Raw genomic sequence first — 72,089 nt, 5'->3', positions numbered from 1 at the left:
TCCTAAAATGCAATCTAAGATGATAAACAAACTTTTTATCTCCTTTATGCAATGAAAATCCTAGCTACTAGGGAAAAGAAAGACAGAATCTTTTCACAAGGAGAAAAGAGCACACTCTAAATGCACTTTCCTAAATCAAGCCAATCAGACTATCTATATGCAAATGCACATGCATGTATTTTTTTTTAGACTTTCTTAGTTTATGAATGCTAAAAAGAAAGTTCATGAACAAATCTGAATTTCTTTTCAAGCGACAAATATAAACAAGTTTCTTTTCGAAATCAAAAATGGAGATGATTACGACACCTTATGATTTTGAAATGGATACTCGTTTTTGACACTAGAAAATTACAAGTTCAGACCAAAAGCAATAATAACAGGATAATCGACCATCAACAACAATAAAACTCTTTCCTAGGACTGAAATCGACACTTGCGACAGTTTCAAATCAAAGGGCGACAGTACGATTATGCTACTTTTGCAAAGGAGAATTGTAAACGACTCAACAAACACACAAAAAACATCTACATTTATTTTGTACAAAGGAGACAGAATAACAGTAAGGAAAAGGGGTTTCAAACAGACATATACTGATCACAGGCAGCGAAATTCAGGAATAGAACTGGAAAGAATGAATCACAGAAGCCACAACTGCACAGAGCTAGTCTAATCAGCGCACTTGTAACACAAAGAATCTGAAATGCAGTGCAGGTTGTCCACTCAGGAAGTGCGCTGAAATTCAGAATCTCTGAACAGTACCTGCGCTGGGCCAGAAATGAGACTCTGTTCGGGTTCTGAGTCACAGTTTGCAGTTCAGTTCTTGGGTTTTGGCCGAGTAAAAAGCAATCAGTAATGCAACAATCAGGGGTAGATCTAAGGAGGATCTAAGAGCTATCACAAGGGCAATCAGATAGTTTGTGAATCAGTTGTTTAAATCATAAACAGATCCAGTAGACGTATTGAAGTAGCAATTGTCTACTTTGCATTTGTTATGGCAAATGCAGTTTGAATGCTACTTGTAAGTTTATGAAACAAACAACAAAGAATGATAAACAAACAAACTAATTATCTCCCCAGTGGAGTCGCCATTTTGTTACAGGGAAAAGTGTCTATTTAGAACTGCTCTATCCCACTAAGGTGTGACAGCTTCCTTAGAAACAAACAAAGAAAAACTACTTTTGTTTTTCCTTTATGGATTATAGATAGAGAGGAGCAAAAAGACCAACCTCTGTCTTGCGCTAATCCTTCAATTCGATCCCTCTCTTCTTTGATAGTCCTCAGCTACCTGCTCCCTTACATGCCCAGCTTCACAAAGTACCTGTAAGATCACAGAAGCATATCACTATACAAAGACATGGATCTATAATCATAAACAATCTAGGATCAGATATAAATTGACCATACAAATGTAACCAGCATCAATGATACAAAAGCATGGAGGAAACCTCAAATAGTTTTTATTGATAAACAAGAAAAGAGCCACGAGGAGTTACAACCAGTTGTTCTGACCCAGCATCAACCTCCCAGCAAAGAAGCCCCTCTTCACCTCAAACAAAGCTTAGATCACCCAACAATCTGATGTTTGTCTCAGAAAACCAACAACAATTCCTTACAATATGCAAAATTCCAGCCTCTGGATCTCTGGGATGAGGGATCCATATATAGATATCTGTAAGGGGGATGAGTCAGCTTGTGATTTGATTAGTGTCTTCTCTCTGATAGTTCTTACTTCCACTTGGAGACTGAGGGCCTCTTACTCATCCTTGGTTGAATTCAGTGAGGCAAGTGTCACAGGAGAAGATTCTGGAAGCTTCCATTGCCTCTCCACCTCGCGGAATGACACTACCATTTGTCATTTCTTGCCCATCGCACCCCACAGAAGGGACTTTTGAAATGCAACGCACCCTCACAGTGTATTTGGGTGAGATGCAACGCACCTAGCCAGTGGAGCAGCTGCAATGATCCTGTTTTGACCAATTCTGAGCAGTTTCTCATGGAGAACTTCTGGGAGAAGTTGTAATCTGTTGACCTTGTTCCTTTAGGGGTTAGAACAACACCTTTAGAGACTTAGGAGCCCTTGGTTTATGGACATTTCATGCTTGGGGTTGTAGGGCCAAGAAATGTCTATAACACACTACCTTTGTCTTCTTCTTCTTTTTTAAGTATTTTGTTTTTAATTTTAATTATTTTTGTTTTTCTAAATATTTAATTATATTTTTATGGGAAAAATCTATTTATGTGAAAAGGATAAAATAAAGTGTATTACTTTTAATATTTAGAATACAAATTATAAAAAGTTTCTTATTTAACTCAATTTTCTTTCCTAATTCTCTAAAAATGTTGCAGCGCCAAACTTCTCATTCATATAAAAAGACATGAATGACAAGATTCTCAAAAAAGAGTTTCATTTTTACCCATAACCATAAATTCACCAATTTACAATGGTTCTCAAGAATAAAATAAGCTTTCAACCTTACATTAACCCTTTTCTTAATGCTAGAGTGGTATATAAGCTTGTAGCTAAGGTAGAATCTAGGATATTTTTATGAATTGAATTTTTTTGTAGGTGGTTATTGTCATACACAAAAATAGTATAAGTGAGACTTTAACATTAAGCATCAAATTATTGGGCCTATTGTGTTGAGAAGCGCTCTCTAGCCTAGTATGGTAGAGATGTTGTAATGTCCTATCCTTTCATGTTTAACATTTTGACTTGGTCAAATTACATAATAATAATAATCATATGTTAAAAACCATTGACAATCTTTGGATTTTAGATTTTGAATATAATATTTTAAAATATAAATTTTTTATTTATAGTATGATATAATATTTTATTTTTTAATAAAATTACTAGTTTTTTATTGTGCTGAGAGGCTCCAACCTAATATGGAATAGATGTTGTCCTGTTCGATAAACAAAACAAATAAAATAATAAAAATAAAAATAACGACATTTTAAAATAAAATAAAAATAACTTTGTTAGCCATTATATTCATCCATGGTTTTTACCATAGTATTCTTAAACCATGGTTTTCCATGGTATTCTTCTCTAATGTAGGCTATTTAAAAGCAAGAATTTTTCGTTTCTCCAAATACAAGGATGTGATTGGGGCATTGAGTGGTATCTATGTGTTGTATCCCCACACACTAGAATAGCATTTCTGCTGATGTTCCATGGTTAAACATTGAATCCCAACAATAATGAAAATCAAAGTCATAGTTATAATGGTCCTTCTCCACTCATGTTCCATGCTTAAACATTGAAGATGAAGAATAATCAAAATAGTAAAATGTGAAAGGCTAGTCTTTATTTCACTTGATTTACACTTAATTTTTTGAAGTTCATTAGTTTATGTATTTTTATGAAAATTTAGTTGAATTTAGTTTCAAGAATGTTCAACATGAGATGAGAAAAGACAAGCACATATGGTACATGATGGCAAACTGACATGATGATCGACAAACATATATTGACAAGTGTAATTCTTCATAGTTGAGAGAGAGTGTTAAATTATGCAACTAGGGTCAAATTCCACTTTGGACAACTCATTTGATGGAGATAATTATTGCATTAAATTCCTCTTTTCGATACAATCAAAATCGACCTTAAGATCACTCAAATCAGACAAGGAGAAACGTGTTTTTGAATTAAAACCCACTCATGTGTAAATTATCAAGGTCGACTTCAACATCACATAGGCTCATGAAGCCCAAACAACAAGTATTTTCACCCTCATCGATTCATATAAATACAATAGACCTTCATCCTCATTTTGCACTTCATCATCACACAACATATATTCTCTCTCTTCTCCCTATTGGTTTGTACAACTCAGATTTGGAAGGACTCCTCTTGCATGTGCGAAGAACAAAACACACTTTTTATTGGGCTAAATTGCAGGGCTGTGTTTGGGCATTGACCAACGTTGACTTGGGCATAGTTGGCATAATTTAACTTCGTTCTTGGGTGGATTAATTATGTTCTAGCAGGCTACAACTATTGGTGTAAAGTCAAGGCAACCTGTGCACTTTGACCATTACCCCAATCACAAAATTTGATCGTAGGATCCTCCTCTAAGTTGACCAGGTTTGATTGCTACTAATTAGACTAGTTTGGGTTCATTTTGTTCAGCTAAGGGGTTAAAAGTCGGAATCTCTAGGATACCGAGAAAATTTACTCCACATGTGATAAAGAGATGCTCGTTATCATGCATGCTTTAGCAAAATTCTAACAGTATTTGGTGGGAAACAGGGTCATAATCACGATAGACCACAACAATTTATGTCTTTTTTGGAGAAAAAAGACCTAAATAAATGAAAACAGAAGTGGGTAAGTAAATTTCAAGCCTATAATTTTGACATTGAGTATGTAAAAGGGAAAATGAATGTTGTGGTCGATGCAGTTTCAATGAAAATGACAACATGTTCCCTCATAGAACTCTCAGAGGATTGGAAGGGTCATCTCTCAACAAAAAAAGCCAAGAACCAGTTTCTATGTACATTGATCAACAAACTCATCCAAGATGATAGGTACAAAATAGTCGATGATATTATTTACTACAAAGACAAGATATACCTGGTTCATGAATTTTCCCTCAAGGAGAGGATTTTGAAGGTTATGCATGATGTTCCATTAGTTGGAAATAAGGGGTTCTTCAAAACCTATCGACAGATAAGGGAACAATTTTCATGGAAAGGTATCAAGGAAGATGTGATGAAATACATTGAGGAATGTGTGACATGCCAATAGAATAAGGTTGAGCACACACATCCTGTAGAGCTTCTCCAACCTCTCCCTATTCTAGAACAAAAATGGGTGAGCATCTCGATGGACTTCATCACCAGGATATCCAAGGCACAAGGCAAATATTGTATCTATACCATGGTTGATAGGCTTACAAAATTCATGCACTTCTTTGCAATTTCAACTAACTACTTGGTCAAACAAGTAGTAAGATTTTTCTTCAAAGAAGTCTTCATGATCCGTGTACTACCTAAAAATATTGTCAGTGATTGGGACAATAGGTTTATGGGTGCACTATGGCAGCAATTCTTCAGGCTAATGGGAACAAAATTAACCCCTAATACTAGTTATCACCCACAAACAGATAGGCAAACAAAAATCACAAATAAGTGGATTTAAGGGTACTTGTGTAATTTTGTGAAGGGTCAACAAAAATAATGGATCAAATGGTTGTACCTTGGAAAAAATTGCTACAATACCACCTACATTTATCCATTGGGATGATTCCCTTCAAAGCACTAAATGGATATGATGCACCCTCCTTTAACGATAGTGTTTTCTGAGACAACAAAGCACACATTGCTAATGACTAGATACAAGAGAGTAAGGACAGCCTCAGAGTACTCAAGGAAAACATCTAGGATGCTCAAAATTGACAGAAGATGTACATAGACCAGCATCGAATAGAACACAACTTTGAGGTAGGGGACCTCGTTTTCTTGAGATTGCAGACCTATAGACAATCCACACTCAAGAAAAGTGGTGTGGAAAATATGAAACCCAGGTTCCATGGACCTTATAAAGTTCTTCAAAGGATTGGTGAAGTGGCATATGAATTGGAACTACCAAGGGACAACGAAATCCATAATGTATTCCATGTATCATGCCTCAAGAAGGTTTTGGGACAACATGTCACCACCTTTATCGAATTGCCACCATTAGACGAAGAAGGAAAATTAGAACTGATTATGGATACAATCATGGTCATGCAAGAAAATAAGTTAAGAGGGTGATTGATTCTAGAATACCTTATCAGATGGAAGAATCTACCAGAGGAAGATGCGGCATGGGAAGGAGAATGAATTTTGCAACACCCGAATCTGCATTTGCTTGAGGGTAAGCAATTTTTGATAGGGGGGCTCTAGTGTCCTCTACAAATTAAGGATGAATGAAGGACGTAATATCCTGTTGATCCTCATAGGTTTCAGTCCTCAATAAAGGGGAAAAAAACCCCAAAATATCCAATTCTAGGCGAGTTTTGGGGCAACTGAGCAAAGAAACCCAAAATTGGGGCTTGGAGTAAAATTTACTCAATCAATTAAGTAGAAGATACAACTCTTAGAAATCTATAAATATATGAGGATTGAATTCATTTTGGATAATCAAGTGTGCATCAATTCATTTGTTCTTAAGCATTAACTTTGAGAGTTTTAAGACCCCTTCTCCCTTATCAATTTCGGTGGTGAAAGATTGTTGGAAGTAATGCTTCCATGTAATGTGTAGTTGTCATTGTGAGTCCCTAGGCGTCATTCTAGAAGTTCTTGATTATTATGTAATGAGTTGTAGTGAGGTGTCAGATTTAGTGTGTAATTTCCTAGATATGTAATTGTTGAAATGAATAATATACAGGGTGAGATTTGTTTTGTGAAAAATAACTCTCTGCTCTCTCTTCTATTTTTCTAATATGGTATGAGAGCTAGATTTGGCTTGATTCCCTTATGGAAAAGCCAAGAAGATGTGAGAGAGTCTGGAGTGTTATTGTTTTGTACATACATAGATTAATATAAGTGTGTGATATTTGATTTCTATTGTGAGATTTATTTCTCCCTATTTAGATTTGTCTGAGTGTGGTTTTGTAGATCTATATGCAATAAATAGCCAACATTTCTCTCTCTACCTGTAAGCCTTGAATCAGATCCTGAGCCATTGTGCAAATTTTGTTGATGAGAGGTGGAGAGGGAGGTCAATTTTGTGGAGCTTGCATAGAACTACAAGTACACATATGTTTCCAAAAGCGAGAGCAACAATGATGTAGTTGTCACTTACGAAGGAGTAACGGATTGTTTGTGCACATCATCCAATAATTTGAGGCTTAAAGTTTATGAGATGATCCAATGAGCCAATAAAATAACATTGGCAACGGTCTGTGTCCTGACAAGCATGGATGTCGTCGATATCTACAACAACACAATTTCACCAAGCATGGGAAAGGTGTTTTACTTGTAATCTTTTTAATATTGTATGGACGAGATCTGGACAAGAATTTGGAATTAGGAGCTGCGATGACAAAATTAAATAGAGGCACATCATTAGTGGCCTTGGTGGAATTCAGAGCGTTGACCTAACATTTATCTGCAGTTGGAGGGGATCAATGTCCATTATGTGACTCGTGCTACTATAAAGAGAAGGATTGTGGATCAATGTTGGATCTGGCATTCGTGTTAAAAATAAATAAAAAATGTGCCCTGTTGCTCTTGCTTGGGTCATGCACATCCAATCTTAATATAGTAAGTGGTTGACAGGACAGTGTGTTCTCCATGCAATGAATTTGTTTGGCGCTGCGATCTGTGTCATCTACTTGGGAAACAACACTGGAACTCAACATTTGGCTATTATGGTGTACATCGTGAGTGAAGAAAAGAAACAAAAGGGAAACATTGAACAAACTCCTTTAATTAACTTGCTATGGATTTCCTTTTCCAATCAGGTTGTGTCAATGTTGAGAACAAAGCTGGCATTAAATTCGTTGTTGGCTACAATGGTTTGAAACGGTTTCTCTTAGCAGTAAGCCTCAAAGTACATCTACATCAATTGTGTTCCAATGCCTTGGGATAGTAAACCAAAAATTCAATTTTGTCTAAGCTGACAAAAACAATGTCAATGTTCAGATTTATGCAGGCCTATTGAATTAAAATGTCTATTGTGGCAATTATTATTTTCGTGGGTCAATTTTTTTTTTTGGGTTTGTTTGTGTGTCGAAATGTGTCTTTTATTTTGTGGTGTGGGTTTGATATATAATTGTGTGCAAATTAAGATTAAAAATGATTGGTTTTTCTTAAATTGGAAGCCCCAGTGTTTGAAATGTCAATTCTTGTGTGTTAGTAATTTTGGTTATAAAAAGGGTTGGTGGTTCTTAAATTGGAAGCCCCGGTGTCCGAAACATCAACTCTTGTGTAAGGTCAAGTTGTTTGATCAAATCTTGAGCACATTCAGTATCTAGACCTCCATCCTATCAACTAACGGATAGTCGAAAGCAAAATATCCAACAAATGGTGGTTGGTCCATAGGATGGTTCATTACTTGACGGATCTTATTGCGAAAGCCCTGATGAGCCGATTTGTCAATATTGTTGATCCTGCAAAGTTCATAAATGATGGTCAGAGGCAGTTATGTTTTAAATGGATGTCAAGTAACAGCTCGAATATGTGGTGGTGAAAGAGCAGAGTTTGCAAGATTCCAAAGTGGATATGGGTGCTGATGAATACCAATTAGACAAAGATTTATTTTTTGTTGTAATATGTTTTCCATGTAAGCATTAAGGGAGGGTGTTGGAAGTTATGCTTCCATGTAATGTGTAGTTGTCATTATGAGTCCCTAAGTGCCATTCTAGAAGCTGTTGATTCTTATGTAATGAGTTGAAGTGAAGTGTCAAAATCAGTGTGTAATTTCCTATATATGTAATTGTTGAAATGAATAATAAACAAGGTAAAATTTGTGTTGTGAAAAATCACTCTTTACTCTCTCTTCTATTTTTTTAATAAAGATTCCACCATAATTGACACCAATTTATCCCCCCCTCATTCTATCTTGTCAAAGGAGTACCTCATTCTATCTCGACAAAGAGGAGCATGATCTAGAGACAAATACTTTTCTATGGGAATTAATTTTGTTTTGGGCACAATTACATCATTTAGAGGCAACGAAGGTTTATAATAAGGCGCAACATTCTCTGAATTATTCGAAGGAAGATCCAAACCCCTTTCTGGCAGCTTCATGAAGGTTCCAGGCTAAAATAGGGTTTCCGTTGAAGACAAAATTGGTGCTTGAAACTCATGATCTGAAGTTGGGTTCTAGTCTTGTGGATCTGAGGCTAGAACTCACACACTGTGGATTGAACCCGATCTCTCTATGACTTGGTTTTCAGAAGTTGTCGTGAAGTTCCAGAGGCATGTGGAATTTTTTCGCTCAATTCAATGTTCTGTTAATTAATTGTGTGTGGAAATATTCGGCTCTGGAGCTATTTACGTAGAAGGACATCTAGACTCATACGGTGGTGAAACACCCTTGAACCAATTATGCATACATCCATTCCTATAACATGATTTTCTTGTGGCTCAAGTCGATGCTAAAGATAAGTAGAGGGAGGGTTCTAAAGCACACTTGGTAGACAGAGAGGTGTTGAGACCTATAGCAGCCTTAAGCATAACAAGTAGTTTAACTTAGGTTCAAAAGTGTCCAGCAGAATTTACATAGACTATGAGATCTTGTTAGGCCATTGGTCTACCATTGTTATATGTGGATAATATCTATTCTGGATTGAATATTTGTTCTAGAGTAACTACGAACTATGGATTTGTAGTTTTATGAATTGTGGAACTGTAGCTGCATATTGAAGTGAATTACATATTTATCGCTTTACTGTATTATTATTTTGAATTGCTAAATGTCATCTTTTTTTTTTTTGAGTCTAGGATAATTGGTAACTGGTGAGAGTTATCCTGAACAGATCCATGATCAAATTTAACTGGTTGCCACTATAAACCTAGGCTACGTGCAACAACCTGCAAGTCACACAATAGCAGGAAACTTATGCCTCAACAAGAGCCAAGACGTCCACTATGGGGTCGCCTACTCTTCTAGCCAAGACACAACAGGTCATGTATATACTCAATGATATTTGAACCCTCATCTCGTGGGTTTCACCCAGCGGAACTCACCGCTAAACCCCTTGTTTCCTATATCATTAAACGAGCCAAGATAGATTTGTGATTACATCAACCTAGCTATTATACTAGACAAGGAAAGATTATTGCTACAGGAAACCTTGGGGTAGAATTACCCCAGCACATTTCACCCAAATATCATATCTAATGTTAACCCTTTACATCCTTTAGAAGAGGTTCAAAATGATAGGGCGTAGTGTGATGTAGGGGTTTCATCTCTAATCATTCATGGAAGTAGTCTGATGCAAAAATGCCTTGAAGGACATTGCTATCAAGAAGGAGATTCATTTTAAGCCTGATTTATTGGGACTTTAGAGGAGTCAATTTGGGTTAGTGATGCTTTGGCGACAAGCAAAAGGATCCGTTAGTAGACAATGATGTTGTGGAGATGGGAATCGAACTAAGGTTGTCGAAGCAAACATTGCTAATGGGAAGATCAGTAAAGGAAAACTTCATAATTCTTTATCGTTGGAATTGGGGAAATGTTTGGAGTATTATCGTCTTTAGTATTAATTCTAGAAAATAAAGATGGGGATAAGGAGTATTTATTGTGCATCAACAAGAGTCACATTTTTGAGGTGTTGAAAGCCAAGTTAAAATGGTATTCTTTGAAGCAACTTTGTGAAGGTGGTTTCTATGAGCCTTCTTTGTTAAGTGGACTTTTTCTTAATTTACTTTCTTTTATGGAAACTAAGATCTTGGGGGTGGTTTCTCATAATCTAAAACCCTTTGCTTTTGAAGTTATTCTTATGGAAGTGATCAATCAAAGCTCCTCTTTGAGAAGTAGGGGAAGGGCTATAAAATTTTAACATAGTTTTTTGGGCATTTGATTGCACCATGGTAAAAGAAATAAATGCATTTTACCTATGGGTGAGCATGTGGAGTTGGGTTACACTTTTTGGCAAGCACATGAGTTGAAAGGGAGAAAAACGCAGCTCAATCAAGTTGTTTGAGTGCTTAAAAATAAACCCTCAATCAAGCTCCTACGTAACCCACAGTTACGTAGGATGGGTGAGCACGTGGAGTTGGGTTACACTTTTTGGCAAGCGCATGAGTTGAAAGGGAGAAAAAAGTAGCTCAATCAAGTTGTTTGAGTGCTTAAAAATAAACCCTCAATCAAGCTCCTACGTAACCCACAATTACGTAGGAGCTCGATCAAGCAATTTTTTAAAAATTCCCACCCAAAACACAATGGAGAGTTTATGGTTTAAAGTGCTTGATCAAGATATAGCTCAATCGAGCCCTTTTTTAACCATGTAAAAAGCTCGATCGAGGGTTTATTAAACCCTCAATCGAGCTACTTCAAATTTTACCAAAAATGTTCGATCGAGCTTTTTAAGTGCTTGATCAAGCTGTTGAGAACATAAAAATGGAGTTTTAGCTCCCTTTCTGTAGATTCTTTGCAACATCATTTTGTACCCTAGCAGACTTCAGGTAGGATTTGTCCTTATGTGGCAGAGTTTATCATGTTGGAGTCGTGAAGGAATCCTCTATCCAATGGTATATGAGTTTGACATTTTCAAATTCATATGATATTTCTCATCTAATTTCTTTTAAACATAACACGTGAATTTTTTTTGGACAGTTTCAAAGGGGCTGTATAAAAATTAATAACACAAAAAAAATACAAATATCTTTGTTTACGATTCCTCTTCAAAAGGGTACTCTTGGTTTTTGAATTTATTTAAAAAATAGAAAAACAAATTATTCAAACACGTGTCAACAAAATGCAATTGAAATATTACTTCACCAGCTTCGGAAAATAATAAAAATAAATAAAGTTTTAATATGAAAAACTTAGTTCTCTTCATGTAGATCATGCTCATATATATATATATATATATATATATATATATATATATATATTAGACTAAGTTATGCTACGTGAACACACACATACCTCTTAAGATGTGTCAAAATTTGCAAGGACAAATATTTCATTTGATGGAAAATTGAGAGATTATACGACACTAAAGTTTTTTAGTTGAATTGAGGCTTCTGTGATCTATAACAATTATAAGAAGAATTTCGGCGTAAATCACATGTAGAAAACCTTTGTTGACGCGTTTCAAACCAACTAGTGTGGTTCATCGTCAGGACAAGTTTAGGAGTCAGATCATGGCTACATATTAAATAGGGAGAGCAGATCCTCCAAACAGCTAGGTTGACTAGGTTGACCATCAATGGCTATATAGAAAAGCGGTTAGATAATATTAAAAAGTTAAATGGTAATAAAAATAATATTATAATTACAGTAATTAAATTATAATATATTATATATTCGAATGTAATACCATTTTATTTTAGTCAAAAGGTAATAAAAACTAATATTATAATTATAGTAATTAAATTTTCTTCCTAATAAATAATTAAAATTATTATAATATATTATATATTCGAATGTAATTCCATTTTATTTTATTCATATATTATTCTTTGGTTATTAATATATTTAATTCCTTATTGATTTATATACTAGGGATAAAGGGGGGTTTTAGAAAGTTTTTCTTTGGTTATTAAATTAATTTATTTAATTCCCTAGGGACAAGAATGTTATTCTATTTTATTTTTATTATATATTATTCTATGGTTGTTAAATTAACTTATTTAATTAATTATTTAAATCACTAGGGATAGGTAAAGGGTTTTTTAATAGGATTGATTTAGTGGAAATAATAAACTATTAATGAATATTGGTTAAATATATATATATATATATATAATTTATTTATTTATTTTTTTTATTATTCTATGGTTGTTAAATTAACTTATTTAATTAATTATTTAAATCACTAGGGATAAGTAAAGGGGGTTTTTTAATAATATTGATTTAATGGAAATAATAAACTATTAATGAATATTGGTTAATTTTTTATTTATTTATATCTTCCAGGAAAAAAAAATAGAATGAGCGACACATTTTAAAAAAGAAGAAGGTCAAGAACAAGACCAATAGTAAACCACTGAGCCAAAGGAGAAACCCTAGGAGGAAGGAAAAGACAAGGCTCAAATGAGAAGGATCTGGGAAATTTAGGGGAAACATCGAAAGCTTGAAAAGGTTAAAAGGAGGGGAGGTGGGGGGGGGCGAGGAAAAGCAAGACTAAGAAGAAAGGGCAGGGATCCAATAGCTACTAATCTTCCATCATCTCTATTGAGATTGTTAGGCCTTCTTTCAATTTCAATAGCTTCCATGAATTTACGGTGATGGAACTGCGCAACCTCGGCAATAACCTTGGTCTCCTCTATACAAACCTGATGCTTAGTCTTTTCCGCATGCTCTGCTAATGCTGAAGACTTGGTTCTCCCATGTCTTAGGTCAGCTACATGTTCGTTGATGCTTTGATGGATGGAGCGCCCTGTTTCCCTGATATAGGGGGTCCCACAAGAACAAGGGATCAAGTAGACACCCTTCATGTCTTTAGGGTCAATGGGATCTTTCAACGGTCAGAGGGATTTACGAATGGTGTTGAGGGGCCTAAAGGTTGAGGGAATATCATACTTCTTAAGGATCCGAGCAATCTTGTCCGTGGCTCCCTGGACATAGGGAAGATGGACACCTAGCAGGCGCTCTTTAGGTTCTTTTTTAATTAACGAATTTTTAGAGGATTTAAGGAAATCCTTCTGACCTAGGGGCCTACTATAGCCATTCTCCACAAAGACATTAAGGAGATGGGATTTCTCCTTATCGAAGCTCTAATTATCAGAAATCCTAAGGGCATGAATAACGAGGGTGTTAAGAACACCCAACTTTTGAGCAGGGAAATGATGGGAATCGACATGAAGATATTGCTCAGTATGCCTTTTCTTCTCGAGCACTGAGTGGGAGAGTGAACTGTCCTTATTCTTGGATATAAGAATATCCAGGAAAGGGAGGCAACCATTGACCTCTTTTTCCATGGTGAAATTAATGGCAGAGGACTGACAATTGAGGTGATTGAAGAAGAGATCCAAATCCTCTTGGCCATGGGACCAGATGACATTAGTGTCATCTACATACATTTTCCATAGCTTGGGTAGGAGACGGGCTGAGGCTAAAACTTTGGCTTCGAAATCTTCCATAAAAATATTCGCAACAATAGGGGATAGGGGTGAGCCCATGGCAACACCATAGGTCTGTTCAAAGAACTCGCCCTCGAAACAGAAGAAAGTGGAAGTGAGATAGATCTCAACCAGATGCGCGGTATCGGGATCTGTTAGGCGATAGATCACTTCCAAGGCCTCCTTTATAGGGATACAAGTATAAAGGGAGACCACATCAAAGCTTATGACAATGTCCTCACGGTTAAGTTTTATGTCCTTAAGTTCTTTAATGAAGGATGCAGAGTCTTTCACGAAGGACTCTATGCGGCCAACCAGGGGCTTAAGCTTAAGGGCAAGGAACTTAGCTAGAAGGTAGGTCGGACCACCAATGGTGTTGACGATAGGCCGCAGAGCCGCAGAGGGGCCCCTTCTTTGTGAATCTTTGGCAACCCATAGATGCTAGGAGTAATGGGACTGCTCTCAATGAGTTTATGGCATAGGGAACTCATAGAGCTACTGGACTTGATGGCGAGAGCCACTGCCTTAGAAATTTTCTTTAGAGGGTTCTTGGGCAGTTTTTTATAATTCCCACTATTGTAAATATGATCTAACATCTTCTTGCGGTAATCATCCCTGTTAAGGATGACCGCAACCCCTCCTTTGTCAGCCTTTAGAACGACGATATCTTTGTTCTGGTTTAAGGATTTAAGGGCAATGAATTCATCATTGCTGAGGTTCTTCTGAGGGGGCTTAGCCTTTCTAAGGACGACAACACAATCCTGCCTAATAGTGTCCTTGATATTATCTGGAAGATCTCTAATCCCGTATTCCACGTCGCAAATAATGTCATCCACCGGGATTTTTCTAGGGGCAAGGGCAAAGTTTAAACCTTTGCCTAAAAGTCTAAAAACAGAAGGGGAAAAAGAAAAACTAGATAAGTTAACAACTCTATTATTCCGGGAGGGAGGGGGAAGAATATTCTGGTCCAAATTCATAACCTCATTGTTTTGGTTATAATTGTTATCAATATCAATATCATTGCTAATATTAATGTTATTGTTAATAGATTCTTTGTCATTGTTATTATTATTAATAATATCACTAGTACTATCATGGTTATTATTATTATCACATAAATTATTATTATTATTATTATTATTATTATACTATAAAGAAGCATTATTATTATCATGTGACAACTTATTATCAAGTTTAGGCATAATACGTGAGGAGTTTGCAAAAAACCATGACCACGTAAAGGACAGACCGCACCGTCCCTTAGGTTAGCAGCACCAACGCTGCGGGTAATGGAAAGATTCGAGCGTCTGCGTACATGCTGAACCAGAGAAACTGAGGGAGTCGATATCCCAGGAACGTAAGCCCAGACATTCCGGTTAGCTGCCACCGAAACTAGATCAGACGAAAGAAGCAGCTCGGACGAGCCAGATCGTTGGTTGATAGGTTGACCAGGAGAAATCGAGGGAGAAGCCACGCGAGAACTACTTGAATCATCTGTTGCACACACCGATGAGGGGGAAGGCCTACATCTGCGAAATGAAGGAGAGCAAAACACATTGCTTGGAGCAGGCTGCCTGGAAGGGAGCGCAGGATCAGAGGAGCGCTACTCAGAGATCCTTTGAACTGTTAGTGGGGGCGAGGAGTTAGAGCTAATCGAAGGAATGGAAGATAACCAAGAACGGAGGGCTGATTTTTGAAAAGAAGAAATGTGGCTCAAGGAAACATCATCCACCAATTCGAACCCTGCAGATTTCCGAGCCAATATCTGAAACTTCGCAGCTTGCTTTTGTCCCCTGATCTCCTCCAAACGCATGGATTTTAATGCAGAGCATGCATCTATTCTGGCCCACAGGGAGGGGGAGATCAAGTTCGAAAGCTCTAAGAATATTATATGAATAAAATAAAATGGAATTACATTCGAATATATAATACATTATAATATTTTTAATTATTTATTAGGAAGAACATTTAATTACTATAATTATAATATTAGTTTTTATTACCTTTTGACTAAAATAAATTGTTATTAGATTCGAATATATAATATATTATAATTTAATTACTATAATTATAATATTATTTTTATTACCTTTTAACTTTTTAATATTATCTAGCCGTTTTTCTATATAGCCGTTGATGGTCAACCTAGTCAACCTAGTTGTTTGGAGGATTTGCTCTCCCTATTTAATATGCAGCCATGATCTGACTCCTCAACTTGTCCTGACAATGAACCACACTAGTTGGTTCGAAATGCATCAACAAAGGTTTTCTACATGTGATTTATGCCGAAATTCTTCTTATAACTAAAGTTTTTTGTAAAAAATATTATTAGGACAACAACGTAATTCTCGACGTATTGTCTTTTTACTCTGAATCAGAACTCATAATGCTTATATGAATTGTGAGGGCTTCAATTCGATAAAAGAAGAAAAAAATGAAATTTGATCGCCACATTTGGCCCAAAAGTGTAACCCTTCTTCATGCATTAAGCCCTATGGTGCTTTATGGAATTTTATTTCCTTTTTTCACTTGGACCAATGATATTGCAAGGAAGAAATTACATAACCAAATAATTTTAGTAGAGAAATGAGAAACAATGTCAAAATAGAAAAACAACAATGAAATTTTAGCTAGAATTTTGTATAATAGAAGCATGTATGAATAATTGTACACGTCATAATAATAACAATGTAGATTAACAAGAGGTAAAAAAAATTATAGAAATATCTATAAAGAAAAATAAATCCGTGGTCAAGAAAAAAACACTTAATGTTGTATGAATATGGAATTAGAAAATAACAAAAGCATAAATGATATAGATATTGTGCAAAAAGAATGATAAATTGTAATGCAAATTATGCAAAATCAAATCATATGAAACAAGAGAATCAGCAAAGAGAATTTCCCACTTGCAAATGAGAAGGACTACATTAATTCCAAACATTCAATACTCCATTGTGTTCACATTGTAATCATCAAAATGATTTATTGCGTTAATTTAGACTAGAACAACAATAGAACAAGTTTATGAGTTTCATATTCTTTAGAAAAAAAAAGGTTTGGAATGAAGGCCAAGAAGTGTTTCAGTAAAGCATACATTGAATCTAAGTCATCATGTTGATGTAGATACAAATGTAGCCACCATTATGTTGAGGAGTTGTGTATCGAGAATGGCTAGGAATTTAATAATGAAAAAGTTGTCATTATCTTTCATCAATTTTGTGATTGTTGTTTATTTTTAAAATGATTTGATATGGGACAAAATTTAGAAAAATATTTGTAGATTTCTATTACATTCTATAAAGGAAACAATGAAAACAATATATCATTTGCTATACTAAACTTTGTTGACATCAACACTAATTTTTTCAATTTGTTTAACACAAAAAACTTGCTAAATACAATTTTTTTTCACACCATGAAAGAGGCACTATTGCCATGGGTTTTTGAAACACCATTTTTTTGGCACAAAGCTATAACTATAGTAGAGATCTAAATGTATACGAGATACTAAGGCCACATTTATTTAAAAGAAAACTAGTTTTCAATAATTGAAGACCTACCCTTATATCTAAGAAGATAAATTATGTAATTACTAACTTGCAAGAACCATTGAATTGATATATCGAAGGGTCTAATGTCACGATAACAAAAACAACCATGAACATCTAAGTTATAAAAAACAAGTAGTCTCAATGAGTTCTTTTTAATATTGACATTTATTATAAAACATTGTGATTCTTGTCGTGGACATTTTTTCATGAAATTGTTATCTAACAAATGAGTACAGTTTTCTATAAATATTGCTTGAAGGTAATGGTAGCAAATATTAGATTTCTAATTTACTAGTTATCCTTAATAGAAGTTGTTAGATATTGCAATCCATAAAACATAACCATTTTGGAAGATATTATTCCTTCAAACATATCCAATAATGACTAACAACATAAGTGCAAACAAGCACAATAGTGTTGTTCATATGCATTATTGCACTAAATATCTATGGGCATATAACCAATAGAATAAAATCTAGCATTGTCATACAACTGCGAACAACAATACATTGGAATCCAACATTGTCACACCAACACAAACCTTGTTAACAACGGACCCAACATAAAATACCAAGCTCTATAGGTGAAAAAGGTAGCATTGGTGTATCTAAGGTTCGATAGCCTAAAGACCTTGAATAACAGCTATGTAAATCTCACTACAAGAAACATCCACAACAACAATTGAAGGGAAAATTGCACTAGTGTAGGAATTTATAGGGTAAGTTCCTCAGATAGAACACCAAAGGACACTGCTCACAAATAGATCACAAATCAATACACCAGTATTCTTGACGTGGTTAAAATCCTCAAAGAGGGAAATAGTCCACGGCCTAAGCCACCGCGACCACTTCAGGCAATTTATTAATAAAAGAATGAAAATTTACATAAGCTTCTCTCATGAACGGTCACCCTACAAATGACCCTCCATGCTTTTTAAATAGAGATCAGAGACCAATCGGGTGTTAAGCCACGGATCAAGTGCCGGTAATACCGAGGAGAGAATGAACTGTCGAATCACTTCATGTCTAGAACATATTGTGACCGTCGGATTGTAAGTTATAAAAGTACATAGTAAAAAAACACACTTTACCTAACTCTAAACTAGACCAAGTTATATTTAACTATTTCCTATGTGTCAGAATATACTAACAACCAGAACATGGAGAGTGAAAAACCTTCGTCAAATGTCAAACTCCAATAGTTTAAGCCATGATGAACAACAATGTAGTAGAACCCATTGCCAACAACATCCACAACAATCAATGAAAGGTCAAACACACTAGGAAACAATAAATTCCAAATCTTTAGAAAACACCAAACTCTACTTAACCAACAACAACAAGAAGTTTGAACCATAGTAAATGAACAATACAAACCCTCAAAAAAATCGACTAATACCCTTACCTTTAATGCTTTGTGGAAACATTATACCAAAACATTGACTACTTTGCATTGCCTAAAATAAAGCCTACATAAGACCCTAGTTAAATTCCTCAGAACAAAAATAATACCAAAATAATTTCAAATTTTTTTTTTAATTAAATTATAATCTACATACTGAATAAAATATCTACATATTAGGATGAAATAATAATTTGTTTTGCTGTCATTGGAATTTTATACTACTTTCATGAAATATTATTATCATCGTAATTGTGTGAAGATCTCTAAACATTTTTATAATAGTTTTAATTTTCCATAGTTAATTTCAACCCTTAATCCCTCTCATCATACCTTCAAACTTACAAATAATTTTTTGTAAAATCAGATTTGTTACTTAAATGATGCCTTTTTGGTGATATATTTTACCATAATAACGAGTTGTGAAGGCATCATACGTATGTGATACAATGTACGCAACTACTAACACACCGTCATCTTTGAATCCGTCGTGCATTGACCAATATTTATAACAACTATTCAACATTATTGCTTTTAATTTTTTATTTAAATATTTAATTAACAAAACATTTGTAATAAAAAAAACATTGCAAGTATTAATATTTAGCATAAATAATATATCAATAACGATATACATCAGCAGTCATTTTCGTTGTTTGCTCGAGAAAATTCGAAAACGAATATCTTTTATAATATTATTTAAATTATAGTTTTGGAAACAATACAGTCGTAGACGTGGGCAAGAGTGACCGTTGAACATTATTTTTGAAAGCCAAAGGCCATAAGAGTGCGCGTTATAAGCATCCCATGATTTATTTAAATAATTGACGTCACCATTATTTACTTCAACCATCATTTTTATTGTTTGCTTAGAAAAACTTGAAAACAAATCTCTTTTATCATATTATATAAATTATATTCTGGCAAACTAAAGATCAAATGGTAACCTTTTATCAATATTTTTGAAAGCCAAAGGTCATAGACGTGACACGTCATTATCTTTAAGAAATCCAAAAGCCATAAAAGTGAGAAATATTAGTTATAAGTCATAATATATGATAAATTAATAAAAACATTTTTTCCTAAAAATAAATACTAAAATGCAAATTGGCTAAGACTAAAAGCGCATGCCAGAAAATACAACTTGTAAAACATGTGGGAAAATTAAGTTAATGGCCATGCAAACATTACAAGGAAAGCAAAACAATGCAAAAGTTAACAGCGATGTGATGTGATATAAATAGAAGAGGTCAGACCAGGAAAACTAGAGAATGTGAGAAATATTAAAAAATAATAAAAATTTAGGTGTTTCATAAAAACATCCAATCTCATAAACGGTTTCGTAAAACCTATCTACTTATATCCATTTCCGTTATATTAATCTCTTTCTATGCTTTAAGATTATAATAATTACAGTTGACCAACAAAACTCAATTTTTTTTTATAATCACGGCAACAATTTACTGTAGTCTAATGAGATTGGTTTTTTCTCTCAAAATTATGGAAATTTAGACTATGGTCTAATAAAATTTGGTAATTTACACTATGTTCTAATAAAATTTGGTACGAATTTTTCTAAATCTAAATTATAGTTATGAAATTTCGATATTTTGAATGCTTTAAAAATTTTCGATGATGTTGAATAATTGTTTTACATGATTAATTAGTAATATTGGATTACTTATCTTAAGCTAGTGTTATCAGTAATATTAATTTGGAGTTATTAATAATAATATTACTACTACATTTTTTATTTTTTATTTTTACCCTAGACTATTATTAATAATAGTAATAATATTTATTTAGTTAGAATGATAATATTGACATCTATATAAAACAATGGTCTCTTTAAATATTGGTTGGATTTACCCTAAGATTAAAAATAATTTTAATATTAGTATATTATTCTTAATAGAATTATTCCCTAATATTAATCCTAATTATAAGAATAATAATATTAATTTAAATTAATAATATTATTAATAATATAGATTTTTTCAATGATTTATTTAAAAGATTTTTTAACAACCTTGACCCCGCGTTGGTCAAATCTAGCTGTTAGAAGTCTTTTTTATCCATTGCCAAGTCAAATATAGTTGTTGGAAGGACCTGCATTCCCTATTTAACTTATTGCTCAGATTTGATCTTCAACTTGTCCTGACGATGAACCACACTGGTTGGTTCGAAACGCGTCGACAAATGATTTTCTATGTGATTTTGCCGAAATCATTCTCACAAAGATTCAAACACTACAAAATTTCTTGAATTTTTTTTACCCTTCCGGCCACTTTTAACCTTTTTTTCACCGCAGAAATGAGAATGTTAACTTGCATTTTGGACAAAATGGCCAGGCCTATGTACTGTGAATCTTGATCTCAGAGGGAATATACGTCTATATAATGTTTGTCATATACGGGGATTCTCATCGAACTCCTCATTGTTTTCGAATCGCTCCATATTCCAGTTCGAATTTTGCACTGCAAGTTCGCATCTAACCTGGTGGAAGCTCAATCTGTGTTCCTTTTCGCCCAGGCGGTCGGGTGTTCGAATCCAAACATCTCAAAGTTCGCATTTTAGTTCTCCTAGTGCGCATTGCGCGTCACATGTTCGACTCTCATCAGTCCGGGGCTCTCAGATCGGATTTCAGTTCTCTTGCTCTGAAAATTGGAATCCCATCCTTCTCAAACCTAAATTTTTAAGCTTTCCCTATTTTAATCCCATAAATCTCAAAGCTCCTATTTTAGTTCTCCTAATTCGAATCCGGTGCCTGTAAGACCTTGTATTATGCTTCTCCCTGTTGGAATCTTATCTATAAGAGATTCTATTGAGCTTCTCCATGTTTGAATCCTTATTTTTAATTAACGTGTTTCACTTCTTTCCGTTCTAATCTCGTTCCTTTAAACCACGCACTTCACTTCTTCCGATTTGAATCCCATCCCTTTAAATTAAATTGATATTTCTCTTCTCCCAAATTCGATCCTGTAGCTTTTAAAGATCATGTTTCACTTTTCCTGGTCCAGATCCCATCCCTTTGAAACATGTGTATCAATTCTCGCGGTTCAAAATTTACACGTCGAGAGGTTGTCTTTCACTTCTCAATGTTGTTCAAATAGGGGAAATGAGGAAAGAAATTAAATATTCAGTGATACATTGACCAAGAAAAGCTCATAACTAACTGGAAAATTGAATTCAAACACACAAATAAACACACAGGATTTACGTGGTAAAACCTTGACAGGGTGTCAAGGAAACATCCACGGGGCAAGGGATTGGAATCTCTATTAATTCAACAATGATTCTCCACGATTACATTTCTCGAGCATTCACTAGTTTTATACAAGCCTCCTTCGTTACATAACTGCTATTTCAGTATAAAACTAACTAGTTACATTTTTACCCAAATTTACATAATTCATTGTCAAACTTCCAACAAACTCCACCTTCACAACAATTTTCCTAATCCCTTGCCCATGCCCATTCATCATCTTTTCTGCAAGCCATGAGAAGCTAAACACCATTGTAGCTTCTCTACTGTAACTGGCTTTGTGAATATGTCTGCACAATTCTCTCGCATATGGACCTTTTGAAGAGCTACTTTTCTGCTATCAATCACATGTCTCAGAAAATGATACGTTACATCAATGTGCTTGGTTATGCTGTGATAAGCAGGATTTGTAGCCAAGTGAATAGCACTTTGACTATCACAAAGTACATTCACTTTCTCCTGCGTCCTTCCAATCTCATCGAGCAGACCCTTTAATTAGATTGCTTCTTTACTGGCATCTAAAGCAGCTATATATTTAGCTTCGGTAGTGGACAACGCAACTATATCTTGAAGCTTTGACATCCAACTAATTGCTCCACTTGCAAAAGTAAAGACATAACCTGTAGTAGATCTTCTTTTGTCCAAATCACCTGCATAGTCAGCATCTACATATCCGCAGACTGATCCTTCACTACCATTAAAGACGATGCAATGGTCACTTGTGCCTCTTAGATATTGAAGCACCCATTTCACCGCTTGCCAATGTTATTTACCTTGATTTGCCATGAACTTGCTGACAACTCCAACTGCATGTGAAATGTCAGGTATTGTAGATACCATCGCATACATTAAGTTGCCTACGACATTTGCATATGGTACATGAGACATATACTACTTTTCTTCATAAGTTCTAGGACTCAAAATCAAAGAAAGCTTAAAATGGGAAGCTAGTGGAACATTAACAGGTTTCACATTGTTCATAGAGAACTTTTCAAGTACTTTCTCCACATACTTCTGCTATGATAACCAAAGCTTACCATTTTTCATGTCTCTATGTATCTCCATGCCCAAGATATGTTTTGCTACTCCAAGATCCTTCATATCAAACGTCCTAGAGATCTGAACCTTTAACCTATTGATCTCTTCCATGCTTTTGCCTGCAATAAGCATATTGTCAACATACAAAGCTAAGATAATGAATATGCCATTGAAACTTTTGAAATATACACAATGATCATACTTACTTCTTATAAAGTTCTGGCTCACCATGAAGGAATCAAACTTCTTGTACCATTGTCTAGGAGACTGCCTCAGACCATACAATGATTTCTTGAGCTTGCAAACTAATCTTCTGCTGCGACCTTGTACAAAACCTTCTAGTTATTCCATATATATCTCTTCGTTCAAATCACCATGTAGAAAAGTTGTTTTAACATTTAACTGTTCTAACTCAAGATTAAGTAACACAGTTAGTGCCAACATAGTACGAAGAGAAACAAGTTTTACAACTGGAGAAAAAATCTCATGAAAATCTATACCTTCAACCTGAGAATACCCTTTTGCTACCAGTCTCGCCTTATACCTTTCAATACTTCCATCAACTTTCCATTTCAATTTGAAGATCCACTTGCATCCAAAAACACTTCTCCCTTCAGGAAGCTCTACGAGATCCCAGGTATTGTTCTTGGCTAAGGAATCCATTTCTTTTTCCATAGTCGTTTTCCATTTTTCGCTAACTGTATCATCTACTGCTTCCTGATAACAAGAAGGTTCCCCATCTTCAGTAATCAAAGAAAAAAATGAAGTAGAATCTTCATACCTTTTGGGAGTTTTTCTTTCCCTTGTAGACTGATTGTTGAACTAGTTCAGAAACTTGAACTGGTTCAAAAGCTTCAACGACTTCCTTTGTGTCTTCAACACCTTTTTCTCCAGAAGTCTCTCCTTCCTTTTGACTGTCACCGAAAGGTCTAGACTCCAACTGAACTCGTTGATTTGGCGATACCTGTTCCTCTTCAATTCTTTCAACATTTGATTTTAAAAGAGAAGATTCATCAAATGTTACATCTCGACTAATGACTATCTTCCGCAATGTAGGATCCCACAACCTGTATCCTTTCACTGCATAGTCATACCCAACAAAGACATAACACTTCGAATTTGGATCTAATTTTGAACATTGATTTTTAGGAATAAGAGAATAAGCATCACAACCAAATATCCTCAAATGTGAATAATCACAAGACTGACCTGTCCAAACTTCTTCACGAATTTTACAATTAATTGCTACTGAAGGTGATCTGTTAACTAAATAACAAGCAGTAGATACTGCTTCTGCCCATAACTCCTTTTTCAAGTTAGCATTGCCGATCATGCTTCTGGCTCTTTCCATAAGAGTCTGATTCATATACTCAGCAACACCATTTTGCTGAGGAGTATAAACAACCGTTTTGTGTCTAACAATTCCCTCATCCTCACAATTTGTTCAAATTCAATTGAAGTGAACTCACCACCATTGTCATTTCTTAAACATTTAATAGATTTTCCTGTTCTTTTCTCTACCATTTCTTTAAATTGTTTAAAGACATTGAATACATCAGCTTTCTTTTTTAGCATAAAGACCCAAAATTTACGGGAGAAATCATCAATAAACATTAAAAAATATAAAGCACCTCCCTATGACAAAACAGGGGATGGTCCCTGTTAGCGCTTGGAATTCACCTAGGCTGAGATAGACAAACTCTCAAGGCTACATCAAACCATTTCACCTCGTAGCTAGCCCTACGAGGTATGAGAAGGCTCTCTCGGGTCAGATTTGATAGATCTTATAATATAATTAGGCTGACCAATTAGGATCAAAGATATTAGGCTAGTAAATTGATAAAGGGGGGTTGATTTAAAGATTTTTGGTTTTTTGGTGGCAATTGGAGGAAGTGCAATTCAAGGTGCGGGGATTGAGCACAGTTTTCACAGGGGGATCTAAGGGGCAAGGTAGGAATGAGTGCTGATGCCTTAATTTGAGATGGATGATCAGAGATGATAGAGGAGAAGCTAAAGAGGGCAAACACACAATTCGAATCCTCTCTAGACAGTAGAAAACATTAAAATTGAACAAACTAAAAAGCTGAGCATGTTAAAACATGAGTTCAAACTTTACCACTTCATCTGTCCAATTTAGAAGCATAAGAGAGATGTGAAACACATAAACAAACTTACAAGAACATGTAGAGAACACACCATCAACAATCAGATCCACAAGAATCCTCAAAGATGTCTGTAAAACCCTGGCTTTCCTTGCCTTCAATTGCAGAAATAGATGCACAATATACAATAAAGCTTCCTTACACAAGAGTCCAACCATGAAAATGAGAAGGAGAGAGCATAATATAGACCATCTAGACCATCTAACTTCCTTCCCCACCTCTAGGGGTCGAGCTCAGCTTCCTAGGAGCAGTTTGAACCAATTCTAAACTAAGAACTAGAAAATAGGCAGCCCAACAACTTGCCTCTATTACTTAGCTCCTCACCAGTCTTGCCATCCCATTTGAAACCAGATTTGGTGTTAAATTGCATGCCTACCTTGCCTCAGTTGATAACCTGTGTAGTCATTATATTTTTCTGTTTGAAGCTGTGATTTTTCCCATGTAGCCCAGAAAAGCCCCGTCATTCCATTAAAAAACCCCAAAAAATCATTAAATCCAAACCCCCTATCTATTTACTAGCCTAAAATCCTTATTCTTAATTGGTCAGCCTAATCATATTGAAAGATCTATCAAATCTGACCCGAGAGAGTCTTCTCATACCTCGTAGGGCTAGCTACGAGGTGAAATGGTTTGATGTAGCCTTGATGATTTACCTTTTCAGCCTGAGGTGAAATCACAAGCGCTAACAGTCCCCACAGATCAGAATGAATATAGTCTAAAATATCTTTACTATTATGATTTCCAACTTTAAATCTCTGTTTACATTGTTTTCCATACACACAATTTTTACAAAAATCTAACTTCAAAGATTTCAGATCAGGAAGAGATTTGCATTTCATCAGTATCTGAAGACCTTTCATGCTCATATGACCTAATCACTGATACCATAGACGAGTACCTGCTTCTTCCTTTTCTGACGCAACAACTGCTTCACTGACCTGAGTACTTCCTTTTAACCTGTAAATATTTCTGACCTTTTCTGCTTTCATAACCATTAGGGCTCCTTTAGAGACTTTCACGACACCATCCTGACCTGTAAACTTATAACCATCTGAATCCAACACTCCCAAAGAAATCAAATTTTTCTTCTAATAAGGTACATGTCTAACACTAGTTAATGTTCTAACTGTGTTATCATACATCTTAATCCTAATATTCCCCATCCCAACAATCTAACATGACACATTATTACCCATAAACACAGAACTTCCATTTACATTTTCATATGAAGTAAACCAATGTCTATGTAGACACATGTGATGAGAAGCACCAGAGTCTAATAGCCAACTTTCTAAACCCTGAGAGACATTACATCCAAGTGAAATTTCATCTATCATGCATAATTCTTCAGCAGATAAAACTTCGTCTATCATACCTAAATCAACCTGATTCGCTTCCTTCTTCGGGTTATCAGATTCTTTTCGTTTCCAACAGTCTTTCTTCAAGTGTCCAATTTTATTGCAGTGCCAACATTTTGCCTTACACTTCTTTCCCTTCGATTTAGATCTGGAAGACCCCCTTGGTTTTTCTCCTCTTTCCTTTGAGCGTCCTCTAGCTACCATGGCTTATGATGCAATTGTTTCAGTACTGGATTTCCTTCGTACTTCTTCAGACAGGAGAGCTCCCATGACTGATTCAAACTTCAAAGAATCAACAGTGCTCAAGCTGATTGAAGTTATGAAGTGATCCCATGATTCGGGCAGAGAACACAGCAAGGTTATGCCTTTATCTTCTTCCTGAATTTTAACTTCCATATCTGTTAATTAACATATAATTAAGAACATTCAAATGTTCTGCAACTTTTGAACCTTCTTTCATTCGAAGACTGTACAACTGTATTTTCAGATAAATTCTATTGGTTAATGACTTTATCATATAGAGTTTTTCCCACAATCCTGAAGTTGTAGTCTCTTCAACAATATTAAAGAGAACTTCATCCTCTAGGCATAACTGGATGGTACTGAGAGCTCAGGCATCCAAGTCCTCCCAGTCTGAAGTAGTCATGGTTGCAGGTTTCTTAGTTGCCCCATCTAATAAGGGTTGCACAAGCAAATCCCTAACCTTCAGTTTCCAAAGAGCAAAATTGATCTTTTGGTGAATTTCTCCACCTCGAATTTTGCATTTAACATCTTGGCCATTTTTCTAGGGTTTCAATCTTCAGTCTTTGAACTAGGGTTTTTCCTTTTCAAAAAAATAATCTCAGTCTTTGAACTAGGGTTTATATTTTTCTTTTAAAAATAATCTTCCCGTAAAAAAAAAAAAAAAACAAATTTGCAAACCCTTTCTTTCTTGCAAACCCCTTTGTTTTTTTTTTTTTTTGTAAAAATCAAACAAAGAAACCATTTCTTTTATTTCAAACCCTTTGTTTTTGTGAAAAACAAACAAAGATTTTATTTTCTTGAAGTTCTTTCCTCCAATATTTGTATAAAATCCACCCCTTTAAAAAAAAACTTGATTTGATTTCAATCTGCTGTTTTTGTTTCAAAAAAAATTCTGCTGAAAAATATAGAAGTTTTGGAAACTTTGATCAATACCCGGATTCAACAGCAACTTGATTTAGCCTTCCCCAACAAACATGCTGTAGAACCTCGCGCCTCTCCACGCAGGTTCCTCTTCAGGTGACTCGGCCTGCCTTCAATGGCTCTGGCATGCAAGAACTCTTGGACAACTCTCCTTCACGCAGACTGTTCAACGTATATCAATGAATTGCACGCAGAACGCTTGGACAACAACGTTTGCATTCACCCTTCACACACGCAGATAACCCTTCACAACTGTGGCAGGAGTTTTTTTTCAGTGGTGCTCTGGCAGCACGCAACAGCATGGACAACACACAACGTTTTAGTGATGCACCGGCAACACGTAGCAGCACGGACAGCGCACAGCATTTCAGTGGTGCTCTGGTAGCACGCAACAGCATGGACAGCACACAGCGCCTCTCCACGCAGTTCACGCTTGCACTCACGCCCTTCACACAGTAACTTCACACGCAGGGCAGCAGATGGGCATGCAACAGTGGTGTATTCCTTGACGCAGATGTCAAGGCTCCTCGATGCACGCAAAAGACCCCTCTCCACGCCGATGCCTCCTCGCTCCAAGCCAATTCTGGATGCAGAGTATGCAGGTTCCTGCGTCCTCTTTTCTCTTTATGCAGGCTGGTGCCTCCTCTTCACGCAGGGCAGAGGGTTTCTCTTCATGGTTTACAAACCAATGGCACGCGGCTCTGGTCTTCACGGGACCGCAGAGAATACACGCAGCAGATGGCACGGTCTTCACGCACTCAGACTAACTCAACTCATCTAGCTCCGATACCAATTGTTGTTCGAATAGGGGAAATGAAGAAAGAAATTAAACATTCAGTTATACATTATACATTGACCATGAAAAGCTCATAACTAATTGGAAAACTGAATTCAAACACACAAATAAACACATAGGATTTACGTGGTAAAACCTTGACAAGGTGTCAAGGAAACATCCACGGGCAAGGGATTGGAATCTCTATTAATTCAACAATGATTCTCCATGATTACATTTTTCAGGCATTCACTAGTTTTATACAAGCCTCCTCCATTACATAACTGCTATTTCGGTATAAAACTAACTAGTTACATTTTTACCCAAATTTACATAATTCCTTGTCAAACTTCCAACACTCTAAGGCTCGAATCCTGGCCCTTTAAAGTTTGTATTTCTCTTCATCTCCAATTCCGTCCTCTTTAAAGTTCGAATTCACTGATTATTGTTGTTCAAGGTTTGTCCCTCTCGAATCTTGAATTTGACTTTTGCCCACTAGAATTCCTTGTCGCCTGTTCGAACCCCACCCATCCGCCATGTCTAGCTCAAGCTACACCTACACAGCTCCTGAGATGGCGACTCTCCAAAACCTCCTCAACGGCACAGCCAGCGACTTTTTCTGCAACAAGTTACAGGTTGTTTCCACGAGCTACGTTGTGGACACCACGTACCTACTCTTCTCGGCCTTCCTTGTCTTTGCCATGCAGCTAGGGTTTTGTATGCTATGCGCAGGCTTCTTGCGGGCCAACAACACCGTGAACATCATGCTCACCAATGTTCTCGATGCGGCCACTGGTGGCATCTTCTACTATCTCTTTGGCTTCGCCTTCACCTTCGGAAGGGGAAAGGACTGCAATGGATTCATTGGTCATTATTTCTTCGGGCTTAAGAAGGTCTCGAATGAGAACTTCTAGTACGATTATGCATATTTTCTGTACTAGTGAGTGTTCGCTATTGCGGCCGTAGGGATCACCAGTGGATCTATCGCAGAGCGCACGCAGTTTGCGGCGTACTTGATATACAGTTCGATTCTCACAGGGTTCGTCTACCCAGTGGTTTCACACTGGGTGGGTGTGGTCGCTTGATGGTTGGCTCGGCGCTTCGAAAGGCAATGGTTTGCTTTTCGGAAGCGGAGTTTATGACTTTGCCGGCAGCTGGGTCGTTCACATGATTGGTGGGGTCGCCGGTTTGTGGGGAGCGCTTATTGAGGGGCTGGGTCGTTCACATGATCGATGGGGTCACCGGTTTGTGGGGAGCGCTTATTGAGGCGCCGAGGATTGGTCGATATAACCATGAGGGGAAGAGAATCGCCATTTAAGGGCTACAGTGCCATGTTGGTGTTGTTCGGAACCTTTGGATGGTACCGTTTCAATGCGGGGTCATTTGTAAAGATCTTGGTGCCCTATAGTTCAGGCGCCGGTAGTAACGTGGATGGCCGGTGGAAAGTGATTGGCAAGACAGCTGTCACGACCACTCTTACAAGGTGCTCTGCGGCTTTGAGAACATTGTTTGGGCGCAGGCTTCTAACAGGGCATTGGAATGCATTGGACGTGTGCAACGGGTTGCTTGGTGGATTTGCGGTGATCACGAGCGGGTGGTCCATGGTGGAGCCATGGGCCGCCATTGTTTGTGGGTTTGTCTCGGCGTGGGTGGTGATAGGATTCAACATCTTGGCTGCCAAGATGAAGTATGATGACACCCCAGAGGCCGCGCAACTCCACAGTGGTTGCAGGGCTTGGGGGATCATCTTTACCGCACTCTTTGCGAAGGAGGAATATGTTTTGCAAGTGTACGGGCTGCCTCCTAATGGGAAGTCCTCGAGGCCTTGCGGGTTATTCATGGGTGGAGGTGGGAGGCTCCTAGCGGCCCAAGTTCAAATTCGAATTCGATATGGTGTAATAAAAATTTGATAATCGATATCATAAAAACTTTTTCAGGTATGATAAAAATTTGAATGGAAAAAATTCGATAATTGATATCATAAAAGCATTTTCTGGTTAGTTTTTTTTTTAATTTATTTTGAATTTTGAATAATTTTTATGAATTTTAAATAATATAATAATCTTACAAATAAAATTATCTAAAAAATTTATTATTCATTTTTTCCCTAAAAAATTTCAATCCTTCTATAAATAAAAACCAATTATAAAAACTAATTATTTAAAATTAAGTCACTTCAATTCTTCCATAAATAAAAACCAATTCCTTCATTAAAAAACAAAAATTTTCTAATCAATTTTACCTTCTATTTTGTTTTGCATTTTTAACCTTTTATTTTCCTTATTTAGAGATGCCATCCAAACCCTATTAATTTTTATTTCGAAAATCTTCTCACAACTAAAGAATAAGCCATTTTCACTTATTTTCTTTCATTTTTAAATTTTGAAAATTAAACCAACAAAATTAGAAAGAATAAGCCATTTTCACTTATTTTCTGTCATTTTTAAATTTTGAAAATTAAACCAACAAAACTTTTCTAATTTCACTTATATTTTCAGCTTTTCTTTTCCTTCTTCATATCATTTTTTGGTTTCTATATATCCCATCCGCTTCTATCTATCTCTTTTCAAAGCATAGCTAATGAATAATCCTTCTCTGTCCTTTTACTTACCCACATACATTATTTTATGATGAAATATTTATTCAATGAAGCTTGGTTGGAAATTTCTGGAGATTGTAACTGTGTTTGTACCATATCTTATGTGCTGGCAATCATCCAACGGTGGAAAGATTAGGGCTAAACATGGCCGACGAATCTAGATTGAGGAGTTACAAAGTAACGGCCTCCTCCCGTCTCACACTGCCTCGCTCATTCGGTCCCTTACCTGTTGGGAGGAAAACCTTGCGACTGAAACCCTCAATTGGTAATGCTTGGGGTTTGAATTTTAGTGTATTGTGTAATTGTCATCCGGCCCTTTGCCAAATACTGATGGTTACATATCGGTCTTTGGTGCACTACGGCAAAGGACTGGAACACTACTCAACGCTGTTTCGCCGGGTAAGTTTTCGTCAGGGTCGGGTTTCATATTAATTCTGTGTTTTTAACTTAAGTTTCTAATTGCATCAATTTATTTATTTATCTATTGTTATACTCCACGGAGAATTGTTCAGCGGACGATAGGAATCAACGAATTACAGTACTGTTTGCCCCAATTCGGGCGAACTTGGTAACTCTGTGCCATACAACTTCTGGCCACCGCAGGATGGGTCACTGCGACCATGGCCCCCGTGTTCTACGCTTTGCACAAGTTCAATCTTCTAGGGTTTCTGCACATGACGAGATGGCAGGCATGGATAAGGCTAGCCATGGTGGAGTTGCTTACGTATTTCATGATGGCAATGGCGACGCACAAATTCACCCCATGGGGTACATGGTAAAGCCTTCTCCTAGCATGGGCACGACTCCCTAATCTCACTAAATTTGGCTACCACCATATTTGCTGTGGCGGTGTGGGTAATGGTAAAGATAACCTTTTAGAGGAAAAAAAAGGGTTGTTAAAGTATGTTTGTAATCTTGAAATAGGTTTCTTTTGATGTTGGGCCCTTTGGAAGTTATGCGTGAGCAACCATCCTTCACATGGTGGTGTGGGTAATGTTAAACTATGTTCCTAATCTTGATGTAGGTTTTGTGACGTTTGGCGTTTCGGATGTTATGAGTGTGCAATCCTTCGCATAGATTTAATTTGACTGGGGATTTATTATTTAAAGATTCTCCAATGTCATCATACAAAGACTCCATTTTCACTTGAGCCATGAACAAAGTGTAAATTAGTTGATTTATGAAGTATTAATTAATTAATTTTAATTAAATTTTAGTTTTAAAATAAGAAAAATACATGTAGAAAATTTAAATTATGTTGGAAAATATTAGATTTTATTAAATCTCATACATTGTAGTTTATGTAAGGTAAAACATGTTAGAAATTGTAATTATATTTTTATGTAAAATTTCATTAAATTTGGAGAGTCAATGAATTTAGTCAAGTTCAGTGAGTTCTAGTCAAGTCAAGTCAAATGAGTTCCAGTTTAAAGTCATATTTTGGGAAATGCATTTCATTATGTTCATTGTAACCAATCAAGTTTGTGTGATCAATTGAAAAGCCACAACTCATATTATTGTGTGTGAATTTTATGTCTTTCCTCTATTTTTCCAAAAAAATAATATTAGAATAAAAAAGCTAGAAAATCTAAAAAGCGAGACAATCTAAAAGGCTTTGTAGCCGCAGCGAGCAGAACCGCAAGTGATAAAAGGATTGCCATTAAGCAATAAGTTGTAACTAGTCGAATTTTTTCTATATAGAAAGAGGACGCAGCCTAGACACTGCCAGCCAAAGAAGAGCCAAAGGAGACAATAATGTCGTGAGTAGTCCACCCCCCTTAGGAAGCTATGATCCCCATTGCATTGAGTGTCTTTATGAGATGGGGAAACTTCTGCTAAACTTGGTCCTTGGTGAACCACTTGCCCTAGTGAAGGAGTTGACCTGCTTTGGCAACTCGATATAGTTGGATCCTCTATTGGCGAGTGTTTTTGCTTTGTAGTTCCATAAGTTTATCAGTTGTGGCATGTTCCATGTAGTTCGGGTTTAGCTCTATTGGTGTGAGTTGTTATGTAATGTCAGATGTGTCAAAAAATGATGGAAAGTATGACCGAAGGTGGTCTACATTGAACATTGGGTGCAGACCAAAGAACGGTGGGATGTTGAGCTCAAAGGCATTGTTCCATACAACCTTGGTGATGGTGTATGGCCCATATCGGAGCAGGCGAAGCTTGCGGTGGGGTCCACTGTTATATACCTAGGGGGAATAATATGGGGTACAAAGGGAAGTACCCAAGGTAATAATATAATAATGGGATGGGTCATAGTAATAAATAAAGTGGTTAACCCATATCATGTAAGGGACCACAAGTAGTTAGTAATAATGTAATGGGTCCATGGTATTAGTTCGATGGTATGAGGGAACCATGGTAATGACCCATGGTATTGTATGTATGAGGCCTATATAGAGGCTAGAGACTCCACATGGAGAGATATCAAAGATTATTGTATGAACAGGCATATGGCTTGTGAAGTATTCTCCTTCCTTAAGGAGTGAATGTATGGTGTTGCCCTACCTTAAGGGTTTGATCAATAAAATGAATCATTTCTATCTATATTCAGATCTTATTATCTCTTGGGTTTATTTCTAGTATCATATATTTTTGGATCAGATTTATAACAAGTGGTGGTATCAGAGCACTTTTTTGAGCAAAAGTGGAGTTTTTTTTTTTTTTTTTAATTTAAAGATTCTCCAATGTCATCATACAAAGACTCCATTTTCACTTAAGCTATGAACAAAGTGTAAATTAGTTGATTTATGAAGTGTAAATTAGTTGATTTATGACGTATAAATTAATTAATTTTACTTAAATTTTAGTTTTAAAATAAGAAAAATATATGTAGAAAATTTAAATTATGTTGGAAAATATTAGATTTTATTAAATCTCATACATTGTAGTTTATGTAAGGTAAAACATGTTAGAAATTGTAATTATATTTTTATTTAAAATTTCATTAAATTTGGAGAGTCAATGAATTTAGTCAAGTTCAGTGAGTTCTACTCAAGTCAAGTCAAATGAGTTCCAGTTTAAAGTCATATTTTGGGAAATGCATTTCATTATGTTCATTGTAACCAATCAAGTTTGTGTGATCAATTGAAAAGCCACAACTCATATTATTGTGTGTGAATTTTATGTCTTTCCTCTATTTTTCCAAAAAATTAATATTAGAATAAAAAAGCTAGAAAATCTAAAAATCGAGACAATCTAAAAGGCTTTGTAGCCGCAGCGAGCAGAACCGCAAGTGATAAAAGGATCGCCATTAAGCAATAAGTTGTAGCTAGTCGAATTTTTTCTATATAGAAAGAGGACGCGGCCCTAGATGCTGCCAGCCAAAGAAGAGCCAAAGGAGACAATAATGTCGTGAGTAGTCCACCCCCCTTAGGAAGCTATGATCCCCATTGCATTGAGTGCCTTTATGAGATGGGGAAACTTCTGCTAAACTTGGTCCTTGGTGAACCACTTGCCCTAGTGAAGGAGTTGACCTGCTTTGGCAACTCGATATAGTTGGATCCTCTATTGGCGAGTGTTTTTGCTCCGTAGTTCCATAAGTTGATCAGTTGTGGCATGTTCCATGTAGTTCGGATTTAGCTCTATTGGTGTGAGTTGTTATGTAATGTCAGATGTGTCCAAAAATGATGGAAAGTATGACCGAAGGTGGTATACATTGAACATTGGGCGCAGACCAAAAAACGGTGGGATGTTGAGCTCAAAGGCATTGTTCCATACAACCTTGGTGATGGTGTATGGCCCATATCGAAGCAGGCGAAGCTTGCGATGGGGTCCACTGTTATATACCTAGGGGGAATAATATGGGGTACAAAGGAAAGTACCCAAGGTAATAATATAATAATGGGATGGGTCATAGTAATAAATAAAGTGGTTAACCCATATCATGTAAAGGACCACAAGTAGTTAGTGATAATGTAATGGGTCCATGGTATTAGTTCGATGGTATGAGGGAACCATGGTAATGACCTATGGTATTGTATGTATGAGGCTTATATAGAGGCTAGAGACTCCACATGGAGAGATGTCAAGGATTATTGTATGAACAGACATATGGCTTGTGGAGTGTTTTCCTTCCTTAAGGAGTGAATGTATGGTGTTTCCCTACTTTAAGGGTTTGATCAATAAAGTGAATCATTGTTATCTATATTCAGAGCTTATCATCTCTTGGGTTTATTTCTATTATCATATATTTTTGGATCAGATTTATAACAAATGGTATCAAAGTTATAACAAGTGGTATCAGAGCACTTTTTTGGGCAAAAGTGGAGATTTTTTTTTTTTTTGGCAGGATTTCTGGGCGACGAGTTTGCAGATCATATATGTACATTTTGGGCCAAAATCTACAAAATTTAATTGCAGATTTGGATTTTTTACAAAAAAATCCCTGATTTCAAAAAAAAAATCGGCCGAATTGGAGTTTGGATGAAGGAGACAATGATGATCTAAAAATCAGTGGTGTTGCATACATTTTTTCGGGGTAGCGAGTTTATGGCACAGATTTGTACATTTTGGGGCAAAATCTAATTGCAGATCTGAATTATTTGTGACAAAATACCCGATTTAAAAAAAAATCAGTCAAATCGGAGTTCAGATGAGGGAGATATTGCTGATTTAAAATCAACGTTTTTTAGAAATTTTGGTGACGACAGGAGAGTTGCAGCGCAGATCTGAAATTCCAGTTCCTGACTCAAGATTTCTATCACATGGGCAGATGCAGAATGGTTGTTCTATTTCCGAAAACATGTCATAATACAGATTCTGAGCAATATTTACGGAATTGTGGCCATTTCAAATTTTCGCCAAGTAAGTGAATTTTTCTCAAACCCTCTTCATGGGAAATTTTACAAGAAAAGATGATAGCCCTACTATTGAAAAATTCATACAAAAACTAAAGAGCATATATGGGGTATTTTGGAAGTCTAAAGTACCAATTGGTTTGAAAGAAGAGGCTTCCATATGGTGGAACTCACTTGGCATCAAAGACTTGTCCAAATTTTCGAATGAACAATTGGGAAAACTCCTTATGGGAAAATGGTCTTAGGCTAGAAAACAAGATAAGGGAAAACATGTGGGGTTATTTCCTACTGGTATATCCTTATTACAGGTTCATGGATTGATTTAAAAGGAGAAGATCATTTTTTCTATAAATCCTAGTTGCAAACATAATTTTATCAATGTTAATTTGACAAAAAAATTGCAAGTTCCATCAAAACACATTGAAAACACACAGGTGGATGACAAGGATGTTCAAGTGTATAAGGATTTGAAGATTTCTATGGATAAGTATGTGTTGCATGGTGATTTTTATACTTCAGATATGGATAATATGGATGTTATTTTGGGATATCCTTGGATAGAATCTGTGAGTACTATCAATATTAATATGCAGAAGAAATTCCTGAAGCTCTGGTATAAAAAGAAGAAAATTACATTACAAGATATTTCCATCAATAAACAGGTAGAGTACATGGAGGCTGAAGCAGAAGATGTTCCAGGGACTGACATATCAGATGATGAGCCAGTGATGATTTACAATCAAACACAGACAAAGGCTGAAGCAGAAAAGGTTACAGGTGCTGATACATCAGATGAGGGCTCAGTGGTTGAAGTAATATTGGAAGATAAGACACCACAGCAAGCACCCCAACGTGCACCAGATAACAATCAGGCTCTAGTAAAGGGTGAATTAAAGAAAAAAACATCGTGGGTTAAAACTTCAACATATCATCACCCACATCACCCGGCAAGACAACAACCAACAAGATGGCAACCAATTAGCCATAAGGACAACAACCCCCGCATGATAGATAGAGCGGAGCAAAGATCCACCTACTACACATCAACATAGAAGAGTTGCCATGGTCAACTTCCATCTCAAGCGAGCGAGGCACCAGCGAGATTGAGGGTTCACCTTTCTCTTGGATGGTTAGATGCACATGCATGGTACCAGTGGACTACTCTTTTGAGTAGATCTTATTATTTATGTTCTTTCCATGTTTCGGGGACGAAACATGCTAAGGGGGATGGAATGTTATATACCTGGGGGGGATAATATAGGGTACAAAGAGAGGTACCCAAGGGAATAATGTAATAATGGGATGGGCCATAGTAATAAATAAGGTGGTTAACCCGTATCATGTAAGGGACCACAAGTAGTTAGTAATAATGTAATGGGCCCATGGTATTAGTTCGATGGTATGAGAGAACCATGGTAATGACCTATGGTATTGTATGTATGAGGCTTATATAGAGGCTAGAGACTCCACATGGAGAGATGTCAAGGATTATTGTATGAACAGACATATGGCTTGTGGAGTGTTTTCCTTCCTTAAGGAGTGAATGTATGGTGTTTCCCTACTTTAAGGGTTTGATCAATAAAGTGAATCATTGTTATCTATATTCAGATCTTATCATCTCTTGGGTTTATTTCTATTATCATATATTTTTGGATCAGATTTATAACAAATGGTATCATAGCTATAACAAGTGGTATCAGAGCTATAACATCCAGCGAGGCGCTCCTACAAATGTAGCCAAACTTTGTTGCCTACCTGTAACTTATGCGACACTCGATGTTGATCATGGTATTGCTTGTTCTTAGCATTAGCTTTGTCCAATATATCATGGATCTGCTAACGGGTGGGTTGAATGCACTCAATAAAGCTGTTAGACCTGTTGGCTTCGGACTGGATGTGAGTCAAATCTACCTAAGTAGTTGCAAATGGTATGTCCACATCAATGGGACATAATGGCTGAAATGCAAGCCCGAACTGAAAGGGGTTATGGGTCGTTGAGTTATGGAGAGCTTTGTTGTAGCTGTGTTGGACATAGGGAAGGCTTTCATCCCATGTGTGTTGATGATTCGAGTTGTATATGCACATAATGTGTACAATCATCCTATTGACTACCTTTGTTTTGCCATCAGTTTGGGGGTGGAATGTCATCGACTTACTAAGTTTGGTATCCAGCATCGACCAGAGACTTGACCAAAATGCACTCATGAATTTGTTGTCTTGATCTGAGACAATGGACTGTGGGATCCCAAAGTGTACCCACACTCGCTCAAATAATATCTTAGCAGTGACCTCTGCTATGATACTCTTCTTGCAGGCTGCCATGATGATCATCTTAGAGAATTTGTCGACAACCATGAAAATGCAATCATTGTCGTGCCTAGTAGAAGGAAGGCCCAACATGTAATCTAAGGAGATGGATTCCCAAGGTCGACTAGGAGCAAGTAGATGAGTATATAGGCCTTGCTTCTTGATGGTTGGTTTGGAAATGGTGTAGGCGACGCAGGATCTAATGTAATTCACAACATCTTGATGAAGTTTCGGGCAATAAAAATACTTCTACAATACCACCACTGTTTTCTCTACTCTAAAATGTTCAGCGAACCAACTGTAGTGCGCTTCCCAAATCCGCTGTTTTATGCTCTGTACAAACTCAATCTTCTTAGGATCTCTGCAGAGGAGGAGATGGCAGGCATGGATAAGACTAGCCATGGTGGAGTTGCTTACATATTTCATGATGGCGATGGTGACTAGGTACATGGTTATGGCTTCTCCTAGCATGAGCATGACTCCCTAATGTCACTAAATTTGGCTACAACCATATTTCCCGTGGCGGTGTGGGTAATGGTAATGATAGCCTTTGGAGAAAAAACAAGGTTTCTTAAAGTATGTTTGTAATCTTGAAATAGGTTTCTTGTGACGTTTGGCGTTTTGGATGTTATGGGTGTGCAATCCTTGGCATAGATTTAATTTAACTCGGGATTTATTATTTTTGGAGCAATTAAAATTCAAGGTGGAGATCTATGTGCATATTCTTCATTTTCGTTTTATGTTAGAAATCGTAGAATAGGTGGGTTTATTCAAGTCAAGGTTTTTAATGTTTGCGATAAAAATAATTTGAAGGGAGGAATCATAGCATATGTATAAAGATTTCCCAATGTCATCATACAAAGACTCCATTTTCACTTAAGCTATGAACAAAGTGTAAATTAGTTGATTTATGAAGTATAAATTAATTAATTTTAATTAAATTTAAGTTTTAAAATAAAAAATATATGTAGAAAATTTAAATTATGTTGGAAAATATTAGATTTTATTAAATCTCATACATTGTAGTTTATATAAGGCAAAACATGCTAGAAATTGTAATTATTTTTTTATGTAAGATTTCATTAAATTTGGAGAGTTAGTTAATTTAGTCTTCAGTGAGTTTGGCTGAATAAAAAATCAATAACATAAAATATACAAAACAAAAAGAATTCGAAAAATATAAATATCTTTGTTTACGATTCCTCTTCAAAAGGGTATTCTTGGTTTTTGAATTTATTTAAAGAATAGAAAAAAAATATTACGCAAACACATGTGTCTACAAAATGGAATTGAAATTTTACTTCCCTAGCTTCAAAAAATAATAAAAAAATAAGAATTTAATATGAAAAACCTAGTTTTCTCCATATATATATATATATATATATAGATATTAAATTACACATTTTAGACTAAGTTATTCTATGTGAACACACACATATCTCTTAAGATGTGCTAAAATTTGCAAGGACAAGTATTTCATTTGATGGAAAATTGAGAGATTATACAACAGTGAAGTTTTTTGTAAAAAATATCATTAGGACAACAACATAATTCTCTATATATTGTGTTTTTACTCTGAATCAAAATTCACAATGCTTATATGAAGTTTGAGGGCTTCAATTCGATAAAAGAAGAAAAAATTGAAATTTAATCGTCACATTTGGCCCAAAAGTGTAACCCATCTTCATGAATTCACCCCTATGGTGCTTTATTTAATTTTATTTCCTTTTTTTCACTTGGACCAATGATATTGCAAGGAAGAAATTATATAACCAAATAATTTTTAGTAGAGAAATGAGAAACAATGTCAAAACAAACAAACAAACAACAGTGACATTTTAGCTAGATTTTTGTATAGTAGAAGCAAGTATGAATAATTGTACATGTCATAATAATAGCAATGTAGATTAGCAAGAGGTAAACAAAATTATAGAAATATGTATAAAGAAAAACAAATCTGTGGTAAAGAAAAAACACTTAATGTTGTATATGAATATGGAATTAGAAAATAATAAAGTCATAAATGATATATATTGTGCAAAAAGAATGATAAATTGTAATGCAACTATGCAAAATCAAATCACATGAAACAAGAGAATGAGAAAAGAGAATTCCCCAATGAGAGGGACTCCATTAATTCCAAACATTCAAGGCTCCATTGTGTTCACATTGTAATCATCAAAAAGATTTATTGTGTTAATTTAGACTAGAACAACAATAGAACAAGTTTATGAGTGTCATATTCTTTAAAAAAAAAAGATTTGGAATGAAGACCAAAAAGTGTTTCAGTAAAGCATACATTGAATCTAAGTCATCATGTTGATGTAGAGACAACTATAGCCACCACTACATTGAGGAGTTGTGTATCAAGAATGGCTAGGATTTTAGTAATGAAAAAATTGTTATTATCTTTCATCAATTTTGTTATTGTTGTTTATTTTTTAAATGAATTGATATGGGACAAAGTTTAGACAAATATTTATAGATTTCTATTACATTGTATAAAGGAAACAATGAAAACAATATATCATTTGATATACTAAACTTTGTTAACATTGATACTAATTTTTTCAATTTGTTTAACACAAAAACCTTGCTAAATACAATTTTCTTTCACACCATGAAAGAGGCACTATTGCAATTGGTTTTTGAAACACCATTTTTTTGGCACAAAGCTATAACTATAGTATAGATCTAAATGTATACGAGATACTAAGGCCACATTTATTTAAAAGAAAATTAGTTTTCAATAACTGAAAAACTACCCTTATATCTAAGAAGAGAATTTATGTAATTATTAACTTGCAAGAACCATTGAATTGATATACCAAAAGGTATATTGTCACAATAAAAAAAGAAACCATGAACATCTAAATTCTAAAAAACAAGTAGTCTCAACGAGTTTTTTTTAATATTGACATTCATTATAAACATTGTGATTCTTGTCGTGGACAATTTCTTCATGAAATTGTTATCTAACAAATGAGTATAGTTTTCTATAAATATTGCTTGAAGGCAATGGTAGCAAATATTAGACTTCTAATTTACTAGTTATCCCTAATAGAAGTTGTTATATATTGCAATCCATAAAACACAACCATTTTGGAAGATATTATTCCTTCAAACATATCAAACAATGACTAACAACACAAGTGCAAACAAGCATAATAGTGTTTTTCATATGCATTATTGCACTAAATATCTCTGGGCATATAACCAATAGAATAAAACCTAGCACTTCCATAAAGCTCCGAACAACAATACATTGGAATCCAACATTGTCACACCAACACAAACCTTGTTAACAATGGACCCAACATAAAAATACCAAGCTCTATAGGTGAAAAATGTAGCATTGGTGTATGTAAGGTTCGATACCCTAAAGACCTTGAATAACAATTATGTAAAACTCACTACAAGCAACATCCACAACAACAATTGAAGGGAAAATTGTGCTAGAACATGGAGAGTGCCAAGCCTTTGTCAAATGTCAAACTCCACTAGTTTAAGCCATGATGAACAACAACGTAATAGAACCCATTGCCAACAACATCCACAAGAATCAATAATAGGTCAAATACAATAGGATACAATGAATTCCAAATATTTGGAAAACACCAAACTTTACTTGACCAACAACAACAACAAATGTAAACCCTAGTAAATGAACAATACAAACCCTTTTAAAATCGAAAACACTCGTTACCTTTAATGCTATGCAAAAACATTATATCAAAACATCGACTACTCTTCGTTGCCTAGAATAAAGACTACATAAAACCCTAGCTAAATCACTCAAGAACAAAAATAACACCAAACCTCCACTAAACACCAAACTCTACCAAAAACAAGAATAAAATAAAATCATTACCAATAACATCACAACAATAATAATAAAAAATAAAAAATTAAAAATTAAAATCTTTAACGAATAAATTTTATAAAACTTAAAACACCCCAAATAAATAAATAAATAATAAATAATAATTATATATATATATATATATATATATATATATATATTAAAAAAAAATATTTCACACAATCAACTATTAAAATTAAATCTTCAATGCCCAAAGTAAACACTACACTCAAACCTAACCGAATCTTCGGTACCCAAAGTAAACGCCACAGTGAAACCCAACCCAACCCAATCCTCAATGGCCAAAGTAAAGATTGCACAACACACCGCCTTACATCTGCCAACTTGGTGACAGGAGACTGACCCTACCACCACAACCCGAGATCTAAATTCCAAAGTAAGCGCTGCCACGTTCGATTATATAAATTTTTTATTTAATTATAATTTAATAAAACATAATAGCCTCATCCAAACGCCATAGCCGTAGTCTAACTAGCAGAGGGAAAGTTATGGAAATTTCAGTTTTGACAAGGATTTTTGTAAATTCAAATTATAATTGTTAAACTTCAAAATTTTAGGTGTTTAAATTTTTTTTGATGATGTTGAATTCATTTCCATCATCAAAAACACGATTCAAATAATCTTTACAAAAATTTTTGAATATTTTTATCGGAATTCCAACTCTTTTTAACGATTCAGACAATTCCTCCGCCTCGATAGACGACTCCCATCTAAATCATGAAACCAAAAACGCTGCTAGCACAAATTGCTTCATATCGCAAAGGGGATTCGATATATCCAACAAGGACCTAATAAAGTAAAATGAGAAGAAGAAAGAAAACCACCCAGAATAATTATGGAATATTTGTACGGCCTTGTACTATAACAATACGAATTTAATTTTGAATTTTGCCACACTGATTAGTATAATCCATTTAATTTATGTTATCGTATCTTATAAGTTGTTGCCCTAAAAATGGAAAAGTGGAAAACAGTTCTCAAGTGCATTATGCCTCTTCTGACTGAATACCTATGCTCTTCTGTTTTCAATTTTTCTTTTAATTAAATTATAATCTACATACTGAATAAAATATTCACATATTAGAATACTTACATATTGGATGAAATAATAATTTGTTTTGCAATTTTACTATTTTCATAGAATATTATTATCATCATTATTGTGTGAGTATCTCTAAATATTTTTAAATAATTTTAATTTCCTAGAGGCAATTTCAACCCTTAATCCCTCTCACCATACCTTCAAAACTTAAAAAGGTAAAATTTGTAAAATCAGATTTGTTACTTCAATGATGGTTTTTGGTGATATATTTTACTATAATAACGAGTTGTAAATGCATCATGGTTATCATCATTATACGTATGTCGTACAATGTACGCAACTACTAACACACCGTCATCTTTGATTACGTCGTGTATTCACCAATATTTATAACAACTATTACAATTATTGCTTTTAATTATTTATTTAAATAATTAATTAACAGAAGCATTTGTAATAAAAAAACAGTATAAATAATATATCAATAACGATATACATCAGCCGTCATTTTCGTTGTTCGCTCGAGAAAATTCGAAAACGAATATTTTTTATAATATTATTTAAATTATATTTTTGGAAACAATACAGTCGTAGACGTGGGCAAGAGTGACCGTTGAACATTATTTTGAAAGCCAAAGGCCATAAAAGTGCCTGTTATCAGCGTCCCATGATTTATTTAAATAATTGACGTCAGCATTATTTACCTCAACCATCATTTTTATTGGTTGCTTAAAAAAACTTGAAAACGAATCTTTTTAATAATATTATATAAATTATATTTTAGTTTACCATTATTTTTGAAAGCCAAAGGCCATAGACCCAGGTCTGGAGTTTCAAATCTCTACAGCTCGTCAAATGAAAATTTGACGACGTTTTGGCATTTCTTTTATGTTTTTCATTTTACATTCTACTCTACTTAAATTTGTGAGTGTCCACCTCCTCTTATCTAGAAATTCTCTTACAACTATTCCTTCATCTCAATTTCCTTTAATCTCCCTATGAGAGTGCCTTGTTTCTTCTCAACATATGTGTTTCACCATGTCTCCACTTCTTTTAATTTCCCTTTTCGAGTGCCTTATTTCTTCCTAAATTAGCATATGTGTTTCCACCTAGTATACAACCATATTTTTAAGATTTTATAAAGCTTTTTAGCCTTTGGGAGTTAATGATTTTGATTATGTACATAAATTTTGACATGTGAAAGAAACTAAAGAAAGCCATATAGTTAAGATGATGAGGATCCTCAACTGCTAGTAAATGAGAGAGTTACTTTTTTAAATATCAAGAATTTAACTACTATCATTTTTTATAATTTATTTAAATCCAATAATCTACTACATATGTTAAATTTATTAAACATATAATTACGCGTTTAACTATTTCTTAATAACTTATTCTCACCAAATATTTTATTTACATATGGGAACAAACATCTTTATTCACTCACTACATGTTTTATTTATTGGATTATTTATTTATACCAAGATAAATTTAATCCCTATAAGTGCACTTTCAACCAACTGCGAACTACTTGAATAATAAATCCAGTAATGGTAGCTAAATGTTTTTTTTTAAATATTTGTATATCCTTTCAACTAATTTGATACCCATTACACTTATTTGGAACACATTATTCCTAAAACCATGACCCTGAAAAATGTCAAGACTAAGCAAACTCGCAATCTACAAACTCTGCAATCCATCTACGAGTTAATCAACTCATCATCTGCATTTGTTCATAATATCTTAAATATGAGCCTATGATTTCCTCATCTTAAAAATTAAGATTCACATTGTTGTCCACATCATAGAGGAAATATACAGCCCAACCAATTACACAAAGAAATTCCTCCTATTAAACATTGCCCTAAACAATACCATCACTTATTCTATTCATGTACTTCGTACAAGTTGAATCCTCCAAATACAACTATATTAGAAGTGGTTGACAATCTAAATAGGTATATTAAATACATATGAGTTTGTAACATCTTCAATAATTATTTTTTATTCACTACGATAAAAATGAAGTTGATTTCAGAGCATTTAGTAAAAAAAACTCAAAATACAAAATTAGTCAAAATAAGCCTGTGCTTTTCAAAATGGTAATTGAACGCTTCATTATAGAATAGATCACATACTATTTTTAGTCAAAATAAGCCAAGGCACTAAAAAGACAAAAATAGTAAAAAATAAGCATGGGCTTTTCAAAATGGTATTTGAGCACTTTATTATGGAATAAATCACAAGCTATTTTTATAATATTTAAGACGTTTTTTTTTAACGTGACATGATATATTATTCTTGTAAAATAACGGACCTCACAGAAATTCATTTTGACAAGCCTGTATAATTTCACAACATTTATTTCACATAAAAAAAATACTAAGAAAGAAATTGAAAAAGAAACCACCGAATGAGATTGAAACTGGTTGAAGAAGGCAACTTACTTGGAACTTGAAAACTGGTAAATCTTGTTGATTTTGAAGGAACAGAAACAAGCCCATTAGCCCTTCTTAGTGTTATACACACCAAAAAATGCATGTATATTTTTAATATTTTTCAATCACGTAATAGCTTACAGTTTGATGGCTGAATTCACATTCTTGTCGTAGACTAGTTGGTCCGTTAGTTGAATGTAACACCTAGATTACAAAGTAATTGTTCTTAGTTGCCTAGGGCAAGGGAGAGATCTCTCTTCATAAAGTAAATTTCAAATCTACAAAAGGACTATAGCCAGATAATCTTTTATACAATTCAAATCTATGAAAGTGTGTCAGGCTTCATTGCCATGGAGTGGGAGGTATTGTATGCATTTGCGTTATGACGTTGGACTTACTTTGACTTTGGTGTTTTTAACTTAAAGACGGGTATTATAAAATTTTAAATGAAACGTCAAAATGATAGTTTCTGATTTATGAAGCATGTCAAATTTAACAGGTAAGTGACAGGTAAAAATTTACAACCACTGTCAAATACATCTTAAAATATGAAATACGTCTAGTGAGACATCAAATTCCAAGCATGCATAGACGTGACACATCATTATTTTCAAATTCCAAAAGGCATAAAAATGAGAAATAATTAAGTTATCATTAATAATATATAATAAATTAATAAAAGCATTTTTAATAAAAATAAATGCTAAAATGCAAATTGGCTAATACTCAAATGAGTTGTGCACCATCAAGCGCCATGAGAGAAAACACAACTTGTAAAACATGTGGGAAAATTAAGTTAATGGCCACGCAAACATTATAATGAAAACAAAACAATGCAAAAGTTAACAGCGACGGTGATATAAATAGAAGAGGCCAGACCAGGAAAACTGAAAGAATGTGACGAATATTAAAAAATAATAAAAATGTAGGTGTTTCATAAAAACATCCAATCTCATAAACGGTTCGTAAAACGTATCTACTTATATCCATTTCCGTTATCTTAATATCTTTCTATGCGTTAAGATATAATAATTACAGTTGACCAACAAAACTCAACAATTTTTTTTTTAATCGCTGCATCAATTTGCCGTAGTCTACCGAGATCGTTTTTTCTCTGAAAACCTAACGAGATTGTTTTTTTATCTGAAAATTATGGAAATTTAGACTATATTCCAATAAAATTTAGTAGGAATTTTTCTAAATTTAAGTTATAGCGATGGAATTTCAATATTTTGAATACCTTAAAAATTTTGATGATGTTGAATAATTGTTTCACATTATTAATTAGTAATATTGAATTAATATTAGTATATTATTTTTAATAAAATTATTTCCAAATATTGATACTAATTATAGGAATAATAATATTAAATTAAATTAATAATAATATTAATAATATAGATACCTTAGACCCCTTTCATCTGGCCCTCTTTAAATCTAGCAGTTAGAAGTCTTTTTTATCCTTTGTCAAGTCAAATATAGCTGTTGTTGGAACGACCTGCGTCCCCTATTTAACTTATCGCTTAGATTTAATCTTCAACTTGTCCTGACGATGAACCACACTGGTTGGTTCCAAATGCAGAGACAAATAATTTCTATGTGATTTTACCAAAATAATTCTCACAAAGATTTAAACACTCCAACACTACAAAATTTCTTGAATTTTTTTTACCCTTCCGGCTACTTTTAACCTTTTTTTCACCACAGAAATGAGAATGTTAACCTGCATTTCGGACAAAATGGCGAGGCCTATGTACAGAGTGATAGACGGGGATTCTCATCGAACTCCTCACTGGTCTCAAATTGCTCCATATTCCGGCTCGAATTTTGCACTGCAAGTTCGCATCTAGCCTGGTGGAAGCTCAATCTGTGTTTCTTTTCGCCCAGGTGGTCGAGCGTTCGAATCCAAACATCTCAAAGTTCGCATTTTAGTTCTCCCAGTGCGCATTGCGCGTCGCATGTTCGACTCTCATCGGTCCGAGGCTCTCAGATCGGATTTCAGTTCTCTTGTTCTGAAAATTGGAATCCCGTCCTTCTCAAACCTAAGTTTTTAAGCTTTCCCTGTTTTAGTCCAATAAATCTCAAAGCTCCTATTTTAGTTCTCCTAATTCAAATCCGGTGCCTGTAAGACCTCGTATTATGCTTCTCCCTGTTGGAATCTTATCTGTAAGAGATTCTATTGAGCTCCTCCATGTCTGAATCCCGTTTTGTAAAGCACGTGTTTCACTACTTTCCGTTCTAATCTCGTTTCTTTAAACCGCGCACTTCACTTCTTCCGGTTCGAATCCCGTCCCTTTAAATTAAATTGATATTTCTCTTCTCCCAGCTTCGATCCTGTAGCTTTGAAAGATCGTGTTTCACTTTTCGTGGTTCAGATCCCATCCCTTTGAAACATGTGTATCAGTTCTCGTGGTTCGAAATTTACACGTCGAGAGGCTGTCTTTCACTTCTCCAGGCTCGAATCCTGGCCCTTGTTGGGGATTTTTCTGTCAAAATCCCAAAAACAAAATCACAGAACAAAAAGACAATGCTCTGTTTCAAACACAGGATCTTTAACACAAGGAAGCTTTTTAAAAAAAATTATTTGCAGCAGACAGATAGAGTTTTCACACACACACAAAAACTTTGCATTCATCAATAAAATAAGTGTTGTTACAGACTTCTTCCTCTCTCAGAGGGATTTACAAAAGGCTGCTTCAGATGCAGTTCCAAGAACAAAACATTCAAATTGTTACAGAACAACCAGAAACATTTTTAGCACTGCTGTGCATTCCTTTTTCTTTGTTATACTACGCTGATGCGTATTACATACATACACTTGCTGCTGCACTTCTATTTTTCTTCGCACTGCTGTGCATTCTCTAATTCAATTACATTGGCGCTGCTGCGATTCCCTTCTTCTCACTAACACAAAAAAAACATTACAAATATATATATATATATATATATATATATATATATATGACTACAAAAGAAACTTACTTCACATTTTCACTTACCATGCTCCGTAAAAGAGATAATGGAAATTAAATGCTTTTACCGACTATTACTTGAGCCCATACTCCGGCTGAAACAAAATTAAAAATTTCATCAAAACTTACCAACCACAGTAAATTCCATTTACTGTTTTACTGACATTTACTGGCGGTCAATAAATGTAACTTTTACTTCACGTCAAATTTATTTAATGATGGCCCATACTTCACCCATTGACCTCATTTATATCGCATCGCAAAATCTCTTTTAGCGGAACACTAAAGTGGAGCACACACACATTAGTGCGATATGCGATTAGATCGCATCGCATCATCATTCGTCATCGCAGCGCATGGGACAAGATGTGGAGGGGGCAGTGATCTGCGATCTGCGATGGATCGCATCGCAAATAAACTTGCAGTGGAAATTATTATTTTAACACTCCCCTTTAATTTCAACTGTTGGGTTATCAATCATACCCAGACGCTTCCTTAAAAATTCAAAGCTCTTCTGATCCAATGGCTTGGTCAGAATATCTGCAACCTGTTCTTGAGTGCTGCAATGTTGTAAAACGATTTCTCCATTGTTCACCAATTCTCTGATGTAGTGAAACCTTGTATCAATGTGTTTCGTTCGCTTGTGAAACACAGAATTCTTGGACAACGCAATAGCTGAGCTATTGTCACAGAAAATCACTGTTGCTTTTGCCTGCTCTTGGCCTAAGCTCCTCAACATTCTTCTCATCCAAACTGCTTGACATGCTGCTGCTGTAGCTGCCACGTACTCTGCTTCTGCTGTAGACAACGCCACAATTGGTTGTTTCTTGGAAGCCCATGAAATTGCTCCTGAACCCATGTGAAAAACATAACCGAAAGTGCTTTTCCGATCATCCACACTTCCAGCCCAATCGCTATCAGTGTAGCCAACCAAATTTGAATTTTCTGAAAAAGTATATAAAATGCCAAATCTTTTTGTACCTTTAACATACCTCAGAATTCTTTTTGCTGCTTGCCAATGTGCTTCTTTTGGCTTCTCCATGAATCTGGAAATCAAACTAACAGCAAACATTATGTCAGGCCTAGTTGCAGTTAAATACATAAGGCTGCCAACTATGCTCTTATACAAGCTAGGATCAAAATCCTTGCTGCTGTCTTCTCTGCTGAGTTTTAATCCCATTACCGTGGGAGTGATTGCTGCCTTGCACTCTTGCATATGGAATCTTTCCAACACTTCATTTACATATCTAGCTTGAGAGATAAAAATTCCTTTTTCATTTTGATCTACTTCTATGCCTAAGAAGTATCTCAATAAACCCATGTCAGTCATCTCAAATTCCTCTTTCATGACTGATTTGAAGTTTTCAATGAGGTAGTCATCATTACCTGTAAAAATAACATCATCAACATACAAGACAACAATTAAAATCTTACCATCCTTTTCTTTGATGTAGACTGTGGGTTCTCCCTCACATTTGTCAAATTCATTCTCCAGTAGATAGGAGTCTATTCTACTGTACCACGCTCTTGGCGCTTGCTTCAGCCCATAAAGAGCTTTCTTCAATTTGCACACTTTGCGCTCTTCACCTTTCTTCTCATACCTTTCTTCTCATAGCCTAGAGGTTGCTCAATATAAACCTCTTCCATTAACACTCCATTTAGGAATGCTGACTTCACGTCCATTTGGTAGACTTTCCATTTGTTTTGTGCTGCTATGGACAGCACTGCTCTCACGGTTTCCGTTCTTGCAACCGGTGCGAAAGTCTCCTCATAGTCTCTCCCATATTGCTGCTTGTATCCCTTGACGACAAGTCTTGCCTTGTGTCTTTCAATTTTGCCTTCAACATTGCATTTGGTCTTATAGACCCATTTCACTCCAATAACTTCTTTGCCTTTTGGTAGCTCAACCAAATCCCATGTTTTGTTTCTCTCTATGGCATTCATCTCCTCATCCATAGCTTCTATCCATTTCTTATCTTTAATTGCTTCTTCGAAATGAATAGGATCATCAATGTGACAATATAATGCAAACAAAGAATTCATTCCTTCATTATAAATGTCACTTAAATTTCTGAACTTCTTACCTCGTTCATTCGGTGTGCAAGTGCTTGAAGATGCACTTGAATTTCCTCCTTGTGGTGTGCTTGGAGAAGCACTCTCATTTATCCTCAATGGTGTTCCTTGCTGTCCTTGTGTTGGCGCTGCTGTTTGGGGATGCATTTCAGCCACCTCTTCATCATCTTCATCATGAGACAAACAGTTTTTAACATTAACTGTTTTCTCTATGCTTCCATCCCAAGCTTCCTCCTCAATAAACTGAACATCTCTGCTCACAAAGAATTTCTTGGTAGATGGGATATACAACCTATAAGCTTTGGATTCCTCACTGTATCCAATGAAAAGACATTTCTCCCCTTTGCTGTCCAACTTCCTCCTTAGCTGATCTGGAATGTGTGCATAGGCCACACATCCAAAAACTCTCATGTGGGTGACTCCTTGCTTTCTCCCACTCCATGCTTCTTCTGGCACCTTGTTCATCACTGCTTTTGTAGGACACCTGTTCAAAATATACACTGCACAATTTACAGCTTCAGCCCAATAATCATTTGGCAAATGTTTTGCCTTCAACATGCTCCTCGCCATATCCATGATGGTCCTGTTCTTCCTTTCAGCAACTCCATTTTGCTGTGGAGTGTACCTTGTTGTAAATTGTTTATGAATTCCATTTTCTCTACAAAATTTTAGGAATTCATTGGAGATATACTCACCTCCTCTATCAGTTCTCAAAACTTTTATATGCAGCCCGCTTTGGTTCTCCACAAGTGCTTTGAAATTTTGGAATTTCTCAAACACTTCACTTTTGTTTTTAAGGAAATATATCCAAGTCTTCCTTGCAAAATCATCAATGAATGTTAAGAAATATAGGCTGCCTGCTAATGATGGAGCTTGCATTGGTCCACACAAATGTGAGTGGATAATCTCTAAGGGTGCCTTTGCCCTTATGCTTTTCCCTGATGGAAAACTTTCTCTATGTTGTTTGCCCAATATGCAGCCTTCACAAAGGCTGTCCGGTTTCTCTATCAATGGTAATCCTCTTACCATTCCTTTTCTGCTCAACAAGTTAAGACCTCCAAAATTGAGATGTCCAAATCTCAAGTGCCATAACCAATTTTCATCCTTTGGCACGCTTTGGAAGGTCTCTTGGGTGACTGCTGCCATTTCCTTCTTGTTCTTCAAGTCTGCCTTGATCCGGAGAGGGAACATCCTGTTCCTTGTCATCTTCTGACTTCAGCAATGCATCTTTTGCTGGGTGCTATATCCATGATGGTACATACATCATTTTTAAAGAAAACGTTGTACCCCTTATGGACAAGCTGTCCAATACTCAAGAGGTTACATCTCATTCCGGGGACATAGTAGATATCTGCTATGGTTTTCTTTTCACCTTGCTTTGTGAATATTTTAACTTCTCCTTTACCCATAACATAAATTTTGCTATCAGTCCCAAGTGTGACTTGTGAATTCACACTTTGATCTAAAGCAGAAAACAAAGCTAAGTTTCCTGTCATATGGTTGCTGCAACCGGAGTCTAGAAACCATATATCTTCAATATTTGTTTCAGCCATGTTACAAGCTAACAATACATTATCTTGACTGACATTTTCTCTAGTAATATTTGCACTAGAGCTATTACTCACATCATGCTGCTTCTTTCTACATTCACTAGCATAATGCCCATACTTTTTACAATAATAGCATTGGACATTGGATTTTTCATACCTTTGTCCTTGAGCATGTTGTTGTCCTCTTTGTTGGCTGCTGCCTTGGCCTTGGTTCTGATTTGGATTGCTGCCTCTTCCTTGTGCATTTGCTGGGTTGTTCCTTCCACCTCTGTTCTGGCTTCTGCCTCTTCCTCTTTTGTTTCCTCTGCCTTGACCTCTTCCTCTTCCAAAGGACATCTGGGTCTTGAAGGCTTGCTCTAGAGATGAGTTTTCATTTCTACTCAACCTCTGCTCATGTGTTATCAGTGATGCATGAAGCTCATCAACTGAAAATTTTGAGAGATCCTTTGTCTCTTCAATGGTGGTGACAATCGCATCAAACTTTGAGGGTAAGACCCTCAATATTTTCTCCACAATCCTCCTATCTTCAAGGGTTTCTCCATGAGTCCTTATCTGTGTGACCAAACCAATTACATGTGTGAAGAATGAGTCAATGTTATCTGACTCCTTCATGGTCAGATTCTCAAAATATTTTCTCAGCAATTGTAGTTTTGTTGTCTTCACTCTCTCCATGCCTTGATAGGCTGTCTTGAGGGTTTGCCATGCTTCATTTGCTGTCTTAGCTGCTGCTAACCTTGGAAACACACTCTGGTCTACTACTAGATACAACAACACACGGGTTTTTGAATCCTTCTTCCTATTGCTCTTCAGTAGATCTCTCTCTCCCTGAGTTAATGCATTGAACTCAGTTTCATCTGCTGGTTCTTCAAAACCATCTTCAACTATTTTCCATAAATCTTGAGAGGCAAACAGAGCTGTCATGGTTATTGCCCAATAGTCATAGTTTTTCCCATTAAATTGTGGGAGCTGGGTGTTAAACATACCCATACCAGTGCTTGTGCTGGCCATTCCTTGCATTCTGATCTATGCCTCTAAATCCTTGACTGTATGTTTAAAACAACTCACTGCTTCTTCAGCAACACATAAAAAAAACTTTTTGGAATACCTGAATCCTTTGCCTGAGAAGATCTACTGCTGCAACAAAAGACTCCTCCTTTCAGCTTCTTTGAACCCTTCAAAGAGCCTAGACCAGCTCTGATACCACTGTTGGGGATTTTTCTGTCAAAATCCCAAAAACAAAATCACAGAACACAAATACAATGCTCTGTTTCAAACACAGGATCTTTAACACAGGGAAGCTTTTTAAAAAAAATTATTTGCAGCAGACAGATAGAGTTTTCACACACACACAAAAACTTTGCATTCATCAATAAAATAAGTGTTGTTACAGACTTCTTCCTCTCTCAGAGGGATTTACAAAAGACTTCTTCAGATGCAGTTCCAAGAACAAAACATTCAAATTGTTACAGAACAACCAGAAACATTTTTAGCACTGTTGTGCATTCCTTTTTCTTTGTTATACTACGCTGCTGTGTATTACATACATACACTTGCTGATGCACTTCTATTTTTCTTCGCACTGCTGTGCATTCTCTAATTCAATTACATTGGCGCTGCTGCGTTTCCCTTCTTCTCACTAACACAAAAAAAACATTACAAATATATATATGACTACAAAATAAACTTACTTCACATTTTCACTTACCATGCTCCGTAAAAGAGATAATGGAAATTAAATGCTTTTACCGACTATTACTTGAGCCCATACTCCCGCTGAAACAAAATTAAAAATTTCATCAAAACTTACCAACCACAATAAATTCCATTTACTGTTTTACTGACATTTACTGGCGGTCAATAAATGTAGCTTTTACTTCACATCAAATTTATTTAATGCTGGCCCATACTTCACCCATTGACCTCATTTATATCGCATCGCAAAATCTCTTTTAGCGGAACACTAAAGTGGAGCACACACACATTAGTGTGATCTGCGATATGCGATTAGATCGCATCGCATCATCATTCGTCATCGCAGCGCATGGGACAAGATGTGGAGGGGGCAGCGATCTGCGATGGATCGCATCGCAAATAAACTTGCAGTGAAAATTATTATTTTAACAGCCCTTTAAAGTTTGTATTTCACTTCGTCTCCAGTTCCGTCCTCTTTAAAGTTCGAATTCACTGATTATTGTTGTTCAAGTTTCGTCCCTCTCGAATCTTGCACTTGACTTCTGTCGATTAGAATTCCTTGTCTCCTGTTCGAACCCGCCCATCCGCCATGTCCGGCTCAAGCTACACCTGCACATCTCCTGAGCTGGCGGCTCTCCAAAACCTCCATGTCTGAATCCCATTTTTTAAAGCACGTGTTTCACTTCTTTCCGTTCTAATCTCGTTCCTTTAGACCGCGCACTTCACTTCTTCCAGTTCGACTCCCGTCCCTTTAAATTAAATTGATATTTCTCTTCTCCCAGCTTTGATCCTGTAGCTTTTAAAGATCGTGTTTCACTTTTCCTGGTTCAGATCCCATCCCTTTGAAACATGTGTATAAGTTCTCGCGGTTCGAAATTTACACGTCGAGAGGCTGTCTTTCACTTCTCCAGGCTCGAATCCTGGGCCTTTAAAGTTCGTATTTCACTTCGTCTCCAATTCCGTCCTCTTTAAAGTTCGAATTCAATGATTATTGCTGTTCAAGGTTCTTCCCTCTCGAATCTTGCATTTGACTTCTGCCCAGTAGAATTCCTTGTCGCCTGTGTTTTTAACTTAAGTTTCTAATTGCATCAATTTATTTATTTATCTATTGTTATACTCCTCATAAAACATTCCAGAGATTACAGCTATCTTCTATCCCAATATACAGGTAATAGTTCGACTAACTTTGAAATCGATGCTAAATAATCATATTAGTTCTCTCTTTTATGTGATTGTTTACTAACCCTAACCCCTTCTCATTTTCAAATTTTCCATATATGTGCCACAGAATTAACAAACTGCATTAACCCATGATTAACTCTTAATACTACGAATCGGATTGAATTTCCGCGAATTGTTCAGCGGACGATCCGAATCGGCGAATTTCCGTAATGTTTGCCCCAATTCGGGCGAACTTGGTAACTCCCTGTCATACAACTTCTAGCCACCGCGGGATGGATCACTGCGACCATGGCCCCCGTGTTCTACCCTTTGCACAAGTTCAATCTTCTAAGGGTTTCTGCAGATGACGAGATGGCAGGCATGGATAAGACTAGCGATGGTGGAGTTGCTTACGTATTTCATGATGGCCATGGCGACGCACAAATTCACCCCACGGAGTACATGGTAAAGGCTTCTCCTAGGATGAGCACGACTCCCTAAGATCACTAAATTTGTCTACAACCATATTTCCTGTGGCGGTGTGGGTAATGGTAAAGATAACCTTTGGAGGAAAGAAAAGGTTGTTAAAGTATGTTTGTAATCTTGAAATAGGTTTCTTTTCATGTTTGGCCCTTTGGAAGTTATGCGTGAGCAACCATCCTTCACGTGGTGGTGTGGGTAATGTTAAACCATGTTCGTAATAATCTTGATATAGGTTTTGTGACGTTTGGCGTTTTGGATGTTATGAGTGTGCAATCCTTGGCATAGATTTAACTTAACTCGAGATTTATTATTCTTGGAGTGATAAAAAATTCAAGGTGGAGATCTATGTGCATATTCTTCATTTTCGTTTTAGGTTAGCAATCGTAGAATAGGTTTATTCAAGTCGAGTTTTTTAATGTTTGCAATAAAAATAATTTGAATTTCACTTAAAATATGAACAAAGTGTAAATTAGTTGATTTATGAAGTATAAATTAATTAATTTTAATTAAATTTTATTTTTAAAATAAAAAATATACGTAGAAAATTTATATTATGTTGAAAAATATTACATTTTATTAAATCTCATACATTGTAGTGTATGTAAGGCAAAATATGTTAGAAATTGTAATTATTTTTTTATGTAATATTTCATTAAATTTGGAGAGTTAGTGAATTTAGTCAAGTTCAGTGAGTTTTAGTTAAGTCAAGTTCAATGAGTTCTAGTTAAGTCAAGTCGAATGAGTTCTAGTTTTAAAGTCATATTTTGGGAAATACATTTCATTAGGTTCATTGTAATCAATCAAGTTTGTGTGATCAATTGAAAAGCCACAACTCATATTATTGTGCGTGAATTTTGTGTCTTTCCTCTATCTTTCCAAAAAATTAATATCAGAATAAAAAAACTAGAAAATCTAAAAAGCAAGACAATCTAAAAGGCTTTGTAGCCGCAGTTGGCAGAACCCCAAGTGATAAAAGGATCGTCGTTAAGCAATAAGTTGTCGTTGGTCGAATTTTTTCTAAATAGAAAGAGGACGCAGCCCTAGACGTCGCCAACCAAAGAACGGCTAAAGGAGACAATAATGCCGTGAGCAGTCCTCCCCCCTTAGGAAGCAATGATCCCCATTGCGTTCAGTGCCTTCATGAGATGGGGAAACTTCTGCTAAACTTGGTCCTTGGTGAACCACTTGCCCTAGTGAAGGAGTTGACATGCTTTGGCAACTCGATATAGTTGGATCCTTTGTTGGCGAGTGTTCTTGCTCTGTGGTTCCATGACTTGATCAGTTGTGGCATGTTCCATGCAGTTCGGGTTTAGCTCTATTGGGTGAGTTATTATGTAATGTCAAATGTGTCCAACAATGATGGAAAGTATGACCGAAGGTGGTCTACATTGAACATTGGGCGCAGACCAAAGAACGATGGGATGTTGAGCTCGAAGGCATTGTCCCCTACAACCTTGGTGATGGTGTATGGCCCATATCGGAGCAGGCAAAGCTTGCAGTGGGGTCTAGCGAGGTGCTCCTACAAATGTAGCCAAACTTTGTTGCCTACCTGTAACTTGTGTGACACTCGATGTTGATCATGGAATTGCTTGTACTTAGCATTGGCTTTGTCCAATATATCATGGATCTGCTAGCGGATGGGTTGAATGCACTCAATAAAGCTGTTAGACCAATTGGCTTCAGAATGGATGTGAGTAAAATCTACCTAAGTAGTTGCAAATAGTATGTCCACATTAACGGGACATAATGGCTGAAATGCAAGCCCGACCTGAAAGGGGTTATGGGCCGTTGAGTTATGGAGAGCTTTGTTGTGGCTGTGTTAGACATAGGGAAGGCTTTCATCCCATGTGTGTTGACGCTTCGAGTTGTATATGCGCATAATGTGTACAATCATCCTATTGACTACCTTTGTTTTTCCATCAGTTTGGGGGTGGAATGTCATGTACTTACTAAGTTTGGTATCCAGCATCGACCAGAGACTTGACCAAAATACACTCATGAATTTTTTGTCCCGATCTGAGACAATGGACTGTGTGATCCCAAAGTGTACCACACTCGCTTAAATAATATCTTAGCAGTGGCCTCTGCTATGATACTCTTCTTGCAGGCTGCCATGATGGTCATCTTAGAGAATTTGCCGATAACCATGAAAACGCACTCACTATCGTGCTTAATAGAAGGAAGGCCCAACATGTAATCTAAGGATATGGATTCCCAAGGTCGACTAGGAGCAGGTAGATGATTATATAGGCCTTGCTTCTTGATGGTTGGTTTGGAAATGGTGTAGGTGGTGCAAGATCTAACGTAATTCACAACATCCTGATGAAGTTTCGAGCAATAAAAATACTTCTACAATACCACCACTGTTTTCTCTACTCTAAAATGTTCAACGAACCAACTGTAGTGCGCTTCCCAAATCATCTTGGAACGCTCGCTTGAAGGAACAAAAATTTGTCCGAAGTGGCATAATAGTGCATCCTGGAGGTGAAAATTTGGAAGTTTCTTCCCTTATAGGAGTGTCTGGTATGTGTTTCCGAATTCTGGATTGCTCTTGTAAAGATGCAGCCACCCAAGAATCTCGTGCCCACAAGAGTCGAGCATAGTCATCAGCGCCATGAATGGTGGTCGGCTGAAGGAATCTGCAACATTATTGGTCTTGCCCTTATTGTACTTAATGTTCAAATGGAACTTCTACAGATATGTGGATTGTTTCTGATGGTGATCATTTTGCAACATCCCTTGTGTCTATATGAACTATAGGGGTCAGCGGTCTGTGTGGATGATCGTTTCCTTCCTTAGAATGTAATGCTTTGATTAACGGTAGTCCTGCATAATGGGATACATTTCTTTTTTGTAAGTGGGATACTTTCGGACTGTGTCTAAAAGTGTCTCACTGTGGTAAGCCACTACATTCCCCTGCTAACTAAGAACTACACCAATAGCATATTCGGAGGGATCTGTCTCAATATAAAATGGTTGTTGCAGGTCTGGTAATGTGAGCACTGGTGCATAGTAGAGGCAATGATTCAACTTGACAAACACCTTCTATTTGGTTTCAGACCAAAAAATAATTTATTTATTTTTTTTCGCTCTGCCCTTGGTGACTTGACGTAAAGTCTGAGTGATATGAGAGAACCCCGACACGAACCTGTGGTAGAAATTGGCGAGGCTCAAAAAGCTGCAAAGCTTTGTTAGTGTGGTTGGGGTTGGCCAATCCCGAATGACTTGTATCTTGGTTGGATCTAGATGTACACCTTGCTCATCAATGATGTACCCCATATATTGAACCTGGGTCATGCCAAAAGTGCATTTCTCCAAATTTGCACACATCTTGTGTTGTCACAAAATTTGAAGGACCTGTCGAATAAGGTGGAGGTGCTCTTCCCAACTCTAGCTAAAGATTAAGATGTCATCTTGTTGTAGTGGCTACAACCACCCTCCAAAATTTTTCCTTAGCTTCGTTTTAGAGCCTTCTTACCAATCATCCTTAGCAACATGTCTTGCACTGTCGATACATAGGCTTCAGCTGAGTTTTAGTGGCCTGCCGACCTGTGCATGTCAGTTTGTTTGTCTCCCTCCCACAGGTCGACATTCCATACTTAGTGATGCAGGAGTTACCTTTGACCTGACCGATCAAAATTATTTACGAAAGAGGGTTGGACCTCTTAAATATTCTTATTTATTATTTGTTTGTAAAAGTTATTGGAATCCCCAGATTAGGAGTGAAGTGATAGATTTTGTTAGTTTAGGTGTGTGTTAGGCTAATTAAATAGGGATTAGGTTGTTTGAGAAATTCAAATTTAGAGAGGAGCATTAAAAAAGAGAAAAACACAGTTTTTTTTGGAGATGTTGAATGTAGATTAGGTCAGTAAGGGCCAAACAATTTTATGTGTAGCGATTTTTCTTTTCATAATTGATTCAATGGAGTTTCATGGTGTATATGATATCATTTTATGTCAAGAAATTGTTTGCTTCAATTGATAAAAAATCATTATGTTGTAGTTTAATGGTGGAATCTTGTAGATTGATATCCAGAGTATTGTGTATCTTTGAGAATTTTGCATCCAAACAAGATAGATCTATAGATCTGCTCAATGATGTGAGTATTTTATCCTAATTTCATGTTTTCTCAATGATAGATCTAAAGAATTCTCGAATTTCTATGTTTTTTCTTGCTTGAAATCGCTCCGAGAAAATATAACCCTCAGTCACTAAAGGGTCGCGCTTGAAATATAAAGGTCACACAAGAAGAAAAAGGGTCGCACATCAGATAGAAATGTCGCGCCATGGGTCGTGCATCAGATAGAAAGGTTGCACCGTGGGTCACACCTGCAGCAGAAGGGTCGGGCCTGAGATAGAAAGGTCGAGCCAACCTATAGAAGGGTCGCGTCGGTTCAGGCTTGATTTTTTTAATAAACTCTTAGGAGCCCATTTCGAACTTTACCTCAACCTTGATGTTGTGCATGGATAAAGGGAGTTCTCTTAACCTTGACCTTATGATATTTGGTAATTATGTTGTGATCATGTTTATGCTAATGTTTATATATATGCATGTATATATGTATGTATGTATGTCGTTGTATGACAGGATCATGGTTGTTATATATATATATTGTTGTCTGACATGGTCATCATGGATCATTCTTGTGGAAGGATTATTGCTTATGCACGTGAATGGCATGAAGAGGTTCCTAGTCTTATGAGGAATCAATTGGGAAGAGTAGCCCTACAAATCTATGAGGTGAGTATCATGTGGATATGAATTGATATTATGTTATTATAGTATGTTTATGTTATGGATAGGATAGGTCGAGGGATACATCAATGAAATGAAAGTAGTGTGGTCTGTGACATGATGGGACAAGCATGGATAAGACACTGGAAGCAAGTGTTTAGTAAATTTAGTGCCCTAAATTGCTTGCATAAATTATCAACCGAGGTTTGTAAGCTGATGAAGTGTAGTGCACTATATGTGCTTAGTTAACCCTTCTTACTTCGTTGTTTTGTATTTTTTATATTGTTTTGTGGGTTTCTGTTCTTTGATTCCTAATGATGTAAAATCTGAACTATGAGACACTGAATCTAAACTTCCTAATGATGAACCAAGAGCTTAAACCAGTCAAAATCTAATTTAAAGAAAGGAAAAATATATCATCTGTCCTATCTTGTCATTAATCCTAAGTCATAAATCTAATTCTTTAAAGGTGAAGTTGTAATGCATGTTGAAATAAACACAAAGAATGAAATCAACTAAAGTACTTCTAGTTACTTTAACCTTCAATTTTGAAAGATAACCTTCTTGACATGGAATACAAGCAAGTTTCTGTACTTTATGATCTAGAGAACTAAATGAAACATGCAGAAGGTAACTGATTGATTTCAACCATTGTGTGAAGTGAATGTTTAACCATTTAGTTTAGGATGAGTATCAACTTGAAATGGTAATAAAAAACATTCATTAACGCAGTGTATTGACAATCTGAACTAGAAAATAAATAAAAAAACAGTGATTAAGTTAGTCAACAGTGCATTCTCATTACTTCAACCTTACTCTGTTTAGAAACAAAATCATTTCCTTTCATGAAATGTGTTGGAGAAACAAGACTGCACAATTGAGTTTTAACATTATGCTATTGATCAAAACTAAAATAAATCAACCTAAGTTAGAAATACTGCTAAAAGAAAATGGTGAAATTAAAACTAAACAGAAAACGAATGGAAAGAAAACCTCCTTCAGTGCAGGGGCCCTCTGCAACTGACTGGGTTGAGCTGCTAACTAATTGAAAATGCTCTCTTAAACGATCATTGGTCAACACATAATTCTATATTATAAGCAGGAATGAAATCCAAAAAATACAGAGCCAAAAGTATGAACTTTTAATACATAAAATTTTTCCAACCCCCTTAGTTTTGTACAACCAGTATTCAAAAGGAAATAATCATAATTGTTTTTGAGGAAAACTAGCTACATGTGGCCTATACGTATTACAATAGGACTGCGTAAACATCTGATCAGCTACATGTGACTTAAATTCAAGTGAGATGTTTGCAACGGAACCGTTAACGCGGGTGGTTGATCCGAGTTAATGCTGCAACAAAATTGTTAGCTTATTGATTAACCACGAAAGATCAGACAAAGAGTCCTATTGCTTCCAGGTATCATATGTTTGACTCCACCTTTGACTACGATATTGAGCTTTCTTTCTTATCGATCTGGGCTGAGTGACTAGGATTAAATCCATGTGGAGACGATTGTAGAGATGTCCATATGACCAGATTCTTCATTTGACACCTGAAACCCGCCAAACCATGGAAGTAGCTATAGAATACATAGTTAGCTGCAGAATAGGCTGCGTTCTGTAGCTAATTTGCAAAAATTTATTCAAATAGCAAAAACATAAAAATATAACATGTCAATCATTTAATGCCCTCCTTAAGACAAAACCTATCATTTATCATTGATGGGGATCTATAATCTTATGGAAAAGCAAGGGAAAGAAGTGAGAAAAGCTGTCAAGGAGAGGGTAATTTTGAGGTTCAACATACCCCCACTGCAAAATCATTGCATGTCCTCATGTAATTTTCAAAAAATGTGAATTCTTCTTTCCTATTGCATTTTCTCAGACACTTCTGCTAGTACATCTAATTTTCTTCTTTTGCTCTTCTTTGAAGTGACTGCCATTCTGGGTTTCTTCATAAGAAGCATGTATTTAAGGTTGATGATTGTTCTGTTCAAGCTTATATTCTTCCTCTTCAACTTCCTATTCTTCTTATACCACAACCCTAGATGCAATATTGTATTATCATGAATAGCCTTATCCAATTTACTCTGTTCCCTCAAGGTTTCATTTTCTTTCTTGGTATGTCTATTCAATATCTCTAACTCATAGATTTCTTGTTTGAGAGAGTCAATTAGAGGTTCTTTTGGATTGACAGAGCGTTCTGGATTCATTGAGACACTTTTCTTCTCCAATGATTCTATATAGTCATATATTTGTTGTTGCACTGGGTCTATGCCTAGAGATCTTCTGCTAGGGTTGCCTTCGAAATATTATTCAGGAGAATTTTGAGGACTATGTGCAGATGGAACATTATCAGGAGATGGTACTAGGGTTTCTTCTTCTAAATTTATGAACTCCATTCCCTTTGATGATATCTTCTTTACCATACATCAGAGTCTAGAGCTCCTTCTAAGTTGTAGAGGGCTTACGTTCTCCTCCTTTGTACCATTTTTCTCCTTTCTTATCTTTTCTTTTCTCTTGCTTTGTTTCCTAATCTCTGTCAATTCTTTAGAAATTAATTTGTCATCATCTTGTTGTAATGAAGATTCCGGTTTGTTTCCAATAGTTTCACCAGCTTTTTGTTTCATCTTCCCTTTTTTCTTGATTTGCTCCCTGATCTCTAAATTTTTTTCAGAGACTAGCTCTTCATCATTTTTCTACATTGAGGACTCAGGTTTGCTTTGAATGGGTATACGGGTCTTATTTCTCCTACTCTTTTTGACATTACTCTGTTCAAGTGACTCTGGTGCCTCTTGGAAATAGTTTCTTATCAGGAAATTTTCCCAAGTATCTCCAATTCTTTTCAAATGAAACTCATCTAGTATATTTACCAACCCATGACGATACATGGATGTGTCTATGAATCCTATTTTCTTCTGTACATTTGAATCCATCCTTCTTAAACTGTTTAACAAGAAGAAAGGGAGATTTATTTCTCTATTTTCTAGAAAGTTCATCGATAATCATACATGGTAGACATACATGCACCCGAATCTCCCCTCACAGGTAATGAATTTCTGTAATATCATAAGCATGCTTCTCCATTTACTTTTAAGTGTTGAAATAGGAATTCCTTTTCTAAACATAGAGACATCCATACCTGGGTTCCCGAGGATTACTTTCCATGATTCGCTATGGAATTCCTTGTTTTTGAACCATCTTTCACCATGTCTTGGTAGTTTTGCAGCCTATGTTATGTAGGATTCTATTATTGCAAACTTAATGTCTCCAATTTCTACTTCTTTACCATCAAATGATCTAGCAAAATATTTTGTGATTTCATTGTGGAAGCCATCAAATTTTTCAATGAAATTGATCCATCCAGCCTTCTGCAGCATTTCCTTGAGTTGTGGGTATCCTTCCATATATTTTTCTCCTACTGGCTTTGTCCTGACAATGAGTCCCATGGCTTCTGTTTCGCAAAATTTCTTAAGCTTCAGAATTACTCTGCTGGTTTATGAAATGGACTGACTGCGAGTATAGTGAAAAATAACTACGAGTTTGCGTGGAATAAGTAGATGGTGATGGTTTGGAGAGACGTGGATAAGTTGGTCACATCGTAGTCATGATCGTTAATAGATGGAGTTATTAAGGACCGTTTAGGTACAAAGTATGGAGAGTGTAGCGGAGATGTGGTATAATGAAGTTATTATGGACCGTTTGGTACCAAGTATGGATGATGTGGCGGAGATGTGGTATGATGAAGTGGAAGTCAAATCAAATGATGACTCGTTAAAGAAACATACAATTATTCATATTATACATGCCTTATGTTTTTAACTTGTTGTTGAAATAAATTTTGCATTTTACCTTTAGAACTTAACCTTTTGCTTGATAACTCTTTTGGTGTTGATCCGTAGGTACCTTTTAGCATGTTTTGTCTCCCAAACTTGATTCTTCAATTTCCCACATTCATGATTTATTTGTGAGCTGTCCAATTGTGCCAGAGCTGATAAGTAAGTTGTAGCTACAGAATCAAATTAGTTGTAGACTGGAATCAACTGTAGAATGTGAAAAGAAGGAAAACTGAAGTATGGCTATGGAATATGAGTGTAAAAATAAAATGGAAATAGGATGAGATGGAGTAAAACTGTAAAAATAAAATGTAAATGGAATATGACAGTGAGATGAAATGGAACTGTAAAATAAAATGAAAATAGAATGAGACTATGAATTTCCAGATTCTAAACTGCAAATGAATGTAGCTTTTTGTCACTCATTACAAAAAGCCATAACTTCTTCATCCAGAAGCCGTTTTCAGAACTGTTTTTTTTAAACAGCCTAATTTTTCGAGATATTTCCGTTGAAACACTTAGTTTCAGCATCTATAGCTTTAGTTTTTTTTAAAATGGAAAGTCCATGCCAAGTTATTCTTGACAGCACAAACTACTTCCAATGGTGGTCCTACATTGTGGATTTACTTAGAAGTAAAGGTCTTTACAGAATAGCCACAGGCCAAGAGACCAAACCGAAAGATGAAGATAAGGCAGCTAAATGGGAAAATAGGAAAGACCAAGCACGTGGGTTGATAGGGATATATGTTTCTCTAGATCTTAGATTCCATATTGCAGAACTTGATACTCCTGATGAAGCAATGAAATAGATTACTAAAGTCTTTGGAATTAAAAATGAACTTAAAGCCCATCAACTTGAAAATGAATTGCTTTCATCGGACCCCAATAATTTTTCTTGCATTGAAGATTTTTTGTCCAAGTTCAAGACCCTTAGACTTCTCTTGGAAGGTGTTAGGGTTAAGAAAGAAGATAGTAGCCTTATCTACTCCATTCTTACTAAGTTGGGACCAGCCTATTCTGTGTTTGTTTCCACCTTCCATTCTACAAGAGAAGCCTTCATTTCTCAAGGACAAGCCTACAAGTCCCCTTCCTTTGATTCCTTTTGTGATTCTTTAATAAGAGAACAAGAAAAACTCTTACACATTGGTCTTCTTCATCTTGGAAACTCTTCTAAGAAAGCGTTAGCCGCCCAGCAACAACCAAATTCAAAGAATCCTAAGAAGTCGTATCCTAAAAGGAATGGTCCTAAACTAAACAAGGGTCCTAAGCAATTTCTGCCTCAAAATGAAAAATCATTTCAACAAAATGATAAGACAAATAAAAACAAATGGAAGAAAACTGATAGACATTGCAACTTTTGTAATCGAGATGGCCACTTAGAATTCAAATGCTTTAAGAAGATGGAAGCCTTAGAAGCAGCAATGAAGAAGCATAACATCCATTTGGAGCAATCTTTAACTTCAACTTCATCTTCAGGAATGGCACTTTCTGCATGTGGTTGCCAAGCATCTCGGTCTGGCTATGCACTAAATGTATCTTCTTCTTCTCATTCTCATGAGTGGCTCATTGATTCTGGAGCTTCTTATCACATGGCCAAAAACAAAGCCATGTTTTCTTCTTTAAATGATTGTAACACCAAAAATATATATGTTGGTGATGATAGATCTCTTAATGTTGTAGGGACTGGAACTGTTCATCTAGACAATGGTCAGTTTAATGATGTATTATGTGTTCCAATCTTATCCTGCAACCTTCTATTTGTATATCAGATAACCCATTCAGGTGAAGGTAAAATCGTTGAATTTTCACCTCACAATGTTGTAATTAAGGACCTAAGAGATCCTAGACAGATTTTAGCTACTGGCATTGCTGATGATTCTACAAGGTTGTATAAGTTTCACAACTTTGGGTCATCAAATCTTCCCTCAGTATTTGTTGCTCATAATGATGAAGTGAGAAAACTTTGGCATGAGCGATTTGGTCACTTAAACTATCGCTCTCTTCAGAATCTATGTAAAGAAAATATGGTGACAGGTCTTCCAATGGTATCTTGCAGAGATGGTGTTTGTTCCGGATGTGTACTCGGAAAACATCATTGGGACAGTTTTGAAAGACGTGCCTCTTGGCACGCCTTAGCCCCTTTACAGCTCGTGCATAGTGATTTATGTGGTCCACTTCCAGTTGCTTCATTCTCTGGCTACAAGTATTTCTTAACTTTAATTGATGATTTCTCCAGACGCACTTGGGTATACTTCTTAAAACTCAAGAGTGAAGTATTTAACATGTTCTTGGCCTTTCTTGAAAAACAATCTAGACATCAAATTCTTAAGCTAAGATCTAATAATGGCAGAGAATATGTTAAAAACACATTCATCAACTTTTGCTCTGAGAATGGAATTCAAATGCAACATACTATTCCATATACTCCACAACAAAATGGTGTAGCTGAAAGGAAGAATCACACCTTAAAGGAAATGGCTAATTGTATGCTGTTAGGACTCCACTATGTACCATTTTTGCTATATATTTTGACACCACTCTACTCTTAAACTATGAACTTCAATGTCCTTTTCATCCACTTTATCCCAAGGTATATAGAAACCTCTTCTTTATTATATGATTAATCTGTCTTACATTTAATTCCGCAATACTCTTATATTTTATCATTAATTGAAGTGCATTGTTGCTAACTCAAGTCAAAGATCGCAGATAAGTTATATGCCTTGTTGGGAACGAGTGGCCGTTGCTGAAACAGCTGACTCCGTTGCTGAAACAGCCGACTCCGTTGCTGAAACAGCTGACCCCGTTGCTGAAACAGCTAACTCAGTTGTTGAAACAGCCGCCAAGCACGCAAATCCCGTTATGCGTAATTTGCGATTCTGGAAGAACTTTTTGTGGAATAGTAGCAGCAGCCCGAAGATACGGTTACCTGGATTATCCTGAAGATAGCATTTCTGTTGTCTCGGTTGTAACAGTATCTCTTTTTAAAAGAACAGAATAGTCCTGTCTTGGAGAAGAAAACAGAATCGAGATATTCGCTCTCATGTAAATTGTAAATGATGTCTCCTCTTTAAAAAGAGGAGACATCATCATTAGAGGGGGATTGAATTGTAAGTTACAGGACAGTATTGTGGAGAACTGGAGCTAGTCTCCTTCTGTAATGTATCAGTTACTTTGACAGATGAATAAAAACTTCTTTTGAGCGTTTCAATTTAATCCTTTCTCTTGGGGAATCTTGTGAGAAGGAAAGGGCCCGCCTTCCTCACAAGATTCACCCTTTTGGTTCCTGTAGTTTGTTTATTTCTTTATGTATTTGCACTTCCCTTAATTCTGTTGTTGAAACACTAGTTACATGGTTTGCAATACTCTGTTTCTTAGCGCTACACGTATTGAATGCACGAGTGAATGATGTTGAGAGCATGTGCTGAAGATCCCTGCATAAAGGGATAGGGTCTTGCTCCCATTGATTGCTTTCCTTTGCCTGCAGTGTGATTAGAAACAAGAGGACAAGTGCTGAAGGTTCCTGTTCCTGGGAATAGGGTCTTGATCTCTTGAAGTTACTTTTCTTACATTGTGATTAGTGCCAGGCAGCAGGTGCTGAAGTTCCTCACCAGGGAATAGGGTCCTGTTCCTGCTATGGTTGAATGATTTCTTTTCTTGTAGATTGATTTTCCTTTGCTGTAACAGAGAAATCGTTTCTGCTATAATTTAATTGACTTCAGCTTTAATTAAGTAAAGTGTGAATTAGTAGATTAATGAATTTAACAGGTGTGTCTTCCTTTCACTACAACATTGATCCCACTTTTGAAATTGAGCATATCCAGTGCGCCATTACCTTTGAAATAAAAAGACCTTCTCGGGTTGACAATTTATGTGGAGCTCGAATTGTGAAAACAATTAGAGCGACCAACATTTTGGCGCCGTTGCTGGGGAAGGTAATTATAGATTTCAAAAGCATTCATTTTTTTCCTTTTAATGTGCAGATTGCATGAGAGGACGAGGAAACCAGAAGAAAAATAACCGCACAGGTGGCAAGGGCTGGGGAGGACGAAAAACGTTTATTGACGAGATTGTATCGAAGGCTGAATCATCACAAAGATTAAGTTCTCGGAAATCAAAATTTCAGCGTTCTCCTCAGTCAGATTACAGAACAGAGGAAGTTGTGGGTCCTGAAAATACAGAAGAACCAGCAGCCATCGCTGAAGAGTCAGAGGGAAGTATTAGCAGATCAGTAGAACACATTGAGGAAATAGTAGAAAGTGTTGGACGACCGGTAGAAAACATTGAAGAACCAATAGAGGATTCTGACGATCGAGAAAGTGCAGTAGGAGGGCCAACAATGGAAGATAACAATGATGCATTCCTCTTTGGAGGAGGACGTGCAGGTCCTGAAGAAGAAAGAAGGGATGAAAATTCCCTTTCTACCTTGGGATTTCCCATCAGTGATCTTCCTGCAGGAACAATGAAAAATATCCCATTGTCTGCTCTACCTAACTTTCATGGTTTATCCACTGAGGATCCTGACGAATTTCTTTTTGAATTTGATATTTTATGCAGAAGTTATGATTATGTTACTAATGCTCAAAAGTTGAAGCTGTTTCCAGCCACCTTAAAAGGGAATGCTTTAAGGTGGTTCATGAGCCTTGGAAGTCAGGTAATCACAACATGGGAGCAAATGAAACAAAAATTTCTGCTTAAATATCAAGACTACTGCCGGACGAGAGAGAAGAAGGATGAACTATTCAATATGGCACAAAAATCGGATGAAAGTCTGGAGGACTACATAGAAAGGCTGCAATACAACATACAGAGATCCGATCATCCAGATATAAGTAAGGAAATTCATAAAACAATATTACTTAGAGGTTTAAGGGATGATTGTTTAAATATGTTAAATATGCTTGCTAAGGGAGATATATCTAAAGAATCATATGATGAGATTTGTGAACTTGCTAAAAGGTGCTCTAGGGGAGCTGCAAGAAACAGAATAAGAGACTCCACCTATGCAAGGGTGCAGAAATCAGCCAATGGAGGAGCAACAAGAGCAGAAATAGGTAATTTACTTGAAGAATTTAAAACCGAAATGTTAAGTTCTTTTGCTTCGCAGATTGACACTTTGCAGGTTAAGAAGAAGCAGGCCGAAGCAGAAGCAACTCTGGCTGTCTTTTGCCCAAAATGTAGAGACAAGCATCCACTAAGGGAATGCCCAAGAGATAAGGTACCAGTTTGCACCCTTTGTGAGAAAGATCATGAGACAGAACATTGTCCATCTCTACCAGGAATAAAAGCAGCGTTGCAGCCAACGGAAGAAGAAGCTGAGGCAGTTTACCTGCTAACTCAAAGAAGACAATGGCAACCTAAAGGGCAAGGTACGAACTCTGGTATGCCATTTAATCGTTGGAACAATTATTCTACTTTTGGCCAAACAAGTTACCCCCCCTTCAACCAAATGCAATACCCACTTTTCAATCAAATGAATTTCCCACCCATGCAAATGCAAAACCCTCCCTTTGTTGACCCTTCAATGTGGACTCCTTGGCCTCCACAGCAGCCACCTCCTTTCAATCCTTGGAACCCAAATTGGAATAGTCAATCACTCCCGTACCCAAATCAAATGCCTCAATTCCAACAATCACTCTCTCTGCCATCAAATGCTCCACCAAACAACCAAATGAGACCCCAACTACCTGCGCAACCAAATCCTAACCCCAATAATAAAGTTGTGCAAGTCATTGATATTCAGAATCAGTCTATATTTCCTACTATGCAATGTAATGATATTCATCTGAGATCTGGAAGAATAGTAGAGCCTATTATTGATGACATAACTGATTCAGATAAGAATGAAACCGAGAAACAAAAAGAAGCTCAACCACCTCCTAACAAAAATGTTGAATTAACAGAACCACCATTCCCCGAGCGTTTGGTTTTAACCAAAACAGCTGAAACACCTGCTTTCAATTTTATGGGGGAATTGCAAAATTTGTATATTAAAATTCCACTTTTACAAGCATTAAGAGATGTACCAATTTATGCCAAAACATTAAGGGATATTTGTGTTAAGAAACCTGGTAGGAAAACCAAGGATCCCCTTACAGTACATGTGATGGGAGACTTGTCTGCATTAATGTCCGGAAAAGCCCCTCCTGTAAAATATGGTGATCCTGGCCATCCTACTGTCACAGTTCAGATTGGTAAAGCAATGATTCCCCGAGTTCTGGTAGACTTAGGTGCAGCAATTAATATAATGACTCTGGAAACTTCACAATTGTTACAGCTGAATAACACAATCAGAGATACACCCACCATCTTAGAGTTAGCTGACCGTTCCACAATTAAGCCAGAAGGGATTGTTGAAGACCTGCTCATTTCAGTTGAATCCTGGAAATATCCAGCTGATTTTGTTGTATTGCAAACTAAAACAAAGCTGGGGGGACATCCCTTAATTCTAGGAAGGCCATGGTTGGCCACAGCTGATGCATTTATTAGTTGCAGATCTGGTTCAATGACAATTTCTAATGGTTATGAGACAAAACAATTAACTCTTTATCCTCACGCTACGCCAGTAGTCAATAATGAAGATTCGATATGGATGGATTATGATGATAATGCTGTTCAGCCGATTCTAACTATAGGACAAGCTCTAACTCTTAAAGACAATACAGAGGATGAGATAATCAATAATTTTATTTGTGAGCCTTCTTCTGTCATTGCTGAAACACACAATCAATTAACTGCAATTTTTGAAACTGATGCACAAGAAAAGATTGAACCTGAAGATTCATCTCAAACTTTAACCACGATCTCATCTAAAAGCATAACAGTTGAAATTGAACCCGGTAAGACATTAAACATAAATCCTGATCTAACAGATGCTGAAACACAGCAACTAATGAAGTTATTACACGAATATAAGGAGGCATTTGCCTGGGATTACACGGACATGAAAGGTATTTCTTCTGAATTATGTACTCACAGAATTTACATTAAAGAGGGATGCCGACCTGTTTGTCAACCCCAAAGACGAATGAATCCTAATTTACGAGAAATTGTTAAAGAAGAACTTCAAAAATTGCTTAACGCAGGATTTATATACCCCATATCTGACAGTGAATGGGTTTCCCCGTTAGTAATTGTTCCTAAGAAAAACGGGAAATGGAGGGTATGTGTCGACTATAGAGCTTTAAACAAAGCTACTCAAAAGGATCACTTTCCCTTACCTTTCATTGATCAGGTGTTGGACAGTCTTGCAGGGAAGAAATTCTTTTCTTTTCTAGATGGATTCAGTGGGTATAATCAGATAAGAATTGCACCCCAAGATCAAGACAAGACCACTTTCACCAGCCCCTGGGGAACTTTCGCCTATAGAGTTCTTCCATTTGGGTTGTGCAATGCACCAGCAACCTTTCAAAGAGCTGTTATAGGAATTTTTTCCGATATGTTGAATGATTGTATGGAAATATTTATGGATGATTTTACCCCCTATGGTGTGTCTTTTGAAGAGGCATTACAAAACCTTGAGAAAGTACTTAAAAGATGTATTCAAGCTCACCTCTCCTTAAGTACCGAAAAATGCCATATGATGATGAGTGAGGGAGTAGTGCTTGGACATTTTATTTCATCTCAAGGTATTCAGGTAGATCCATCTAAAATATTGGTCATTCAGAATCTTTCTGTTCCTAAAACTCAAACTGATGTGAGAAGTTTTCTAGGACATGCTGGTTATTACAGGAGATTTATTAAAGATTTCTCTAAAATAGCTTCTCCATTATTTGTATTGCTTATGAAAAATGTTGAATTCAAGTGGACTAATTCTTGTCAGAAAGCTTTTGAAGAGCTGAAGCATCAGCTGTCTACTGCTCCTATTTTGAGGGGGCCTGACTGGAATCTTCCGTTTCACATATCTTCTGATGCTTCAGACATTGCTATTGGAGCGGTTTTGGGACAAGAGGAAAATCATCTTCCTTATGCTATATACTTTATCAGTAAGAATATGACCTCTGCTGAGCTTAACTATACAGTTACCGAGAAAGAATTCCTTGCAGTAATCTATGCCATTA

General features: G+C 36.1%; 1 pseudogene; it reads left to right on the top strand.

Moving 5' to 3' along the window:
• Positions 1-28,982: 28,982 nt before the first annotated feature.
• Positions 28,983-55,472, top strand: LOC149211821 (ammonium transporter 1 member 2-like; annotated as a pseudogene).
• The last annotated feature ends 16,617 nt before the right edge of the window (positions 55,473-72,089 follow it).

This window comes from Pinus tabuliformis, chromosome 1_1, assembly GCF_031772625.1.
Source record: "Pinus tabuliformis cultivar Carrire ecotype Pingquan chromosome 1_1, CPIR1, whole genome shotgun sequence".
NCBI classification, from domain to species: domain Eukaryota; kingdom Viridiplantae; phylum Streptophyta; class Pinopsida; order Pinales; family Pinaceae; genus Pinus; species Pinus tabuliformis.
The sequence above is the reverse complement of the archived record's forward strand: the minus strand, read 5'-3'. Positions and strand labels throughout refer to the sequence as shown.